The 72089-nt window shown below is 31.9% G+C and overlaps 6 protein-coding genes across 10 annotated transcripts; 2 read left to right on the forward strand and 4 right to left on the reverse strand.

The window, feature by feature from the left end:
- The first annotated feature begins 5652 nt into the window (after window positions 1–5652).
- LOC123202312 lies at window positions 5653–7369 on the forward strand. Its single transcript, XM_044618176.1, has 2 exons — window positions 5653–6713; window positions 6829–7369. The coding sequence occupies exons 1-2, from the start codon at window positions 5873–5875 to the stop codon at window positions 7158–7160; spliced, it is 1173 nt and encodes a 390-aa protein (XP_044474111.1). The 5' UTR covers window positions 5653–5872; the 3' UTR covers window positions 7161–7369.
- A 4421-nt stretch (window positions 7370–11790) lies between these two features.
- LOC123202310 (trihelix transcription factor GT-3b-like) lies at window positions 11791–16819 on the reverse strand. 4 transcript variants are annotated; one of them, XM_044618173.1, is made up of 3 exons: window positions 16266–16819; window positions 15609–16168; window positions 11791–12133 (listed from the first exon to the last, which is right to left on the reverse strand). In XM_044618173.1, exons 1-2 carry the CDS (start codon window positions 16539–16541, stop codon window positions 15629–15631), a joined length of 816 nt encoding a protein of 271 aa, XP_044474108.1. In that variant the 5' UTR covers window positions 16542–16819; the 3' UTR covers window positions 11791–12133; window positions 15609–15628. The 4 variants fall into 4 exon arrangements, with proteins under 4 accessions (XP_044474108.1, XP_044474106.1, XP_044474107.1 ...); XM_044618171.1 differs by lacking the exon at window positions 11791–12133 and adding an exon at window positions 12327–12671 and having other exon boundaries at window positions 16266–16818; XM_044618172.1 differs by lacking the exon at window positions 11791–12133 and adding an exon at window positions 13165–13411.
- Window positions 16820–27696: 10877 nt separating this feature from the next.
- LOC123202063 (calcium-dependent protein kinase 13) lies at window positions 27697–33212 on the forward strand. The gene is made up of 7 exons (XM_044617785.1): window positions 27697–28847; window positions 29855–29998; window positions 30120–30272; window positions 30822–30937; window positions 31049–31216; window positions 32297–32527; window positions 32618–33212. Exons 1-7 carry the CDS (start codon window positions 28226–28228, stop codon window positions 32765–32767), a joined length of 1584 nt encoding a protein of 527 aa, XP_044473720.1. The 5' UTR covers window positions 27697–28225; the 3' UTR covers window positions 32768–33212.
- Window positions 33213–51643: 18431 nt separating this feature from the next.
- Window positions 51644–54196, reverse strand: LOC123202084 (myb family transcription factor PHL7-like). 2 transcript variants are annotated; one of them, XM_044617808.1, is made up of 7 exons: window positions 54104–54196; window positions 53531–53950; window positions 53369–53445; window positions 53240–53279; window positions 52512–52569; window positions 52351–52420; window positions 51644–52262 (listed from the first exon to the last, which is right to left on the reverse strand). In XM_044617808.1, exons 2-7 carry the CDS (start codon window positions 53634–53636, stop codon window positions 51894–51896), a joined length of 720 nt encoding a protein of 239 aa, XP_044473743.1. In that variant the 5' UTR covers window positions 53637–53950; window positions 54104–54196; the 3' UTR covers window positions 51644–51893. The 2 variants fall into 2 exon arrangements, with proteins under 2 accessions (XP_044473743.1, XP_044473745.1); XM_044617810.1 differs by having other exon boundaries at window positions 51930–52201.
- A 7-nt stretch (window positions 54197–54203) lies between these two features.
- On the reverse strand, window positions 54204–57859 carry LOC123202083 (PHD finger protein ALFIN-LIKE 1-like). The gene is made up of 5 exons (XM_044617807.1): window positions 57593–57859; window positions 57465–57497; window positions 56923–57145; window positions 55287–55407; window positions 54204–54700 (listed from the first exon to the last, which is right to left on the reverse strand). Exons 1-5 carry the CDS (start codon window positions 57681–57683, stop codon window positions 54449–54451), a joined length of 720 nt encoding a protein of 239 aa, XP_044473742.1. The 5' UTR covers window positions 57684–57859; the 3' UTR covers window positions 54204–54448.
- A 1877-nt stretch (window positions 57860–59736) lies between these two features.
- Window positions 59737–63314, reverse strand: LOC123202287 (dnaJ homolog subfamily B member 1-like). The gene is made up of 3 exons (XM_044618115.1): window positions 63048–63314; window positions 62549–62958; window positions 59737–60499 (listed from the first exon to the last, which is right to left on the reverse strand). Exons 1-3 carry the CDS (start codon window positions 63210–63212, stop codon window positions 60061–60063), a joined length of 1014 nt encoding a protein of 337 aa, XP_044474050.1. The 5' UTR covers window positions 63213–63314; the 3' UTR covers window positions 59737–60060.
- Window positions 63315–72089: the final 8775 nt, after the last annotated feature.

A 72089-nucleotide genomic window follows, 5' to 3' on the forward strand; every position in this document is an offset into this window, starting at 1 on the left:
TCTTGTCACGTATGGCGACTGAGATTCTTGCAGTTTCGATCTCTATTGTTGTTTCAGAAAGTGTTTTTAGTGCTAGGGGTAGAGTGATTAACTCGTATAGGGTATCTCTAGCACCAAAAACTGTAAGTATGCTTATGTGTGGAGGTGACTGGATTTGAGCCAAACATCGAGTGAAAAAACCAATACAGGTGTAACTTTAACTTTATATACTTATTTATTTATGATTTTTATTATCGATTTAATAAACCATGTCATGTGCTTTCTTGAAGATTGAGGACAAAGAAACTGAGATTGACAAAGTGCTAGACATTTAAACAGTCACGTATTGGAGGTAATGTAATGTTCTCATACAAATAAGAACAAATTATGTTCATATATGTCTTATGATTAAAAATATGTAATTGCTTTTACATGCTATTTGTATGAGAACTCAAGTAATGTTACTGGAACGTGATTTGTTCTGGTAGTATTTCTCGTATTCAAACCCTAGTGATATTTCTTGAAATCTTTATGTAGAACCCAGCAGCATATTCAGATTGCATACCTGGATTGCATGCAGAACCCCAATTGCATATCTGGAACAGAAACTAAATTTAAACTTAGGAAGTCTTTATGAACATTATAAAAAGAACATATTCCTTCTGGTTGCTTCATGCCAATTATAACTAATACTCTTAGTTTTCCACTACAACTTTAACCATAACTTCTACTCTATTTACTGTTTTGAATAAGATAAGACTTTATTGAAATTCCTTATTTCTAGAGTATGGGGCTTTTTTAAGAGATCACTTATTAATTGAATTTAAGCTTATAGTGGCATTTGTGTGTTTATTATTACAAAAGATAATAGAGTGGTAAAATAGGCTGTAAACTACAGTGTCTATGTGAGTATAGGGAAGTGAAGATAAGAAAAGGTTGATGAAGAAAATAGTTTGTCTGCTGTTTTGTTGATAATTCAATGTATTTGATAATATTACAGGAATTTCTTTCTGAACATTGGGTTAGGTACATTTGCACTAAGCTGTTTGCTTTTGGTAATTTTTGTTTCATTTTGTATACGAAATGTGTAAAACAATTATAAAAGGGCCTTTAGGAACAACAAATTGCTTATTTGAGTTATGGTGATTTCATTTACAATTATTCCTAATTCAGTGATATGTTTCTTTATTAAGAAACTTAGAGATATTATTTGGTTTTTAGCATTTTGTTCTCAAGGAGAACATGCTGGAGGTTGACTGCCCATGTGTGACTCTTGAGGTTATCCTGAAAGCATCTGGTCATGTTGATAAATTAACAGACCTCATGGTTAAGGATGAGAAAACAGGGAACTTGTTATCGTGTTGACCACTTGCTTAAGGATTTTTGCAATGAGAAGCTTCAGAAAGACCTTAGCATATCTGCAGAAAAGGCTGCTGAACTTAGACATGTGCTTACAGTTTTGGGTGATCTCTCAGCTGAAGAGCTGGGTGCAAAGATCAAGGAGTATGGTATCACACCTCCAGACACAAAGAATCCACTTTCTGATCCATATCCATTCAACTTAATGTTTCAAACATCAATTGGCCCATCTGGTTTGCTCCCTGGGTGAGTGTTTTTTCAGCTATATAGTTTAAACTAACTCATCTTCAATGAAAATAGCTCCTCGTAAAAATATCTGCATATCTTTATATATGTGAAATTACAAAACGTATTTATTATGAAATTGCTTTTATGGCTGTCTAATCCTTTCTATTTTTCTGTTTCATTGAAAATATTTGCTCCTATAAGAAATTTATATGTATTTTCATTACTGACGAGCCTAGAATACGAGCCCAAACCCGAGTCGAGCGAACCCGAGCTATTAGATACAAGCCTAAGTTAGATGTGAGCCAAGCACGAACACTTAAATTATAAAACAAGATGAACACGAACATATGTTTTGACAAGCTCGACAAGCCAGAAGCTAGCCGAAAATCGAGCTGACTAAAAACGAGCTAAACAGTGTTCGGGCTCGGCTCGACTTGTATCCACCTCTAGTCACAGTTGACTAAGGGATAGTTCCCTAAATAATATCTTACACAAATGTGATGTATACGTAGATCACGTATGTAAGAAGAAAGACTCATTTAGTATGACATTTTGAACAGTCTCATGAATGATGATATAGTAAATGAGTACAAGCAATACTTAATTTCGCATGTCATAAGTATGGTTTTGAAAGAAAATGTTTGGAGGAATTACAATCCTAAACGAAGGCAGTTAAACATCAAATTTGATACATACAAGAAGGTTTCCAACAAGTCGACAAAATAGCATCTAAGATACATGTTAAATAAGATTATGAAACCGAAATCAGTCAAGCACAACCTAACAGATGAACATCACGTTCATGCAGTAAAACGATCTCTTCTCGATAGTTAGGAACATATGAATGTGCATGAGCATATGTTCTAAAAAGAGAAGATAAGGACATTTGTTGATATTATTCCCTACATTGTGCTAAAGGACAAATGCCTTGAAGCAGTTGAACCAAGTGCTTATGCATAAGTTGCAAAGTTGAGCTCCTAGAATTTTCTTTTCTTTCAAACGAACCCACAGTATTAAATATTGACTAAAAATGAAGGTGAGAGTAAGTGTTTGAATGATGTGAAAAAGGTCTAAGAATGAAAATTTATATAGAAATTGTGAAGGATAATCTTGGTATTTTAAAAAAATTTTAAGATATTTTTGCTTAGTTTAGGGTAGGATGGGGTATTTAATTTAATTTTCTTATAAACAATTAGGATATTAATACATTATTTGACAAACATAATTTTAACCTTTTAAAATTTTATATATATATATATATATATATACACATATATATATAGGTGCACACACACACACGTAATAAAATTAATTGAATTATAATTTTTTGAAATATAATATAAACATATAAAATAACCATAAAATATGCATACAATATACATTTAAAGAAAATGACAAAATAAATTGTTCAAAATTTTTCAATAAACAATTAGTTGTACAACTTGTTTTTTTCATATTTATTTTGTCATTTTTTTAAATGTATATTATATATATACACACATATATATATTATATTTATTTTACATATTTATATTATATTTTAAAAAATTATAATTCAATTAATTTTATTACGTGTATGTTTGTGTGTATATATATATAAACACACATATAATAAAATTAATTGAATTATAATTTTTTTAAATATAATATAAACATGTAAAATAAATATAATATATATGTGTGTGTATATATATATATATATATATATATATATATATATATATATAATATACATTTAAAGAAAATAATAAAATAAATGTGAAAAAAAACAAATTATACACTTGATTGTTTATTGGAAAAAAAATTTAAACATAATTATATAATATATATATATATATATATATATATATTTAAAAAATACGATTTATTATTTGGTTTGGTTTGAAAAATTTCTAACTCAAACCAAACTGTAATTTTTAAGTAGTTTAATTCAGTATTACGATTTGAACCGAATTATGCACACCTCTATTCAACAAGATGTGTGTGCCAATTTAAGACTAGGCTATAGCCCAAACCATATGCCGAAATTTCGACTCAATCTAACCACAATAAACCTAGAACAACTTTACTCAATTCACGGAGAAGCCCAAATAATTAGGCAATATGAGCACAGACCACGAATCATAGCTAATAGAGTGGGTGGATGTAAGACCACATTGGTCCAAGTTAGAGTTGGTGATAGACCGGTCGACTTTAGCTTAGCCTATCAGGCCTATGGGTTAAGTGGGCCCTTAGGTCACATAATAATAGGCCTTTGGGTCAGGCAACCCATGAAAACTTTAAGCGCAAGGTCTAACCCTATATAAAACAAGTCATGTCGCGTTGAGCCTTAAACTAACTTTAATTAAAAAATATATTTTTTAATTATGTTTTTTTTAATTAGAACATGTTGGAAAATTAAATTTTGATTAAAAAGAAGACAAACTTATTTATAATAAGTGGATTGAATTTTCATGATCAATATCACCAATGTAAAATTTAAAACGTGAGTTTGGTTGAATATTCCACTTTACTTAACTTTTATTTATAAAATTAATTGAATTATAATTCTTTAAAATATAATATAAATATGTAAAATAAATATTATACATATATATATATATATATAGATTTAAAGAAAATGGCAACATAAATATAAAAAAATAAGTTATACACCTAATTGTTTATTAGAAAATTTTGTCAAACATAGTTATATATATATAAAATACAATTTATAGTTTGGTTTTGCTCAAACCATAACCAAAACTGAAAAAACAGCTTGAAAAATTTTTAACCTAAACCAAACTATAATTTTTAAGTAATTTAATTCGATATTATGGTTTGAACCAAATTATGCACATCCCTATTCAACAGGGTGTTTGTGCCAGTTGAAGACTAGGTTATAGCCCAAACCATACGCCAAAATTTCAGCTCAATCTAACCACATTAAACTTAAAACAGCTTTGTTCAGTTCACAGAGAAGCCAAAATAATTAAGCAATATAAGCAGAGAGTATGAGTCACAATCAATAGAATGGGTGGATGTAAGACCACATTGGTCCAAGTTAAAGGTGGCGTAGACCGGGTCGACTCCAACTTAGCCCATCAGGCCTATGGGTCAAGCCAGCTCTTAGGTCACATAGGAATAGACCTTTAGGTCGAGCCAACGCATGAAAACTTGCTGGGTTGGGCCTTAAGCTAACTTTAATTAAAAAAAAAAATTTTAACTATGTTTTCTTTAATTAGAAAATGTTGGAAAATTAAATTTTGATTATAAAGAGGATAAACTTATTTATAATAAGTGAGTTGAATTCTCATGATCAATCTCACTAATGTGAGATTTAAAATATAAGTTTGGTTAAACATTCAAATTTACTTAACTTTTATTTATAGTGTATGAAGGGAATGAATGATTGTATTCTTTTAGATATACGATTTTTATGCTTACATTTTTACACTTTGTAAAGAGTTTCATATCTAAAAGAATAAAATTTTTCATTTCCTTCACTCACTAAAAAAGAAAAAAGTTAAGTAATATGTTTCAACTAAACTAAAATTTTAGTTATCTCATACATTTGAAATTGACCGAAAGAACTCAAACTTATTTTTTTAAATCTAAAATTTTTATTTTTTATAAATATTTATAATTTTTTATATTATAATTATCAATTAATTATAATTTTTAAAATATTATAAATAGTAACAAATAGTTCTGTCTATGGGTTTAACACCTAGGCTCATAACCTCACAACATGGTATCCTATAATGTTAGATTAGACTCTTTCAAATCTAGTTTTATTCTTCGGTTTTGAACCGGGTTAATTGATGTCCCTGCTCTAGGTTTCAGAGAGGGGGACAAAAAAAAGTCACCAATAGCAGGCTATGCTCCTCTACATTAAATTCTACTTTTTTTTTACTACAAACAATGTACAAAAAGCCCAAAAGGATCATTAGTTTCAAGAGAATAAATTGCAAATAGTCCCCACGTTTCAAATTCTAAAATTTTAAGATAGGTTTTATTCCTGCTATAAAAAAAAAGTAGCCTAGCAAGAATGATCAACTTGTTGTCAAGAAGAATTTTCAAAGAAATGAGGTAGAATTGACAGCCTAGCTTGTCCTATCTGCCCATCTAACTCCTCATTCACCCTATTAAGTTATTTTACACTTCAAATCCAAAGCCCGCCTGTTCCTTCCTCCCTCTGTGATATATTTACTTTCTTCAAGGGCACTATTGTTTTTGCTTAGAATTGCGAAACCTTCCTCTAGCATACAAGTTTACTATAATTTTCATTTTTCCATTCACTGCCTCTCAATTCTGTGAGTGAACAATGTCTACCACACCAAAAAAAGATTCAGGGTGTTTCTCTTGCATTTTACGCCGGATTTTATGCCACGGTAGTCCTCAAGCATACCCATCTGATCAGATTGCAGGACCTCAGGAAGTTGAATTCAATGAGCCAAAGAAAGAGTTTAGACCTCAAGCTCAAGGGGCTCCAGGAGTAGTGGCAAGACTGATGGGTCTAGACTCCTTACCAGAAGCTAGCTGTGTTTTCAAAGGAAGGGCCCCGGATTCAGTAACAAGAAGTAAGTCGGTGAATTTTATGGATTACTTGTTGCAGTTGGATTTAGCTCAAGCTCATCAGCATCGCAAAGTGAGAGCATCGGTGTCATTTCGTGAAGTCCCAACATTGTTGCATCAACAAAATCCTGAGTTATTTACTCTGTACCTGGATGAAGTGGATGAAAAGAAGAAGAGGGAGTCAAAAGTGAGAAAATCTGGTGAGAAGTTTGGAGAGTTGAAACAGAAGAAAGAAGAGAAAAGTAAGAAGAATAAAGAGAGATTAGGTATGAATAAGAAGGAAAAAGAAAGCAAAAGCAAGAAATTCTCCAAGTTCATAAATGAACCCAGGAGAATTTCTGCTAAAAATCATTCAAACAATAGCAACAGTAAGAAATATGGAGAATCAGGTGCAACTGTAAAGAAGAAACTCTCAGTGAAGCGGATGAATCAAATTGATGATGTACTGGCTAAACCAAGACTCACAAAGAGTAAAGATAAGCAGTCAGTTGAGGCAAAAATGGCAGCTGAATTTAGTTCAGAAAATTCAAGTCCTATCTCTGTTCTTGATATCAATGAATTTTCAATCTATGATTACCATCGATCTTCAGGTTAGTTGTTTATTAGATATTTTCTGTAAAACAAAAAAAATTCAATCGATAGCTGATTGTTTTTCTTTGTCTTCAACACCTAATACTAATATGCTCTGCAACATGCGTGAAGCAGAAGATCCCAGGTGTAAAGATTTGCATTTTGAGAGGAAATCTTCAGTAAAGAGCATATGCACACCAGCAAATTCCAAGCGAATTTTGAGGAATGATGATCCCAAGTTAAGAGTTGTCAAGAAAAAGGAGAATGAGTGGCTGGATGATCAGATGACCGACTATTACAAGGAAATGGTGGCCAAGCTTTGCCTTATAACAGATGAGTGTATAATACAATGCAATTGGGTTCCGGAGAAGGAGCTCAATTTTGAAGAAATTTGCATGCAAATTGGGGAGCACATCCTTGATACTTCAATAAAACAAGCTGTAGATGAACTAGAGGGATTTAATTAATACAGAAATTTTAGGTTTGTAATGTTGATGAAAACTCTGCAGAATAATCCATACACAGATATTGGTAATAGTTGTGAAAGCGTTTGCAGAGTTTAACCATGTAGCACAACACAAGCATGTTTGGGAATTGTAAAAATATTAACTCTTTCTTTCTACAGAAAGTTGAGGTGTTATTGAAAAGATGAGAAAATTACAAATGGGTCAAATTTAGAATTAGAGTTTTCACTGTATAATCTGACTCAAAATTGTTTGTTTATCAAACTGATAATATTATTCATCATATTAATGATACTGTTTATTCTTTCAATAATACAATTCATAACTTCAATGATCCTTCAATAATATCATACATCAATTAAACTTAGACTTAAATAATTATTATATTTTCAGTTTGAACTACTCATAAACTTACCTCCACACATAAAGATAGTGGCAGTGATAGTGCGGCATTAACATAAAGAGAGAGCGGCACAAACAGATATATATATTTTGCCATCCATTAATGTGTTTAGAGATCGAAGATATATATTAGATTTCGATTACGACATGTCATTGCTCTATTACTAGCCTGAGTCATGCAATTCTCAAAAATAATTCTATCGAGTCAAAAGGCCACATTAGTTGTTTAATTTTTATATTTAATTAAACTACTAATATGGTCATTCATGCTAAAGGAATTAATTGACGGGTAATATAACTGAATTTTAAAACTTGAAGGATGAACTTAATATAATGACAAACCTTAGGTGGGAACATAATTCGGCTGACATAAAAATGTTTGAATACAGAATATTTATAATAACCCTTATGTTATACACCGTGGGATTTCCACCACGTGAGAGAGACTCTGGTCGAAAAATAATGTGAATACATTAAATGTCTTTGGAAATTAGTTTTGGAAAATTGCCATCTCATTGACTGTTGGGGCGGCAAGGGTTTCTACAGATACACCCTCCTCTCTTCCTTTGCAATGTACACATAGTCTTCACTTTTGTAATTCTCCTCCTAAGCCGTGTTCCTTAAGTTTAAAGAAATTTTAATATTATTCTTTCTTTTATCTTTTTATGCCCAGCTATTATTTTATAACGCATTATCAGTATCATCAGCTAAAGATATAGACTCCAAACTTAAAATATTGACCTAAAAACTTGACTCTCTTGTCAAACGGCTATAGATAATTATATGTATTTTATTACTAAGAATTCAATTATCGATTTCTATATAAAGATATGTTATATTATATGTTGTAACATTAATTTACTTGTAACTTTCTTCTTATCATTAATATTATCCTTTACAATTGGTTTTTGATTACCAATCTGATATATCTCATTTGAAGATATTCGGTTACATTGTATATGTCTTTATTGCATCTCCTCAAAGCACAAAAATGAGACTCCAATATCGTTTGAGAATTTATGTTGAATATAATTTACCATTCATTATTAGGTATCTAAAACTATTAACTGATGATCTTTTTACTGCACGATTTGTAAATTGTCACTTTAATGAGACAACCTTTAGGGGAAAAGAAAATGCTTCTTAAAGTTAGACATAAACTTATTTGATATGTACCTACTATGTATCATCTAGATCCTTACACATCCCAAAGTGAAACTAAAGTGTAGAGAATAATGTATTTATAAATTATTGTTAACCAAACGTCTGATGTATTTGTAGATACGACAAAAGTAATAAGATCACATATAATAGCTACCAATGCAACAATAAGAATTAATGTAATTACTAAACAGTCAATTCGAACTGTGACTAATCAATCTACTACATGTCAAAAACGTGGTAGACCTATTGGATCAAAGGACATTATCCTTAAAAAAAGAAAGACAAATAATCAAACAGATATCAATCATAATGATCTTAAAGTAAATGAAAAATCCACACTCTCTAATGTTTCTCCAGAAAAGGTTATGATCTCTGAAGAAATTCAAACCCTTGAAGTGTCACAAATTCCTGAAGAATAGGAAAATGAAAATATTAAAATATTTTAAAATTACGCTTATACAAGAGAGATGTGAAACTATGAAATGGTTAACATTGATGATGTATTCTTATTTGTAGTAGCGACTAAAATTATAAATGATGATAATTTAGAACCATGCACTATAGACGAGTGCAGACAAAGACATGGTTGACCTAAATAGAAAAAAGCAATTCAAGTAGATTTAACTTCTTTAGCAAAATGTTAAGTGTTTAGGTCTATAGTTTCAAACATTTAATGACGTATAATTTATTGAATATAAATATGTATTTGTAAGAAAAAAAAGTGAGAAAAATGAGATTACTAGTTATAAAGTAAGGCTTGTAACTCAAAGCTTTTCCCAAAGGACAGATATAAACTTTAATGGAACATATGCACTTGTGATGGATATAATCACATTCAGATATTTAATCAGCTTAACAGTCTGTAAAAGACTAGATATGTGTCTAATGGACGTAGTTGCTACTTATTTATATGGAAACTTGGATATTAAAATTTATATAAAACTTCCTAAATGATTTAAATTGTCTGAAGCAAAAATGGTCAATTTAAAAGACATGTACTCAATTAAATTACAAAGATTATTGTACGGATTTAAACAATCCGAAAGAATGTGGTAAAATCACCTTAATGAATATTTGCAAAAAAAGAGTTATGTTAATGCCCCTATATGTTCAAGTGTCTTTATCAAATGGTCAGAATCAGGATTCACCATTATAACAGTTTATGTCGACGACATGAATTTAATTGGAACTCCTGAAGAGCTTTAAAAAACTATTTAATATTTGAAAAAAAAATTTGAGATAAAGGATTTGAGAAAAATAAAATATTGTCTCACCTACAGATGAGCACAATTCAAATGAAATATTTATCTATCAATCAACTTATATTGAAAAATTGTTAAAATATTTTAATATGGTTAAGGTTTATCTTTTGAGCACCCTAATGATTGTTTGATTGTTTGATCTAAAAAATGACTCATTTCATTTTAAGGAAGAAGATGAAAATATATTCTGTTTTGAAATACCGTATCTTAATGTCATTAAAGCCTTATTATAGTTAGCCCAATTATATTTGTTCCAATGCAGTAGACCAGATATATCTTTTACAATAAATTTATTGGCTCGATTTTGTTCTACACCAACCTGTCGCCACTAGAATGGAATCAAACATATACTCTATTATATGTGAAACTAGATATTTGTGATTATTTTATTTTGTCAAATCTTCTAAAAATCTTACTTTGGTTAGATATGCAGATTTAGGTTATCTTTTTTACCCCCATAAAACCCACTTGCAGATGAGATATGTTTTCACTTATAATGTCATAGTAATATCATGGCGCTCCACCAAACAGACTTTGGTTACAACATCTTCAAATTATTCAGAGATTCTAACTCTCCATGAAGCTAGTCAAGAATACATATGGGTATGGTCTGTCATCCATCATATTCAGAATACATGCAGTATTCCTTCTACAACAGACACTTCTTCTATATTTTATGAAGAGAATACAATATATATTACCTAAATTAGAGATAGATACATCAAAAGAGATAAAACCAAACATATTTCACCAAAATTCTTTTACACTCATAACATATAGTAGAGCTAAAAGATTGACATCAAATAAATATGATTTAGTGAGAATCTTATAGATTTGCTCACCAAGACATTATCGATATCAACATTTGAATATTAGTATGTGGTGGTTTAACAAACAACCAAATTAATTTCACTACAAAACAGGAAGCATGCATCAAGGGAAACATTTATAAAAGGAGCAAAATTTTTAAGTTTATCACATATTAAACAAATTATGCATTGTATTATTTTTTTTTATAAAGGTTTATTCCACTAGATTTTTCTAGTAAGATTTTTAATGTGGTGGCTTAAATATGTTTAACTTTATTTTGAAAGGAATTGAATAATTATATTCCTTTATTTTGATTTTTATTTTATTGTGCTTTTTTTAAATAATATTAATATAATTATTTATAAATGAAAAAAAAATCAAACAAAAGTGTTATGTACGGTAGACTTTTCCACCACATGAGAGAGACTTTGGCCAAAAGATAATGTGAATACATTAAATGCGCTTAGAAATTAGCTTTGGAAAATGGCCATCTCATTGACCGGAGGGGCGGCAAGAGTTTATATAAATTCACCCACCTGTCTTCCTTTGTAACATACGCACAGCCTTCACTTTTATAATTCACTTCACTTTTGTAATTCTCCTCTTTAGCCGTGCTCCTTAAGTTTAAGGTAATTTTAATATTATTTTTTCTTTCATCTTTTTTCTGCCCAATTATTATTTTATAACACCTTAGACTTGTTTTCATAAGAAATAAATAAACCCAATACTGGTGGCCGTATAAAAACAAGGAATTTTGCGGAAGAGAAAGTCAAAGATTTTGAATTGATATACGGAGCAGGAGAATATCGAAACTGTTGTCGTATACTTAAATCTTTGATCTGAAATATTCTAGCCTTTGCTTAGCTGATTCTTCCCCTCCCTCCCATGCAAACTTTCTCTGGAGCAAACACTTAATTACTGAATCAAAACAGATGTAATTTTTTCTTCTTTAATGAATTTTATTTTGGCAACATATGAGTTAAAGAGATCGAAAGTTGGGTGAGAATATATATATTTATCATAGATAATGATGTCTTTCCTGAAATCAATTGTGGATGAAACTCCACCAAACAATAAACAGTTGAAACATCCCATCGTTTAAGGTTTGGTTCAACTTTGATGTGACTACACCCCAAATGGTTTAAAATTAGCAACTTTTCTAACTTGTAAAACAAAATAATCATCTCCAGCAGGATCGTTAAAAATAGTCTCGTGCAGACTGACAGCAAATTATGATTTTTTGTTTGCATGGCTGCTGCCTTGAGAGAAAAACCAGCAAAGATTGATATCCATTTAACTTGGAACACAACAGATATTTGTAAAACAAATTAAAGTTGGCTGCACATACAAACTCAGCATTAACCAAGGTGTTGAATGGAAATGGAGCCAAACATTTTATTATATATTATCATTGAAAGTAGAATATGGGTGGGATCTTTCCTTTACATTTGGAGACATATCAGCTTTTTTCCAAAGGACAAGTCATGATTTTGTTAGAGAAATTAGATTCACAGGGCAAGGGTAATAATGATGAACCAAAAGGAGATGCGAGTTATTTCCCAAAAAAAATTAAAAATATCATTTCTAAAAGCAAAGAGGAAAAGTAGTAATACTTATTTTTACATGAAATAATAAAATGAAAGGTCACCTGTGCTGAAAGCAAGACTAAACGCAGAAGGGTTATTATTCACCCCTTGGGATGCCAAAAGCACAACTTATAAACAAATAATTCAACTAAAAGGAAAAAAAAAGTATCAATAATATTAATTCACCGATAATTAACTGTAGTTTCAAGTTGAGCCAAACTCGAATAAGAATCAATTGGAATTTGTTTCGAATCCAAAAAATACTTTAGCTTGACCTAGAGATGAGTTTGCTGAAATATACCAAATGAAGAAAAAAAATCATTAAAAAAGAAACTAGATGAGAAGATAAGTCACTTTTACGGTCTCTTCTTTATTATATGTGGCTTGAGAAAACATAAATATGAAAAAACAAAATGAAGAAGAAGAAAGCAATAAATCAATGAGGACCAAGTTCATTTGCATATATATATATATATACTAAAAAAATTTCTAATCAAGATCTGTCTGATATAATTATATCATAAACATTTCCCTAATAAATTCACTCATTGAACTAAAATTATAATTTTCATCTAAGGATTCAACAGTAAGTAAGCATTATAATGGCTAAATCACTTTGCATGACAAACTACATTTTTATGAACATACCTAATGAATATCTTATAGATAAAATCCTCTTGTGTATGATTGCATGTATTTTCCTTAGTCTTTTGATAGGAGTTGATAGCAAGTTCAGGAAATTTAATTTCTTTTTGAGCTTATTGACTCATATAGAAAGGTAACTTGAAAAAATTATCAACTATTGTCAGAGAGTAAGGATGACAATGAAGAAGGGCGAGGAGAGAATCACAATCTCCATCCCCGCAGGGGATATCAATCCTTGTTCTCGTTACGGGGATGACAAGCATTCTCTTTCCCCTCCTTGTAAAGAAAAATTCCCTCTTCATCCCCTCCCCATCCCCATTCCAGCTAAAAAAAAAATTCCTCCACATCCCATCTCCAAGGGAACAAAATTTTCTCCTCATAGCCTCTAAATATAACATAAATAACAAAATTAACTAAAATTAAAATCAACCCACTATTTCAAATGTAACAAATATTATATATTAACTATCTTAATATGTACAACAAAAATATAAATAAATTTAAAAAACATAAATAATATAAAATTATAAGGATATGTTAATATTTTAAGTAAATATATTAATATAAGAGGAAGGGATGAGGATGGGGATGGGGATGGGGATGGGGTGGGGTGGGTTGGGGCAGGGAGGAGAGAGGACACATGTATCCATAATCCCAATTACAGGGATGTTTTTTGTTCTCATCTCTGTCCCATTTCTTATTTCTATAGAGAAATTATCTCCCCATTAGGGTTGAAGAGGGTTGAAAACTCTAAATTCGGACAACCGATGTCATTTCTATCAAAAAGATAGTTAGCATAGGAATTTCAATTAGAAAAAGGGCTTTTATTTTTTAAAAACTCACTTTTTAATTACTCAAGAAAACTCTCAACTTAATGTATTGGATTCTAGCTAAGCCAAAATTGAGCAAAGTTTAGCTCAAGCTTGGTTCAAATAAAAAATAATTATTTTGAAATCAAGCTCGAGTCATTTGAATTGCCTAAAAAGAAGAAAAATCTTCTAAATCCAAAAAAAAAAAATCATTGGAGAAACGAAAAAGAATTGTGAGAAGAAGAAAAAAATCGCTAGTGAGACAAATTTCAGTGCAACAATGCTAGTGCAACTAAGGGTTCAAGCCAAGCTGAGTTGGATATGAAATTTCTTCAACTTGACCTCAGTTTATTCAAGCCAAACAATAATCCAAGCTCAAACAACTTGATCAAATCCACCCCTATTTATGTACATATAGATAAGAATTTGTAAAATTTTATTATTTTAAATTAATTAAATTACTTAGTGAAAAATATTAAATTTTACAAACATCCTATTAATTCTTGACATTGAAAGTTGACTAATACAAGAGTGTAAGTATGCATTTTATGTTTGCACCTGATTCTTACGTTTCCTGTTTATTTATGTTTAGAGTTCAGTAGGAAAACAGGCAGCAGCCTTTCTTCTGCTCCTTGTTATCTACCTTAACCAGTATCATTTTACATGCATCAATGGAAGGAACGAAAAAGCTTGTTCACATCAGTAATTTACACTTAAAAATATTCCAACACTTAAATTAATCTGTCTCTTGCAATACAAGGTAACTCATTATTGAAAAATTTTCATGCACATGTTTTGACAACTTGTATCTGCTAGTGCATAATTCCTAATTTACTAGACCGATACTAATAATATGCTAGTGCAACGCTCCAAAGTAAAAATCATTAATTTATTTCATGTCTATAAGAAGATATCCTAGGAACTACTTAATATTGGGCAAGGTCTTAAAAAGAGTTATCAAATTTTTATGAGAGTCTCTTCACCCAACTTAGAATGATGTTCGTCTAATTCTATCCTTGTATGTCTGAAGTTTACCTTACAACATTCCAATATGCTATCCTTCTTAGGTGTGAGCGACCTAATTATAAGGTATATACATATATATGGTTTGGCGACTCAAATTAAATTAGCCAATGTTAGCTCACTCGCATAACCCATTAAAACTTGGAGCTCTTAATACTTTCTTATATCAACAACCTAATTATGTGCTTAAATGACGATATTTTATATTTCTCTGTGGTAATACATGTCCACCAGCACCCACATCCAACTAAGAGTGTAAGTTGAGGACTCAATTAAATGAATGGTCGTAGACTTATATATATGAGGTCCATTCAATCAAGCTTAGAGTTGTGACAACTAGCATCTTAAATAATGGACAAAAATAATGGCTGGGACGTACATTTGGAAGAATATGATTATGCCGGTGTCAGTGAAAGTTAATACAAGTTGACGATAATTGGCAACAAGCTTGCAAGAATGGAGCACATACATATATATGTACACACACACGCTATCTACTTTCATCAGCATTATCTCAAACACTAAAGTTTGTGCATTCTATAGTTGGATATATATGTAGACCGATTACCTTCTTTATCAACTCCCACTATGATCTATAGATCTTCAACCTTTTTAACAAGTATGTTTTTTTCTCTCCTTCCAATGGTAGATGAAATGAACAAATTTAAGCTTTTTTCACTGGCTAAACGAAAATAGCAGAGAATCCACGAAAGAAAAACATATCTCATGAATGGGAGTTCCGGGACAAACCTCTGAAAACAAGTAAAAGGCTACATGTCTTGTCTTCTAAGCTTGTTTAGAAGTGCTGTGATGAGAGCATCTCTCTTCTCAGCCCTAGCCTCTTCTCTCATTCTTCTTTGCTCTTCTCTTTCTCTCCAGCTCCTATCCATCATTAACCTCTCATTCTCCAATGCTTCCATTGTTTGTCTCCACTCCATCTCCCGCAATCTCCTTTCGTTCTCTCTTGTTTCCACTGATTCTCGCCATTGCATTTCCATTTGCATTTGTTGCTTCATGAAATCCTCCAATATCTCTTTCAAATTATTGCTGTTTCCACTACCACTAGTATTCCCACCGCTTTTGCTTCTCTTTTTTATTTTCTTCTTAGCGTTACCCTTCTCTCCTTCGCTATCTTCGTTATCATCTTCTTCATCTGAAGATAACTGCACCCCTTTCTTTTTCGACCCGGTGGCTGCTCCTTCAGCTTCAGCCCATAACATTCTTTGCATTCTAGCTGACAAAATTGCCTGCAGTTCATTATAAAATGGGAATTGCTGCCTCAAAGATTCAGGTTCCACCGTTTCACATCCCTAAACATAAAAGGAAAAAAAAAGAAGTAATATAAGGTTTTTGATAAAAAATTATTTATAATTATGATTTATATTCATTGTTGCTAGTATTACCTACCTTGTATCGAGTAAAGAGGTTTTTCCACTTGCACTTGCATTGTTCAGCGCTCCGATTATAACCCTTTTCTTTCATCTTTGCGGCGATAACTTCCCATAAAAGCTTGTTTCTCTTTGTCTCCATAAAAGTTCGATCTAACTCTGCTCTGATCATCAAGAACTCTTTTGTTTCTTGAACACTCCATTGAGGAAACCTATCACTGTTATCCACGTTAAAACTGATAGGAGGATGAGGATGTTGATGATGTTGATGATGAGGATGATTGTGTCCCTCCATAGTTAAAATTAGCCACCAATACACGCAACTGAAACCAGATTAATTATGCACCAAGAAAAGATAGATCGAAAGAAACACGGAAAGAGAAAGAAAGATTTATATGAAGGTGGTGTGAATAGCCGGTGTGAAATGGTTTCCTTTTGCTTAGGTGTCAAACTCAAAGAGAGCGTTGTTGTTCGTTCAGATTTTAGAAAACAAAAACCAAAAAAGCTTTCTCTCTCTTTTTCCCTTCGAGATAGTCACCTTCTCAATCTCATCTGTCTACGCGGAAACCCAATTTCTTTCTCCTTCTCTCTCCCTCTCTATTTTTTTTTTTAAATTTTTGCAATTATTTAATTGTATCCACATTGGTTCTCATTGCGTTTACGTGACGTCAGGCTTACGACAAAGTCTACCGGTGGTGGGGCTTTATTCCCTGCAACCAGGCTTATGAAACTTGCACTACAAGCTATTTAATTTTTTCATTTTTGTTTTTATTTTATTTTGTCAACTTTCTGGTCCATTTGAATTTTGAACCATGTGACGGTGACGGGAGAAAGGCTTCCAGACTGTACGTGGAGGTCGTAACGCTACCACTGCCTGCTTTGCATGGTTTTTGAAATCCAATGGCGGATAACTGAGATAAGTTTGCATCTTTTAGGAGGCTTGTGGACCGTTCATTACTACATGTCATACGCGGTTTAATGTTGTGCTCATCAATCATTTCATTTTATTAAAGCACTTTGTTGCGTGGATGCTTATCCACGTGTCATGCCTGACGAGATCGTTAGATGTGATTAGTTCGAAACAGTCGGACCCACAATTCTTGGGTTCACACCTATGACCTATTCTAGTCGTATCGCACCCGATCTTTTGACATTTGCTGACGATCCAAATCCGCCAATGGAAACCGGACACGTAATGGATATTGGGGTTAGTATAGCCATCATGAGATATCTTCTGGCGCGGCTGGGTGTTGAAGAATACACGTGGATCTACGTTATGATTTGACGCCGGATGAAACGGGGGGGTTGCGGGAAAAGTGAGATCCTCAAGTAAATTCGATTTGAGCTGCAGACAGGAAGTTGTGAAATTTGTTTCTTCCGTTGACCGTCCTCTGGAATTCGCTGATGCGATTGACACAGGAGCCAATTGTTTTCACTGAAATGACTTTTATTCTCCTGGGTTGGTCATTGGGTTAACCGGATCCACCGTCAGTTACCCAAACCCAGTCTTTCGATTTTACCCATTCCTCCTAAATAATTATTTACTGAATATTTGAATACTAAAATCAACTTGATAATTTATTAAATATAGTTATTTTCTTAATTTAAATTATACTTTCAACTGCTGATGCCAATTGTATCAAATATAAAACAGTCAAAATTACAGTTTCAGAATTGTAGCTGGAATGTGTCATACTATAACTTAGAATGGAAAAACTTGTTAGCTAAGGCAGGACGAAGACTGAAAGAGGATAATGATGTCAATGCAAAAAGAAAGGATCATAATTAATATATATGTCAGTCAATACAATGATCCGTAATTTTTGATAAAAGTCTTTGCGTGAGAAACGTTTTATAATTAATATAATATATTAATTAATGTTAGCCTTAAATTAATTTAGTTATGAATAAAAAGATTAGAATGTTGAATAAAAATAAAATTATGTGTATATATTTTTTATTATATAATTGAGTATATAAAATATATGTAATTAGATAATTTTAAATTAAAAATAAAATAATATTTATTCACGTAATAAAACATCAATTTATATAACCAATTGTGTACACATTACATTTATATTGTATGAATAAGTCTTTCTTCTTAGAGTAAATAACATTTTCCATCCAAAAGGATTGTCCTAAAAAGACTTTTTCATCTTTAATTGATATAAATAACACTTTTTTACTCAAAATTAAATTAATTTTAAAAAAACACTAATACTGTAAGAATAAAATAATAATTTTATAATTCATTAATTTAAAAAAAAATATAACCTATTTTTCATACCCAAACAATTTAAATATGACAATTTAACTCTTAAAAATATTTAAAAGCTCACAAATCAATCTATGAAATTTTTTAAACCTTTATATACTTTAAGACTATCATATGACCCCAATAATTATAATATGACATTTATACCCATATTTATTCTTATAAATAATTTTTTAGTGTAAATATCATTTTTAAAATTATTAGAAGACAAATAGATATTTCAAAATTTTTCAAAAGACTCCTAAACTTTTTTTTGAATAAATAACCCTTAAAATTTTCAAAATGATCTCCAATATGTCAATCAATACGGTGATTCATAATCTATAACAAAGTCTTTGTGTGGGAAACGTGTTATTATGATTTTGGAGATGCACATGAATTAATAGTACAATTTATTTTTTAATGTACAATTATAAAATAAAGACACTTTTATCTATAGAAAAAGAGAAAGAGGTGAAAGTAAAAAGGAAGAGAAATACAAGACTTTTTAATTCTAATTTATCAATTTAATATTATATGATAACTTTGAAAAATCAAATAGTAGAGATAAATTTTTAACACACAAAGACTTAATCACATAAAAAACATTAAATGCTCTTCTTCATTTGACCATTCTCACCAAGACCTTCTTTCTCCAGCATAATAATGCAACCACCATGATTTAAATGAATTCACATTAAGTAAGCTAATTTTTGGGAAAATTCATTTACATACGCAATACCCCTCTTGGATTTTCACTACTTCGAGATAGTTACATTAACTTTGATAAAGAAAAACTCAATGGAATAAAAATCAAAGTAGAAAATATAATTATTTAATGTCCTGTAAAATAGGGTTGGATGTGCTTAAATTGCTTCATTAAAAACTTTATTAAGAAAACCTAGCGAGAGAAAATCTAATGAAGGGAAAAAGAATACAATACACATTTTGTCCAATATGTGATAAACTTCAAAAATTTTCTCCTAATAAATGCTCCCCCTTTTTGTAATAAGATTAATTTAATTGCTTGTTGAGTTGCTACATACCGATGTTATACACTAACTTTCAAATGTTGATGTCAGTAATGTCTTAGTGAACAAATTTACAAGGTTGTCACTAGATCGTGTTTGTCTTATATCAATCTTTTGTCTCTGTTGGAGCTCACGAATGTAAAAGAACTTCGGTGAGATATATTTAATTTTATCTCCTTTAATGTATCTACCTCTAATTTAGGCAATACATGTCACATTGTCTTCATATAATATAAAAAAAGTGTTTGTTGTAAAAAAAAAAATGTATGTATTCCGGATATGATGAATGATAGATCATAACCATATGCATTTTCGATTGACTTTATGGAGAGTTAGAATTTCTGAATGATTTAAAGATTTTACAATCAAAGTTTGTTTGGTAAAGCGTCATTATATTGTTGTATTATTATAAGTGAAAACATATTCTGTCTGTGAATGGGCCTTTTGGGGGGCAGAGAGTAACCAACATCTACATGTTCAACCAAACTAGAATTTTTAAAAGATTTGACATAATAGAATAATCTTAAATATCTAGTTCTACATAAGTAATGAAATATATATTTGATTTCGTTCTAGTAGCGATGGGTTGATACAGAGCTAAATCAGATCAATAAATTATCTGTGAAGAATATATTTGATCTAATACATTAGGTCAAATATAATAGGGCTCTAATGACATTCAGATACGATACTTCAGGATTGAGTATATTTTCATCTTTTTCTTTAGGACAAAATAGGTCTTTTTTTGGATCGAGAGATCGAACAACCCTTGGGGTGCTCAAAAGATAAACTTTATCCATATTAAAATATTTTAATAATTTTTTAATATATATTGATTGATAGATAAATATTCTATTTGAATTGTGCTCGATCTGCAGGTCGAGACAATATTTTGTTTTTTCCAAGTCCTTCATCTCAAATTTCTTTTTTTTCAGATATTTAGCAGTTTTTGGGAGTTCTTTAGGAGTCCCAATTAAATTGATATCATTAACATAAACTATTATAATGACAAATCCTGATTCTAATCTTTTGATAAAGACACATGGGCATATAGAGTTATTCACATAGTTTTCTTTTTGCAAATATTCACTAAAAGGATTGTACCACATTCATCTAGATTGTTTTAATCCGTACAATGATTTTTGTAATTTAATTGAGTACATATCTCTTAAGTTGACCTTTTTTGCTTTAAGTAATTTAAATCCTTCAAGAAGTTTTATGTAAATTTCAGTCTCCAAGTTTTTATACAAATAAGTAGTAACTACATCTATTAAAAGCATATGCAGTCTTTTAGAGACTGTTAAACTGATTAAATATCTGAATGTAATTATATCTATCATAGATGCATATGTTTCATCAAAGTTTATACTTGACCTTTGAAAAAACCTTAGGTTATAAGTCTAGCTTTATATTTAGCAATCTTTTTTTTTTTTTCATTTCGTTTTCTCACAAACACTTATTTATATCTAACGAGTTGTACGTTCTTAGGTGATAAAACTACAAGCCCAAACACTTGACATTTTGCTAGACAAACTAATTTTGTTTGAATTGTTTCTTTCTATTTAGGTCAATCATATCTTTGTTTGCACTTAGCCACAATACATGGTTCAAAATTATCATCATTTATAATTTCAGTAGTTATTGCAAATGAGAATATATCATCAATGTTAATTTTTTCATAGTTCCACAACTCTCATGTATAAGTATAATTTAAAGATATTTCAATATTCTCATTTTTCTGTTCTTCAAGATTTTGTATAATTTTAGAGGTTTGTGCCACTTTAGGGGTTTGAGTCTCTTTAGGGACTATAACATATTCTAGAAGATTATTAGAGAATGTGAATTTTTCATTCATTTTAAGATCATCATAATTGATATTTGTTTGATTATTTACTTTTCTTTTTTTAGGAACACTATCTTTCGATCCAACAAGTTTACCACACTTTTGTTATGTAGTAGAATGATCAGTCACAACTCAAATAGACTATTCAACGATCACATTAATTCTTGTTGATGTTTGACAGAAGGAACATGTGAGCTTGTTACTTTTGTCGTATCTACAAATGCATTAAGTATTTGGTTGACAATAATTTGTAAACGCATTATCTTCTGCACTTCAGTTTCACTTTGAGATATACGAGAATCTAGATGAGATATGACAGGTATGTACCAAATAAGTACATACCTAATTTCAGGAGGTATTTTCTTTTCCTTTAAAGATGAGAATGTTGTTTCTGTAAGATCAAATGACCTAAGAGGGGGGTGAATTAGGTAATTTAAAACAATCTTTACCAAATTAGAGAATTAAAAAAATTTATTCAAATCAATGAATATTGCCTATTTTTAATCCAATTTATGAGAATAACAAAAATATTTCAAATAATCAATACAATCAAAATAACATAATATAAAGTATGAGTTAAAGGGAAGAGAAAATCAAACACGCGATATATAATGGTTCAGCTCAACTCGGCCTACGTCCACTCCTCCAAGCTTTCTCCCTTGGAGTATTCTACTAATCTTTGGTTGACCAAAAACTCAACCAAGCTTTTCTTCACAACAAAATAGCTTCCAAGGTGCTATTAACCTTTACAAGTGTTAAAGCTCAATTTCTCTCACTAGAAATTTTCTAATCTCTCCAAGAGTGAACCTCACTCTTTTATAGTACGAATTTTAGTATGAATTCAAAGTATGATCTCTCTCAAAGAGTGTATATGAAAGTTAAGCTTAATACAACCTAATACAAATGAAATTACAAAGTATATGAGCAAGAGTTTTGATTAGAGAAGAGAATTTGTAAGTGAATAGCTCAAAACTAATTTGTTCTCAAATATATGAAAGTTTTTTGTGGAAAAAGTTCTTTTCGAATGAATTTGATTGGGTTTATATAGGGGAAAATGAGGAAAGTTACCGTTGTGCACAAAGACTAGCTGTTTTAGTTTTCCAAAAAACACACAATTTGATCGATCAGATGTAATTCGATCAACCAAATGTGACGTGACACTCCCATGGTGCCTATGTGGCACTAGCCGTTAGAAGGTTTAAACCAAAATTCGGTCGACCAGATTTAGTTTGGTTAACCGAATTTTTGAAAGCCAAAATACATGGCTTCTAGACAATTCAGAAGTTGCCATCGAAGAATTCGGTTGGTTAAATTCGGTCAACCAAATTTTATTACATTTTACCCCCTAAATTTTGAAAAAAATTTTGACCCCTAAAACTTTGAAAAGTGACAATTTAACCCATTTTTGAAAATTCTTTCAACACCAACTTTAAGATATGAAAATGTAGTTTACAAAAATTCATCATTTTAAATGAATTAATAAACTTTGGTGAAAAAATTCGCTTAACCCAATAAGTTTGAAAAATGACATTTTAACCCAAAATGTGAAAGATATGAGAATGAGTTTGCAAGTGAGTTATCCCATTCAAATAAATATTCTAATCAAAATGAATGCTCCAAATTACAAATATATCTACCTAAAACTTGAGTTTTTCTTCAAATATTCAAGAATTCTTCAATTGAGTCTTTTATTTCATTTCCATCTTGAAACTCCTTTAAGTGTATTAGATAAATTCTTGCAATCTAAGTTCACACTCAAGTAAAATCATTAGTTAATGTGTTTAGGGACATATTAATTTGTTATCATCAAAATAAGAGCATAATGACTCTTTGAGTCAACAGTTTCATCAAAGTGATAATTTATAAATCACACAGTAAATAAATCACTTGTTAATGGTTTCAGATATCTGGTAATAGATGATAAATTATATCTAACATATATTCTCAAACGATATTAGGGTCTCATTTTTGTGCATTGAAGAAACATAATAAGGATATATACAACACAACTAAACATCCTTAAATGAAATATATCAGGTTAGTGACAAAGAACCAATTATAAAGGAGAATATTAATGATAAGAGGAATGTCACAAGTGAATTAATATTGCAACATGTAATATAACATGTCCCTATATAGAAGTTGGTAATTGAGTTATTAATAATAAAGTACGTGTAATTACTTGAAATAGTGTGAGAAGAGACTCAACTAATCTATTATAGGTGTGGACATGCATGACTAGATAGTCAACATCAATTCTCATAGACATGCAATAATTATCAAATGTCTTGAATGTAAATTAGCCAATATTATCTAACCTATTGACTTGATCGAATAGTCTGCGAAATGTTTTTTGTAATTTGATAATTTGTGTTAACAGTTTAGCAAATGCAACATTTCGAATTGATAATAAACAAACATGAGATCATCGTGCAGATGCGTTAATTAAGCCATAAAATTACAAAATGGCCTACCTGTTGGATGAATAAGTTCACATATGTCCCTTTGAATCTTTTGTAAAAATGATGAAGATTCAACTCCAATTTTTGAGAGAGATAGTCTTATTATTAATTTGCCTTGAAAATGGGGGGTGTGTAATTTTTCACTCAATAATCAAGTTTTATGATTTTTTTAATGTATGTCTATATGAATTTTTAATAATTCTATGCATCATTGTAGATCCTAGGTAACCTAGACGATCATGCTAATACATAAAAACTTTTGGATTAGAGAACCTTTGGTTCGATACTGTGTAGATTTCAATTGCCTTTATGATTATATAATACAATCCAGATTTTGTGTACGTTAAACAAATGAATTTTGCACCATTTTCACTCATAGTTTCAGTGTGATAACCATTATTTCTTATATCTTTAAAACTAAGTAGATTTCTTCTAAATTTACTTGAATATAATGCATCATTGATGCTTGGCTCTTTGGAGTCTTTAATAAGATTTATTGATTTTGATATAGTGTTTACTTGAGCTTCAATTAGTGCTAAAGTTGAGAAACATTTCATTTCCTTGAGAATTGTGTGCGTTGCTATACTATCAATGAAACACATATCTCCATCATCAACTTTTGAAGTCAACGCTTTAATTTTTGGAGTCTATATCCTTTCATTTAAAAATTATGTTAATCATAACATACACAAAATCTTAAAAGGAAGGAGAACATGATAATAAAATACAATATAATATTCATGGCTCCAAAATAATTATATATGATGGATTTTAATTTTAAAAATCTTAGGCATTCATGTCACTATTCAAGATTTATTAGATTGATAGGATCTAAATCATCATCAAAAATTCAATTCTTATGGATGCTTAATATAGATCCACCTAATGTTTGTGTATACTACAAGTACACAATCAATGACATTTATGACCACGTCTATTGTTTTGTAGTTTACTCTGTAATATTTTTTATTTCGTTTTAGTCTTAGTCCACTTTTGATGGTATGACTAAGATTTTCTATTATAACCATCTTCAGATTGAAAATTATTTCACCCATGATCTTGTTCACACTTATGATAACTATTTTTGGTAGTTACGTTTACTTCAGAGAATGATACAATACTTGTAAGGTGTGTTTGATGGTTTTTATTAACGAAAAAATATTAATTCATAATTTCTTTTCTTGATATCTTTACTACATGAGCATATTATTATAAAAAAAATAAAAGATAAAGAATATTTTCTCTTTCACATTATTTCAATAAGGGAAAAGTTCTGAAACATCACAAAGTTGTACTAAATTAGAGAGTTATTGGAAGTGTTATTGAATCTAATGTTCAAATTTATCTTTAAAATTTTTTCACAAATTTAATAGACCTATTATTATATCCATATATTTGACTTGCAATTCTTTAGGGATGTGACGCCGAAAAAATAGTATTATTGTATTTATCCTTTTGGGATATTTTATTTAATCAATTTTTCAAGACTCATATATTCAAGGTGGAGAGTCGTGTAAAAAACTTATTTATTATTATCCATCTAATTTAAGGAACTTTAGTTCAAATATTGTTCATATTCACAAAACTTCTGGTTTTGTGAAGAATATATTGAGATTAATCTTTGAAATTTCATGTTCAAATATTATTTAATATTTACAAGACAATTGGTTTTGTAGGGGAAACATTGGGATTAATTTTTGGAGACTTCATGTCTATATATTATCCTATATTTACAAAACTTTTGGTTTTGTAATTAGTATTCGAAATATTATAATATGTATTTTGTTTATATTTTGAACTTCAAATTCATATTTTTCACAATTTAACTTCAAGTTGCAAATATGATATAGTTATTATAAAAATAAATACTTTGATGAAACTTGGGACTTTAGGCTCATATATATATTCTCACGATTTTACAAACTACATATTACAAATCAAATACAATTATTATAATAAAAATAAATATTCAAATGATATTAAGGATTTCTGGTCTAGATTCAAATTTTTGTAAACTTTATATTACAAATGATATTCATGATTTGATAAACTTCAGATTAAAATAATATTTAAGACTTCGGATTCAGATTTATGATATTTAAAACTTCAGGTTCAGATTCATGGTTTTGCAAACTTTGGGTTGCAAATATAATATAAACATAAATAAAAAATAAAATAGAAGATAACAATAATTAAAACATCAATAGTTTGTATTTTACAAATAGAACAATATCATAATTGAAATATCTATATTTGCAATAAACAAATAAAATAATAACATAATTGAAAGATAATTAAGAGTAAAATATACTTGAGTTGATCATACTGATAACGTGTTAAAAATATAATTGAAATAATTTACAAATAACAAGATTGAAGATTTATTTAGTTGAGATTGTTTGATAATAAGAGAAATATAAGAAAGCTACAATAAAAAAATTTTCACCAACTCTTTCAAGCTATTTATTATACAATTTAACTTAATTGCATAAAGAGCATTGAATGTTCTTCTTCACTTTTCCATCTTCATCAAGACTTTTTTTCTCTAGCACAATAATGCAGCCACTATGACTTAAATGAATTCCATTAAGTAAGCTAATTTTTGTGAAATTCCATTTACATACGCAATAAATTTAAAATGTTATGTTGATTTTAACTAGATATTCCATGAAAGTGCTAAAATTAGGGTTAATATTATAATATATTTTAATGTATTTTTAACGATGACTCATATTAAACTTGTATACACAAGTTTTATATTTTTCACATATCCAAATTTTGTGAATATATTTTTATGAACGTATTTTTCACACTTTACGATATTATATCTATATAATTCATGTATCGTTTATTTTAGTTTATGTATTTACTATGTCGGGTGTTAGACAAAATTTTACAATTTAAGAACGGTTTGGGAGAACACATGAATTATATATATGAATTAATGTAAATCTTAATTAATTTAATTAGGATCAATTAAAAGGATTGGAATATTGTATTGAATGAAGTCTTTCTTCCTAATTCTTAAGTTTGTTTACACTATGATTGACCTACGTTGTATCCTGCCGGCATTATGCATTTAAAAAGGTGAACGAGAAATGGGAAATTGGTTAGAAGCCGTGGATTGTTCTGATTAATTGAATGGTCAGCAATGACTGCCATGTTTACATATGTTGAAGTAGGAAAGATGATGCGATGGCCATTGCATCACCACACCACACCATACAATGCCTTCATTTCCAGTTTGATAAGATTGTTGTTTTGTTAGTCAAATTTACAAAATAAATAAAAATTGTATATTAAGTGTAAACATAGCACATACAAAAGATGTTTCAACATATACAGTCTTTATTTCTTCACTTTCCCCATACAATACAATCTTCACAATACCGCTGCTCAAAAGCTGTATTATTATTATTATTATTATTAATGAGAAATGGGCCATAAGGCTGAGAAGTTGCCAATATTAAGTGGGGTTGTCTGTTGTCGATCATGTTCTCTTCTCTGTTGTATTGTATTCAATTCATTACTTTGAGGTGAAAAATAAAAAAAAGGGGTATTCTTCATAAATGTTCCTTGTTACAACAGCCTGCCTGCTCCCCTCTTTTCTGATGGAGAAGGACGGTCATGAGTTACCACTGGCACGCTGTCTGCTCAACACAACAAGTATATATAATAAGCAATCGAACGCCAACTTATTATTATATATCTCTTCTCCAGTCAAACTGGGCCTGCTACACTTTCTGAGAAATGAAATGAAATGAAATGAATAGAATAGAATACCATGATTAGGTTTGTGCTACAGCTAATCAAATTAACACTCAAAATGCAAACCACTAAGCTGGGCCTGGTTGTCCCACTTAGCCTAATCCACAAAGATTTGATGAGAGACAGACAACAGCTCTCCCTTAATTTCAAATCTTTTGCAAATTAAAGACACAACAAATAGCATCTTTTCTTGTTTATTTTATTATGCTTTCTGTACCCTTTAACAACAATTATTATCAAATTTCGTTTATTCTTCTGTAATGAATAAAAACTAATATTTTAATGAAAGAAAATGGTTTTCATTCTGTCTCTTCTCTCCCCTCGCTCCTCTGTTGTTGTTCCCGTCCCGTTCCGACCTTTGAACCTTCTCGATTACCCGACAAAACTCACAGGCCTAAACAAGACGATAAGATATTCCAAACTGAGTTAAAGTAATTATAAAATTAAATATAATTTTCATTTTAAAAAAAACACTCTTACTCTCTTCAAAACCGTCTCTGTTCTCTCTCTTTTACTTGAATTCTTCTTCTACTCATTTCTCACTATAATGTGAAACCCTAACTACTCAGATTTGGTTAGGGCTTGTACTTACTAGATCCGTACAAAATCAGCTAGCCAATGGGGAATTGCTGCAGATCTCCGGCGGCCGTTGCCAGAGAAGACGTTAAATCGAGCTTTTCCGGTCAAGATCACAGTCGCAAAGACTCATACGCCAACAAGAAACAACCTATCACTGTGTTACACGGAGTCCCAAAAGAGAACATCGAAGATAGGTACTTAGTGGACCGTGAGCTGGGCCGCGGTGAGTTCGGCGTCACGTATCTCTGTATCGAGCGAGAGACGCGTGAATTGCTGGCTTGTAAATCAATATCCAAGCGGAAATTGCGAACGGCCGTTGATATCGAAGATGTGAGACGTGAAGTAGCAATAATGAAGCATTTGCCGAAGAATTCGAGTATTGTGAGCTTGAAGGAGGCGTGTGAGGACGACAATGCGGTGCACTTAGTAATGGAGTTGTGTGAGGGTGGAGAGCTTTTTGATCGGATTGTTGCGAGAGGCCATTATACGGAAAGAGCCGCCGCCGCGGTTACCAGAACGATTGTGGAAGTTGTGCAGTTATGTCACAAGCATGGGGTGATTCATAGAGACTTGAAGCCTGAGAATTTTTTGTTCGCAAATAAGAAGGAGAATTCGCCCTTGAAGGCTATCGATTTCGGACTCTCCATATTCTTCAAGCCTGGTGAGTTTCTTATAAAATTTTTTGGTTGTTTCATATATATTATATAATTATGACATAACATGTGTCTTGGTATTGAACTCAATGCTATTATTATTATCTGCTGTGGAATTGGCTTGTGTTTAAGTTCTGTGGACACGCTTGAACTCGACGAGTCTGGGGTTTTGTAAATGTGGGGACTGAGAGTTTGCCAGCTTTGTGGCTAGTTATATTAAGTGAGAGAGTGATGTAGGATAAAAATTGAAATGGATGATTATTGTTGCAACTTACTAATAAGATTGAACCGGACATTATGACACTAATGAAGAACAGAGAAATGAAAGATACAATGGAAACATGTTATTTGATGTTTATAAAATCATCTTGTTGACCATAGTGATTTCACATGTTCACCAGCGGCTGTTTGGCGTGTTCTAGAAAGTTTGCTTGAAGATCTTTGTAACAAAGAGCTAGTGATTTGGTTTTCTTTGCATAATTAGACTTGATTGAACCCTCAAGTGATTTTTGATCAGCTGAAACAAACTCTGTTTCCTATGCTATGGTAAACTGTTGAACCAGCCTAGCAGAGCAATTTGAGTGAAATTAGATGGTTCTCCCTCGGTATAAGGGTGCAAAAACCAATTGGAATTTGAGGTTTGTAGATGGATCCATAATTCCTTTTGCCAATGTACTTTTATGATGTGGTTACATTCATATTTTTCGGTCACATTCTGTACCAGAGTTCACCAGATCATTTTCAGAGCCATAAGTTTGAATCTTTGTTTTGTAGTTTCTCTCTCTCTTGTTCTTTTGATGATTTCTAGGTTGTAAGTACATCATGTTTGGTAGGTTGCGTGAAGAAAGAAGCAGGTGGCCTGTTTGGGAAGGATGAAATAGTGAAGCAAAAGCTTTACTTCTAGCGTGATGTTTGTGTGACTACAATTTTTACATCCTTGATTTCATTCTTCTTGAGTATGTGTATTCTTTTCTTTGAGAGTGCTGATGTTTGCTAAAATTGTTGCAATTTCCAGGTGAGAGGTTTTCGGAAATTGTTGGAAGTCCATATTACATGGCTCCTGAGGTGCTCAAGCGAAATTATGGACCGGAAATTGATATATGGAGTGCTGGAGTTATCCTTTATATTTTGCTGTGTGGGGTTCCTCCATTTTGGGCTGGTAAGCATGTACTTTGATCTCTATATTTTTTTATCCTTCTTTATGGAGAGTATGGCAGCAATTTTTTACTACTGTTTTTTGTATTTATTTTTCCATTGACCTAAAGTATGCTTTCATGCAGAATCTGAACAAGGGGTAGCACAGGCTATTCTTCGGGGGCTAATAGATTTTAAAAGGGATCCATGGCCAAATATTTCAGAAAGTGCCAAGAGTCTAGTTAGACAAATGCTGGAACCCGATCCAAAGCTTCGACTAACTGCGAAGCAAGTGCTTGGTAGATGCATATATTTTGCACTGTATTTGGTTGTTTTCTATTTTATGTACAACAATGCATGCTGTTTGTTCTTGTGTTTCCTGTTTGGAATTTGGTGTAGGTTGCATTACCTTCTGCTAATCTACATGCTACCTTGTGCCTTGGGCTCTGAATTTGGTTGTGAAAGAGTGGCACAGTGTTGGGAGTTGTCCTAGGTTGATATCTTACCTGTGAGAAAAATGCTGCAGTCTAATTTGCAATAATACTGCATCACACCTGTGAATTTCCAGCATTTTGGAGACCTTATATCAGCATCGAACATTATAGTATCACCTAGCAAACTAGGCTTACAATCTTGCATCTGTAATTGTAATCTGGTTTAATATTCCAATACTTTTTTCAATCTCAATGTTGAGTGATAGTCTCCTTTAGAAGTAAATGGTGCATTATATTAGGGATTGGTAATTATATCCTGGTTATATGTCAGATTTTGCTGGCTGTTAAATTTAAACATGCATTGTAAGTCTTGATTTTTATGTTGCCTTATGTGTCTATGCTCTCCTTTTGCAGAGCATCCTTGGCTACAAAATGCTAAAAAAGCTCCAAATATTCCTCTTGGAGATGTTGTCAAGTCAAGGCTCAAGCAATTTTCAATGATGAACAGATTCAAAAGAAAAGTTCTCAGGGTTGGTTGACTTCTAAGTTTTCGTCTTTAGGCCTTTTTTTCCCTCTCCTTTTCTATTTGATGTATATATTACTTAATTCACATAATTATTTTAAAAATTTCTTTCGATTAGGTTATTGCTGATTTCTTGTCCATTGAGGAAGTTGAAGACATCAGAGAGATGTTCAAGAAGATGGACAGTGATAATGATGGAATTGTTTCAATTGAGGAGTTGAAATCTGGCCTTAGAAATTTGGGCTCCCAGCTTGCAGAATCTGAAGTTCAGATGCTTATTGAAGCTGTGAGTGCTCATTTTCTTTACATATTCTCTTCCATCCACAGGCACCAGATTGACATAAACAAATATGCTCAAAATCTATATTTTTTCTATTTAAACATTTTGTCCTATTGAAGAGGTCCCACATAATTTTTCATTATCATATTTAGTCAGATATTAGGTACTGGTAATTGATAAAATAGGGCAATATTTGACTGCAAGGGCTATGATAAGTTTACTAAGATAACTAGGTTTCTTCATGTTGTTAAATCGTACTCGTTTTGCGCTTGTACGGATCCCATCCTTGTGTCTTTGAGCTATGCAAAATTGTTTACCTGATCTGTTACATTATACAATGAGACTATGGTCCAGTCTGTGTTCCTGATAATTTTTTACTGCTCTTGGCTTCTTTAGTTCATAATCATTGATAAATTGTTGATGCATATGTTTGTTCCAGTGACAGTTTTACAATGTGAATAGACTTGAAAGTGCTAATTAGATATTCCATTTGGAGTTGTATTACACTTAAGAAATTTTGATCCTTAATATATATCCCAACTGATATGTTCGCTAAGGTGGAAACACCATTTTCATCATAGGATGATGTGATAAGTGATATAAAATTCCTACAATTAATAAGGTGCTACTACATTAATAGTCATGTTAGTGAAGATACAGAGTTGGGATCTTAACTTTATGAGTATATTATTATTCTTCTGTTTAGGGGACAAGATCTAAGTTCCAAAGGGCCATGTGATGGATGATGAAAGATATGTAACATTGTGGTATGGAAATCACTATATGCTTTTTAATAGAGGACATCTGCTATGTTTAATGAAGCATTATCAAGTTACTCAAATTATTTTTCTGTGATTTTAGTGTTGTGGTATGGAAATCACTGGATGCTCATTAATAGAGGACGTCTGCTATGTTTAAAGAAGCATTATCAAGTTACTCATTTTTCTGTGATTTTAGTGAGTGGAGAGATAGCCTACTCATTGGCCTCAGTTTTGTCTTCATTCTATAATACCTTTCCTTGCAATATAAATCAATTTTGAAAGGCTCCCCATGCTTTTTTGTTGATTGGGATGTGTTTGGTAACAGGTCGATACCAATGGGAAAGGAACACTTGATTATGGTGAATTTGTTGCTGTTTATCTCCATCTACAGAGAATGGCTAATGATGAGCATCTTCGCAAGGCCTTCTCCTACTTTGACAAGGATGGTAATGGCTTCATTGAGCCTGATGAGCTGCGTGATGCCTTGATGGAAGATGGAGCAGATGATTGTACTGATGTTGCAAATGACATTTTCCAAGAAGTAGACATGGACAAGGTGAAGATCCAATTTTTTTCTTGCATTTGTATATCTTTTTGATTTGCAGTTCTGTATCTGACTGACATGATTGTATTTTTTCAAATGCAGGATGGACGAATTAGCTATGATGAATTTGTGGCCATGATGAAAACAGGAACTGATTGGAGAAAGGCTTCTCGCCACTACTCGAGAGGAAGATTTAACAGTCTGAGCATAAAGTTGATGAAAGATGGTTCTATAAATTTGGGGAGTGAGTAGGATGTATGTATTTGTAGGCTGTGTTCATTTAATCAACTTAAAGTTCCAACACTTCCCATGCATCGTGGACCTACTGCTTCCTTCTTTTGTGGTTATTTGTGGGATCCCTGATTATCTGTGATACTTTTGATTGGTGGTTTACAAGAATGATGGAGGGCTGAAAATAACTAGTCCATCTTTTCTTCAAGTATTTAATCTGTGTAGAAACCTTGCAGCCGTGATACACCACTTGTGATTATGCTCTTCTTTACTGCGGCAACCTGGGATAATCATTTTCTGTTCAAAGTATGGGAGTGTGAACTGAACTATGTAGTTCTGTAGTATATTGTTGTTCAAGAAATATGGCGATGCTAGTGTCTGCACCTGCTTTTTCCTTAAAGTGTAGTAAAATCATCTAATGCTACAGTTACTAAATGCTTATTTGCAATTTAACCTTTTCTCATTACAGGTGGAGTTGAGTTGTTTGATTCTTTAAAATGTGAAAGAAGATTAGGTTTATTTTGCTATCAGACATTAGAAACAAAATGCAGATGGTTAGCTTTGTGGAGTTAGGCTTAGCGGAGTTTTAAGTCTGACTGGATCCTGGAACTGGGCAGGGCAGGGGCAGGGGCAGGGGCAAGGGCAGGGGCAGATGTGTATTAATAATGAGTATTATTAATATATGTTATCACATGATTAAGTGGTTTTAAAACTAATGATAAAAGTATTAACAAATTGCATGATCTGTTTAATTAAGTAAAAGGGTAAGATGAAAGGTTCAGCCACCTGGTCTGCTAAAATTAGCTTAAAATGGCATGATGAAGAAAACTGAACCGCATATGGTATTATTAAAGCACAAAGAGGTTAAGGGGCGTGGCCAAATATATATTCATGTATAAATTTACACCATTATCATCCAAAGAGGACTATATTTTAGTTGGCAGCTCGTTCTCTGAGGAGGAGTAGTTGTCATCATCACCAATAATGTATACCACCCTTGACATTTGTAATAAAATGAAATCACAACAACTCTATCACTGTAACCCATCTTTTTTCCCGTGGATTTGGCAGCAATGCAGAAACTTCAAAATTCAGCTACCTATTTCAAGGGTTAATCAGTTCACTTAATTGATCTGCTAGCTATGGTAATATTAGTAGTATTAGTGCGACCATCAATCTAATGAAGGGAATGCTGGTAATTAGTTACATGAATTGAGACAATTTTTGCTGCGCTATCTTCTGTGGGGCTATAGCTTTCAATTGGTGAATCAATATTGAATTGATGTCGATGTTACTTGTAAAACTTGTTTGTTCACATTCTGTCAACATAGACTTTTGCACTGAGGGGTTAGGCTCTTTCTGCTGATTTTACCTCAAATACTCGTATTGTCATGTGCTTTCACATAGATATTGCAGTGACTTGATGATGATCGACAACTCCACTACACTTAACACTTGTAATTGTCTCTATAAATTAAAGTAAAACTTTGATTTATTATATTCATTTAGCACTTATCATATATACAGTTAGGTAGCTAGCTAGCTAGTGCACTAAATATTTCTGCCAAAACTTGCATGAATTTGTATGTTTGTGCCATTTAGCAATCTGCATGGGCAAAAAAACAGTCAAGAAATTTAGTCAAGTACGAAATAAAACATAGAGGGAATAGAAAACATAAATAAAAAATAAGCAGTAATAATTCTATTACTTCTAATCGCAACATTATAAATCTCGCTACAACCTCAAATATTTTTGAAAGATCTTTCTGTTCGTATAATTGCCTCACCTAATGAAGAAACAGAAATCAAGGGTATTAATTATTTCACTAATAATAAAAGAAGATTATCAAAGTAATATTACCCTAATCTAGTTACAGTAATAATCCTCTAGTGGAGAACAGCAGCAACTGAAGTGTTTGAGGAGTCAAGAGCAAGTGAATGCCATATTTTATCAGAAAACAGGTGCTCACACCTCATAATAAGCATATCTTAGCTCTTTCCACTGTGTAACTTAATTAATATTATTTTAAATTAAATGTGCTCTAAGAACAAACAAAAAAAATTATAAGTTGATGTTGAAAATAATATCTACAAAGTGATAAATAAAATATGTTATAATAAGTTGTGACGAACGAGGAAATAGCAGCATAATAAAGACTCATTATATATCTGAAAAATGTCTGGATTTGGTTTAAGCCTGTAAATTGTTGTGGCTAAAAGGGAGTGTAGCGTTGATTCCTGGATGGCGTAAAGCATGATGAAGCTGAGAATTGTGAACCAGAACATATCTGAATAAATGTAAAACGGTACCGTAAGTGCAATCTGATATCTATTATTTTTGGTCAATTTATATTTGTCAGGAATTAAATTTTATGTCAAATTTTAAGAATACTTTAGCATGATACAATTTTTATAATAAGTCCCTTTTATTTGGTATTGGATATCTTATCATTTTAAGACTTTGTTTAAAAGTTTATAATTTATTGGTAGTTTAGGAACTTCTCTTTCTAATTCAATATGATTTTTACATAGAGAAAGTTTAGTAACACCATTGAGACTTACTTGCTCTTATTAATTTCTTTTGTGGTAAATCATTAATTTCATTTTTACAATATTCTTCTAATTCAATATTCATTTGAATTGGTCTGGTTATTGTGGGGATATCATTTTCATCAAAAGAATTTTCCTAAAAGCATTTAGAATATTTGAACATATTTGATTTCCAATTTTTTTTTTAAATTAAAAATTTTTTATTAAACTTTTTTTGGTTGTTTTAATTCATCTTTGAGGTATCTTATATATATATATATATATTTTAAATTTTGGGTAATATTATTTACCTCTTTTTTTTTAGTAGAAATTTTTTAGAGAAAGTTAATATTTCGTGTTATTGGCTTATAGGTAAATTTAAAAATTATTTCTTCTTTCATAATATTGGTTTTAATTCCAATATCATCAACTATGAAAGGTTTTATTAATTCTATAAAAGATGTTCCTAAAATTATCGTTTTTAATAAATTTTATATTAGGACAAAAGTTGTTTTGAGGCAAATTCCTTTATTATAGACTTTGACATCTGTTAACTTACATTGGATGTGAAGTTTTGGTTTTAATTCCAATATCATCAACTATGAAATGTTTTATTAATTCTATAAAAGATATTCTTAAAATAATCATTCTTAATAAATTTTTCACTAAAACGAAATTTGTTTTGAGGCAAATTCCTTTATTATAGATTTTGACATCTATTAACTTATATTGGATGTGAAGTTTTGATCTATTAACTAATCTTACTAATTCAAAAGTTTTTTTTTATAATATTTTGTAGGAATTAATCATTCTTGAATACAATTTAAATATGCGTCTATATCAAACAAAGCGATTGTGTTTAAAATAAACTCATCATTTATTACAATTTTTATTCTTACATGCCATTTTTGGTATGATATTTGTGTTAACATATTCAGAAAATCTTCTTGAGTTGCTTTGTCTTTTGGTTCAAATTCACAGTCATCTATTTTTTCTTTTCCTTTCCTCAATGAATTAACCATTTGTCCTTTATTACAAACTTGGGCATCTATTAACTTATATTGGATGTAAAATTTTGAACCATTGGCTGATCTTACTAATTCAAGAGTTTTTCATAATATTTTGTAGGAATTAATCATTCCTGAATATAATTTAAATTTGCTCATGTATTAAACAGAGTGATTGTGTTTAAAAAAAATTCATCATTTATTACAATTTTTATTCTTACATGCCATTTGTGGTATGATATTTGTGTTAGCATATTTAGAAAATCTTCTTGAGTTTCTTCTTCTTATTCTTGTTCAAATTCTGAGTCATCTATTTTTTCTTTTCCTTTCCTTGATGAATTAATCATTTGTGAATTAATCTTTTGTTGTTCTTTTAGTTCCCTAATTTTTTATTTAATTTGTTGCATTTCTCGTCAAATCTTCTAGTGTTGGTTTCTTCTTGTCATGTTTTTCAAATTTATCGAGAATATATTTCAAACTATAAGCGTTATGAATTTCTATTGTCTTTTCAGGTTTATTAATTGTTGATTTTAGTTTTTCTAAATATTATTTTCAAAGGTTAGGATCTTTAATTTTATTTACAACTTTTAGAAGAAATTCTTAATCTTTTATTAAAATATTTATTTCGTTTTCATTTGAGCCTTTGATCTCATTGATTTGGATACTTGAGTCTGATGTTTCTTTTTCAGAAGATTCGCTTTCAGAAGATTCTATCATTAACATTTCTATTTTGGTTAAAACATTTTCCTCTAATTTTAATTTTTTAATCATTTTGGTTAATTGATAGTATTCGGAAGTATGACCTTGCTTTCCACTCTTCTAGCATGTGTATTGTTTATAAGGTTTTGCGACTACTTTTTGAGTTTTTTTTTTTCAATTTAAAAAAAAAACTAATTCCCCCCAGATTACTTTTTTTTTTTTTTCCAAGGGTTGAAAACCTGTAGTTTTCCCCCTGACTTTAAGGTTTCTCTTTGGCAAATTTCCCCTCCCCCCAAATATTTTTCGCTTTGTCCGCCGCCACCTTAAGGTATTGAAATTTCACAACATAACCTCAATCTCTTCTTCATGGTTGCTATTACATTTTTTAGCGTCATCTCTTTTGTCTCCGACCACCTTCTGACATCCCACGATGTGTTTTTCTCTTTTGTTGTGCCTCATCATCGAGCACATCTTCCTCTCTCAGTTGGTTGTTTTTTCCGTTGAGATTAAGTAGGTTCTTTGGTGTTCTCCTCCACTGGCACTACAACAGCTTCATCTCATGTTGCTGTCGTTTATTTTGGCCACTTTCACAGACACAACTTCTACTTTTGTGCAATTTTTTGTCATTGTTTTCTTCATCATAGTTGACACATCTCTAATTGGTTGACAACCTTCCCATGGCAGCCTCTAGGACACCTCCCAATTTTTCCTCTCTGATAGCCCCTTTTCCCACCATGCATTATGATTTTACAATTTTCGTCGGATCTTCATCTTTATTCCTATCAATTGCTACTACTTCTACTACTCTGACATTTACTTTTGCGATGTCTCTACTATCTACAATGGTCAACATTAGGACATATTTTTCTTCCCTAAATATTAGTGATACTTATCATATGTGGAAGTCATAATTTCTTAATGTGCTTACTATTCACGATTTGCCACATTTGATTGCCCCAAATGCATGACCACTACCACCAGTCCTCAATGGCATTCCTAATTTGGCTCATTCTCACTGGTTGTGCACTGATAGATTGGTTTTAACTTGGATCAAATCCACAGTATCACCCATACTTGTTCAGTCTCTGTTACTACCTTGTTCCACTACTTCTGAAAAATAGTCATTGCTTGATCGTCATCTGAATTTAGTTTTTGGAATCCACCTTTGGTCTATTCATGACAAGCTACGTATACTTTAGAAAGCTTTAGATCAGTTCATGATAGATTATCTTATTGATGCTAACTCCCTCTTTGACTCTCTTACTATCGTTGGCTTTCTTCTTCCAAATGCTGATTTTGTAGAATACGTTGTTGATGGTTTAGGTCATGAGTACTAATCTTTCATCACTTCTCTACATTTTTGGTCATCCACTACGTTTAATGAACTTTATAATTTTCTCCTTCGTGAAGAGCATCTTTAGAAGAGACTCTCTAGTATGGCTCCTCCAACTGTTGCTATGGTTTCTACTTAATCCTCTTTTCAATAATCAGATTCTTCCAAGTCTTCTAACAAATGTAACTTTTGAGGTCATAATAAATATGGTCGTGGTCATGGTATTCACGGACAATCTACTCCTCGCCAACAATCTTAACCCTTATATAAACCTTTTTTGCTCCCTATGCCAATAGGTGTTCTTCCTTAAAGTGCTTATCAAATTTTCGATAAACTTGAGCACTTTGCTTGTGTTTGTCCATAACGAGGAAACTTTGCTTATATAGACGATTTTGTAAGCGCTCTGTTTGCCGTTATGTCCATTTATGATCCTTCTTATTCAAATTGGGTTTTGGACTCTAGTATTACACATCATATGACACCTAATGCTTTAGTCCTATCCTCTCTTCATTCACCCATTGGTATGTCCTCTTTGATTGTTGGTAATGGTTATTCATTATCAATATCACATCAAGAGTTTATTTGTCTGTCTAAATCTTTTCACTCTCTGATTATTCTATATGATGTTTTATATGTTCCATCATTACATAAAAATTTGTTGTCCACTCATAAGCTAACCTCTAACACTAATTCTGTTTATCTTCTTAACTCATTTAGTTCTTTAATTAAGGATAAACAGACAGGTCAAATTCTTCTTTCTAGTCATAATAATAACGATTTATTTCAATTGACTCCTCTTATCATTGTTATCTATTCGTCTGTTCATGTCTCGTCTAATGTTTGGCATTTTCATCTTGGTCATCCATCTTCTATAGTACTCAAGACTATTTTTGCTTCTGTGTCTAATCGTGTTTGTCCTTTATAGGATCCCTCATCTGTCTGTCAAGTTTGTCTTCTTAGTAAAAGTCATCACTTATTTTTTACCAAATGTATTTATACTACTCACAACACTCTTGAGCTTCTTTACCTTGATATCTAAGGTTCTGCTCCCCGTCCAATCATTATCATCATTTCGTTATTATTTATTTGTTTTTGATGATTTTAGTTGAAATACAAGGTTATATACTATGTTTAAAAAGTCTAATGTTATTGTTTGTTTTTCTAAATTTAAACTAATGATAGAAAAGCTTCTTTCTTATTCTATTAAAATTATTCATTCGAATAGTGTGGTGAATTTGATAACAAATTATTTCGTTCCTTGTTTGAGTCATATGGTATAATATATCAACTGTCTTATTCTTTACTCTTGCCAAAAATGGTGTTGTTGAGAGGAAACACAGCGATAGTAGCTCTCCACTACTCTGTACCTCTATTAGCTCTCAAGTTTTACCTTCATTACTTTAACATTTATGGAGGCCTCCTTATTTGATTGATTTGAGACACCACTAATGTAGCTTAAATTTTGGAGCATCAATGAGATCATGACTTCTTCTTTTCATGTGCTTCCTCGAGCTCTTGTTGCTGATGCTATTGATCAGTATTCCATGAGTTGACCACCTTCGAGCAAGCTCAATCATTTCCTCATTGGCGTTAGGCGATGAGTAAAGAATATGATGCTCTTATGCAAAACAATACTTAGGTTCTTGTTTCACTGTCTCCTTAGTAGAATTTGGTCGATTGCCATTAGGTTTACAAGGTCAAACGCCATGTAGATGGGTCTATTGAGAGGTATGAGACTTATCTAGTTGCCAAAGGTTTTCACCAATAGACAGATGTGGATTTTACTAATACACTCAGTCTTTTCATTAAATTAACTACTAGTCACATAATTCTTGCTCTCGTTACCATGTTTGATTGGTCGTTACGCCAACTTGATGTCAAATATGCATTTCTTCACGGATATCTCACTAAAGAAGTGTTTATAGAGTAGCCTTTTAGGTTCATAAACCTCAGTCAACCATTTCATGTTTGTCATTTTGTTAAGACTATTTATGGCCTTAAACAGGCACCTTGAGCATGGTATCATCGGTTATATTCCTTTTTACTAGACTTTGGTTTTGTCAACAATCGGTCTAATCCCTAATTATTCATTCATTAGTTGTGATTCTACTTGTTTATATGGATGATTTAATTGTAACTGACTCTGATGCATCGATTGTTACAGATTATATCTCCACCTTACGTTGCTTTTGCTTATCAGGATTTGGGTACTTTTAATTTCTTTCTTGGTATGGAGGTTATTTGCCAGTCCACCATTTTACACTTATCTCAATGATGTTACATGGTGGACTTGTTTCGACAATTCTAACTTAACTCATGTGCTCCTTGTGCCATTCCTTTTGTTAATTCCAAGACATCTTTGTCTACTTATAATGATTTATACCCAGATGCTATACTCTATCATAGTATGGTTGGTAGCCTATAGTATCTTGCTTTCACTCAACTTGATATCGTCTTTATTGTCAATTATGTAGCATAGTGACTTCCTGCACCTACTCACACAAATATGCGTGTAGTCAAACATATTTTTCGATATATTAAAGGTTCTTTGTTTCATGGCCTTACCTTTCAATGTCACTCTATTGATCATCTTATTGCCTACTCTAATACCGATTTGACTAATGATATTTCCACACATTGCTCTATCACTAGTGATTATGCTTTCCTTGGATGCACCTTGTTTGTTAGATTACTAAGAAACAGGTTGTCGTGTCCTATTCTAGTGTCGAGTCTCAATACTGTGCCCTCGCACATGTGATTGCTGATGTTAAAAAACCCAAAGTCCTACCTATGAGCTAACTATTGTTAAATTTTATTGTTAAAGACAGAGGTAAAATTATCATTTTACTAATAATATTAAAAAATATATAAATTTATTATATTTTTTCTAAGTTCTAAAAACTAACAACTTCACCCCTGCTTAAAGTTTTCTAACTTTGGAAAATCATATTTTCCCCCCTAAATTTTTTCTTTACCTTTCTGGCCACCATTTCTAGCGTCAATGACTCCAATTGCCATCCTAAACCAATGGTTAGTGTAGGGGGAAATGACTTGAAGTAGATCTCTTCATCAAAGACAAAGAGATTCGGTGATAAAGAGATCTCAATGTCAATGAGAAGATACAGATCTCTTTTCTTCGACAACGAAACAAAGAGATTTGATAAAAAGATCTGCTCCAAATCGCTTCTCGTGCATCAGCCATTAGTTTAAAATGGAGAGGAGAGGTCATCAACATCGAAGATGGTGGCCAAAGGGAGAAGAAAAAACCCTAAAGGTTTGGAGGGGGAAATGTGACTTTTCAAAGTTTGAAAACTTTAGGTAGGGGTGAAATTGTTAGTTTTTAAAAATTTAAGGGAAAATGTAATGAATTTATATTTTTTTTAATACTATCAGCAAAATAATGATTTTACCCATACTTCTAACCCCAGTTGGCCTATAGGTGAGATTTTGAGTTTTTTAAATCTCATAAGTGTGACTTTGGGAACGCATCAAAACTTGAGTGGGAAATAGTCCTTTGGCTTGTTGAAAATAATGATATGGAATGGTTTATTAATGTTGCAATAAATTGAAGAGTAGTGTTATGTGTATAACTTCTATACATAATTTTGTACACAAACAAAGATGTGCGATTATATGATTGAACAGTTGAAAATAAAGATAAAATAACACTCTATCATATAGTGACACATCATTGTTTATACACAAATTTGTACAAATAGTATTATTGTAAATTAAATTATGCATACGTATACACAATTAGATATATAGGTGATATATCATTATATAGTGAATTACATTTTCCCACCTAAGGTTTGACTCAAAAAAACTTTTCTACCCTTAAATAATATAAATAACATTTTTCCACTAAAAACATAACACAGATAACAAATATTGACTACTAAAAGGGTAAAATTATCATTAAATATTTTTCAATCTATGTGATATTAGATTCACCAAAAAATAATTTAAACCTGATTTGATTCGTGTCCAATTTATCATTAAATCTAACTCAAAATTAAAAATATAAGATAAAATCAATATTAAAATCTAAATTTAAAACCTTGAAAACTTAAATTCAAAATGAAAATTCGAATACAACCTATAGATCTCACAATCATCTTCGTCATAACTTCATATACACACATTTATGAGTACTTTTTAGATAACCAGAAATACTGTAAATGTGAAAAAAAAAGAAGTGAAATTTTATGTGACTTCTTCGCATAAAATAACACATTTGATGTTTATGTTCTGATGGTATAGATTACCTAGTTGATTGAAGTAAACAAAGAAAAATTAAAACTTTTAAGAGAAATGGCTTGGCAAAAATGCAAAAGAAACAAAGAAGAGGAAGAGAGAAAATGGCTGGGCAAAAGGGAAGAAAAAACAAAGAAGAGGGACGGAGAATGGTTGGGAAAAAGGAGCAAGAGACAAAGAAGAGGGAGAGGGAAAATGGTTGGACAAAGGAAGAAGAAACAAAGAAGAGGGAGACAGAAAATGGCTGAGCAAAAAAGAAGACGAAACAAAGAAGAGGGAGAGAGAAAATGGTAATTTTATATTAAATTAAATTATTAGGGGTAATTTAGTAATTTTATGTGTTTGGATTATGATAAAGCTTTTTTTTTTAATTAACAATGTTATGTTTTGGGTAGTAAAGGATTATTTATATAATCTAAGGGTAAAAAAGTGTTTTTGAGCTAAACTTTAAGTGGGCAAAGATAATTCACTAATCACTATGTAATCAAGTATATTATGTACTTAAAAATTCGTACCCATCTCATAACATTGTGATGTGTGAGTATGATTGAAGGAAGCTTTTACCACTTGTTATGTGCTACTGTTTTTGCTTACTCCAATTTATAAAGTAAATTATAATTGATAATAGAATACTATTGTCAGAAACGTTACAGGGGAGGGTAGCTAGCTAATATTGCACAATTTTATTTCAAGTTTAATGAAGAAATTGGGTAAACTTTCAAACAATCTGACACTGTATTATGATTGAATTTTTCACAAGGCTAGCTAGTCATATTAATCTGCTAAAATGAGATTTTTCAGTGGTTTCAAATTTCATCTATTTCTTTTTTCAGAAAACTGCTTTATATTGCATTCAATAGAAGATGGAGTCGAGCAGAAAATTTAGAAAAACTTGGTGGGAATGCAATAAATGAGAATGGAGGCTGGCGGGAGAATTTGTCTATACAAAGGCCCCTTCCCTCTTTTCATTTGGCTGTAACCCTTCAATTGAAGTATTGTGCTCTCAATTTTCTCTAATAAAAGGCATCTTCGTTCTCTCAATTTCAACATTCGTTTCTTCTTTATATCATCCTAGAATTCCAATTACTCAAATTCTGTATCTCTCAATTATAGCCCTAAATTATTTCAATTAAATTTATAACAGGTTATCAACACCATCAACTCATGTATATTATAATTTTTTCATTATGTCGTTATGTTATTTATATATTATAAATATGAATATCTTAGTTGTGATATTCTAATTATTTTTTAATTTTTGTTATGCTTCTATTTAATTTTTTCATTATAATTATACCCTATTTGTAATCCGAAGTTTACAAAATCACAAATCTAGATTTGAAGTCTGGAATATCATAAATTTGAACCTGAAGTCCTAAATATCATTTACAATTCGAAGTTTGTAAAATTATAACTCTGAACCTGGAGTCCTGAAACCGTTGAATCTAGACCTGAAGTCTGGAATATTATAAATCTGGACCTAAAGTCCTGAATATTATTTGTAACCCGAAGTTTACAAAATTATGAATCTGACCCTGTAGTCCTAAATATCATAAATCTAAATCTGAAATCCTGAATATCATTTATATTGGATCTGGTCCACCCATGATGGGTTGACCCGATCCATTAGGGTTATAAGTTAACCCATGATTGGCGATATTACTATATTGCCCTTGACAGTTATTTTTAATAACTGCCACTCCCTCTTTTATTTAAAATGCTTGTAACTTCCATTGGAAGTTAACAGAAGCAAAATTACAACAAAACAGAAATAACATTACGATACTCTTCCAAATCAATTCTCTGGAAGGATTTTTGCATAAACGAGAGATAATCAGCAAATTGTGTTGTGGATAATTTCAGGAGTGCATCAAATCACCGAATCATCATCAATTGTCAGATTCAGGCATCCGGGTATGTTTTCTGTGATCCTGGAATTAGTTTGAATTATGCTAACAATTTGTAACCCGAAGTTTACAAAATCATAAATTTAGACTTGAAGTCATAAATATCATTTGTAACTTGAAGTTTACAAAAACCATAAATCTGGACTAGAAGTCTGAATATTATTTGAATATTTATTTTTATTATAGTAATTATATTCAATTTATTTGAGTATTTATTTATTTGAATCTTTATTTTTATTATAATAATTGTATCCGATTTGCAATCTGAAGTTTGTAAAATTGTGAGAATAAATAAATAAATAAATATATATACATATGGGCCTGAAGTCTCTAGTTTCATCAAAGTGGTTATTTTATAATAATTATATCACCTTTGCAACTTGAAGTTTGCATAAAGTGTGAAAAATATAGACTTGATGTCCAAAATATAATCAGAATACATATTATAATATTTTGAATACTAATTATAAAACCAAAAGTTTTGTAAATATGAGATAATATATGAACCTGAAGTTTGTGAAAATTACTCTCAATATTTCTCCTACAAAATAAGCTATTTTGTAAATATGAGATAATATTTAAACTTGAAGTTTCAAAGATTAACTCATATATATTGTCTACAAAACTAGAAGTTTTGTAAATATGACAATATTTGAACTTGAAGTTCCTAAAATTGGATGAATAATATTAAATGGGCTTTTTACATGATTCTCCACCTAGAATTTATGAGCCTTGAAAAATTGACTAAATAAAATGCCTAGAAGGACAAATACAAGGGTATTATTTTTTGGCATCATATCTCTGAAGGATTGCAAACCGAAATATGGATATAATAATAAATTTATTAAATTTGTGGAGAAATTTGAAAGATAGATTTGAACATCAGATTCAATAATGCTCTCAATAACTCTGTAATTTAGTATAACTTTACGATGTTCAGAATCTTTTCTTGAATGTAGAAGATAAAATATTCTCCACCTTCTATTTTATGCTCTTGTAGTAGCAATATCAGAAAAAGAAAATTTGAATTAATATTTTCTTGTTATACATTGTTCCCTAAAGTGAACGTAATTACCAGAAGTAGTTATCATAGACATGAGTAACTTGCCTCATAAGTATTATATCATTCCCTGAAGTGAACGCAACTACTAGAAATAGATATCATGAGTGTAAGAAATAATTTTTGATTAAAATATTATTATAATAGAAAATCTCAGTTATACCACTAGAAGTAGACTAAGACTGAAACAGAATCAATTATAATACAGAGTAAACCGCAAAACAATAAGTGTGGTTATAAATGTCATTGATGGTGTACATGTAGTATACACAAACATTGGGTGGATATATATTAAGCACCCATAAGAGTTAAAGTTTGATAAGTTAGATCATGTCACTCTAATGAATTTTGATGTTTCAAATCATTTTTCAAAAAATAAAAATATGGGTCACTTGAATAGTAATAAGGATGCCCAAGATTTTTATAATTAAATCCATCATATATATTTATTTTGAAATCATAAATATTATTTTGTATTTTATTATCATGTTCTCTTCTTTTCAATATTTTGTGTACGTTATGAGTAACATAATTTTTAAATGAAAGGACATGAATTCCAAAATTAAAACGTTGACTTCAAAAGCTAATGAGGGTGACATGTGTTTGGTGGATAGTGCAACAATACACATAATTGTCAAGGAAAATAAAATTTTCTTAACTTTAGCATTGATTGAAACTAAAGTAAATATTATATTATGATCAATTATTCTGATTGTAGGCTTTAGAAGAGCTACAGTTGTGTCAAAAAATTGGACTAAATTAAGCATTAATGATGCATTATATTCAAGTAGATCTAGAATAAATCTACTTAACTTTAAAGATATAAGAAAAAATGGTTATCATCTTGAAACTATGAGTGAAAATGGTACATAATTTATCTGTATAACTAGTAATGCCTGCCAGAAGAAGGTTTATACTAGAAAAATTGTTTATTTTATTATCTGGATTGTATTATACAATCATAAAGATAATTAAAACTTATGCGATATCGAAACAGAAGTTCTGTAATCCAAAAGTGTTTATGTTTTGGCATGATCATTTAGGTCACTCAAGATCTATAATAATGCATAGGATTATTGAAAATTCAAATGGGCATGCATTAAAGAATCATAAAATTTTATTATCTAGTGAAAAATTATGCACCTCCTATTCTCAAGACAAATTAATAATAAGACCATCTCCCTCCAAAATTAGAGGTGAATCCCCATCATTCTTGCAAAGGATTCAAAGGGATATATGTGGACCTATTTATCCACTAAGTGGGTCATTTCGATATCTTATAGTCTTAATTGATGCATCTGTATGATGGTCTCATGTTTGCTTATTGTCTACTCGAAATGTTGCATTTGTTAAACTGTTAGCACAAATTATCAAATTAAAGACACATTTTGTAGATTATTCGATCAAGTCAATACGGCTAGAAAATGCTGGTAAATTTACATCTAAAACATTTGATGATTATTGCATGTGTATGGGGATTAAGGTTGAACATCCAGTTCCATATGTCCACACACAAAATGAATTAGTTGAGTCTCTTATCAAATGACTTCAGATAATTGCACGTACCTCATTACTAAAAAGTCAATTACCTATTTTTATGTGGGGACATGTTATATTACATGTTGTAGTGTTAATTCGTTTACGACCTTCTTCTTATCATCAATATTCTCTCTTACAATTAGTCCATGGTCACTAACCTGATATATCTCATTTGAGAATATTTGGTTGTGCTATATATGTCTCTATTACGTCTCCTCAATGCACAAAAATAAGACTCCAACGTCGTTTGAGAATTTATGTTAGATATAATTCACCATTTATTATCAGATATCTGGAATCATTAACAGGTGATCTTTTCACTGCATAATTTATAAATTGTCACTTTGATGAGACAATATTCTCATCGTTAGGGGAAAAGAAAATGCCTCATGAAGTTAGACATATACTTACTTGGTATGTACCTACCATGTAGGGCTGGATTCGAGCCGAGTCGAGCTCAGCTCACAGCCAGCTCAGGCTCGGCTCGATTTTTTTATGGCTGGCTCGAGTTCGGCTCAAGCTCGGCTCGAGCTCAACTTGAGTCAAATTTAGCTCGACTAGAGTTCGGCTCATTTTTGGCTCAGCTCGGCTCATTTTTTATATCAAAACGGTATCGTTTTGTATAAAAATTTTTTTTAAAAAATCTATTGACCCAATCTGAGCTAGCTCGAGGTCAATCGAGTTGAACAGAGCCCCACTCATTTTGGGCTAGCTCGAGCTGGTTCGGCTCGAGTCTAGCCCTACTACCATGTCTTATTTAGATCTTCGTACATCTCAAAGTGAAACTGAAATACAAAGGATAGTATATTTATAAATTATTGTCAACCAAATACTTGATGTAGTTGTAGATACGATAAAAGTGACAAGAGCACAAGTTTCAACTACTAATGCACTAGTAAGAATTAATGTAACTGCTGAATAGTCCATTCGAACTGTGGCTGATCAATCTACTTCATGCTAGAAGTATGGTAGACTTGTTGGATCGAAGGACATTGTTCCTTGAAAAAGAAAAGCAAATAATCAAACTGATATCAATCATGATGATCCTAAAATGAGTGAAAAATCTACACTCTCTAATATTCCTTCAGAAGAGGTTAGGGTCCCTAAGAGACTCAAGCCTCTGAAGTGGCACAAACTCCTAAAGAATAGGAAAATAAAAATATTAAAATATATTTAAATTATACTCATACATGAGAGATGTGGAATCGTGAAACAGTTATAATTGATGATATATTCTCATTTGCAGTAGCTACTGAAATTCTGAATGATGATGATTTTGAACCACGTACTATGGCTGAGTGTAAACAAAGATATGATTGGTCTAAATAGGAAGAAGCAATTCGAGCAAAATTAGCTTCTCTAACATAACATCAATTGTTTGGGTCTATAGTTCCAACACCTCAAGAAGTACAACTCATTGGATATAAATAAGTATTTGTTAAAAAAAGAAATGAGAAAAATGAAATTGTTAAATATAAAACCAGGTTTGTAGCCCAAGACTTTTCCCAAAAGCTCAGTATAGACTTTGATGAAACATATGCACTTGTGATAGATATAATCACATTCAGATATTTAATCAGTTTAGCAGTCTTTAAAGGACTGAATATGCGTCTAATAGACGTAGTTGTTACTTATTTGTATGAAAATTTGGACACTGAAATTTATATGAAATTCCCTGAAGGATTTAAATTGTCTGAAACAAAAAGGGTCAATTCAAGAGGCAAGTACTCAATTAAATTACAAAGATCATTATATGGATTAAAATAATCCGAACGTATATGGTACAATCACTTCAGTGAATATTTGAAAAAAGAAGGTTATGTGAATGACCCTATATGCCTATATGTCTTTATCAAAAAGTCAGAATTGGGATTTGCTATTATAGCAGTTTATGTTGATGACATGAATTTAATTAGAACTCCCAAAAAGCTCTTAAAAACTACTGACTATCTTAAAAAATAATTTGAAAGGAAAAATTTGGGAAAAACAAAATATTGTCTTGACTTGTAGATCGAGCACAATTTAAATAGAATACTTATCCATCAATCAGCGCATATTGAAAAATTATTAAAACGCTTTAATATGGATAAGACTTATCCTTTGAGCACCCCAATAGTTATCGGTCTATTGATCTGAAAAAATATTCATTTTGTCCTAAAGAAGAAGATGAAAAGATACTTAGTCCTGAAGTACCGTATCTTAATGTTATTGGAGCCTTATTATATTTGACCTAATGTACGAGACCAAATATATCTTTCGCAGTTAATTTATTGGTCAAATTTAGCTCTGCACCGACCCATTGCCACTAGAACAGAATCAAACATATACTTCATTACCTATGTGGAACTAGAGATTTGAGATTATTTTATTATGTCAAATCCCTTAAAAATCTGTGTTTGGTTAGATATGCAGATGCTGGTTATCTTTCTGATCCCCTTAAGACCCGTTCACAAACGGGATATGTTTTCACTTATAATGATACAACAATATCATGACGCTTCACCAAACAGACCTTAGTTGCAACTTCTTCAAATCATTCAAAAATTTTAGCTCTCTATGAAGCCAACCGAGAATGCATATGGGTATGGTCTATCATATATTATATCCAGAATGCATGTTGTCTTCCTTCTACAACAGACACTCCTTTCATATTATATGAAGACAATAAAACATATATTACCTAAATTAGAGGTGGATATATCAAATGAGACAGAACCAAATATATCTTACCGAAGTTCTTTTACACTCATGAGCTCTAGCAGAGCAAAAGATTGATGTCAAACAAATAAGATCTAGTGAGAATCGTGCAAATTTGTTTACCAAGACACTACCGACATCAACATTTGAAAAGTTAGTATATAACATCAATATGCGACGGCTCAATAAGCAACCAAATTAATTCTACTATAAAAAGGGGGAGCATTCATCAAAAGGAGCATTTGTTAGACAAATTTTTGAAGTTTATCATATATTGGACAAAATGTGTACTATACGTTTTTTCCTTTTACTAGGTTTTGTCTCACTGAGTTTTTCTAATAAGGCTTTTAGTGAGTCAGTTTAAGCATGTCCAACACTATTTTATAAAATATTAAATAATGGCCAAACGACTATTTCCCACCCAAGGTATGCGGAATTTTCAAAGTTCCCCCTATTAATTATGGAAATACCAAACACCCACCCATGACCGATTAACTTTAATGGAACCCTAACTCCTGAAAATTTAATCTCATTTTCCCCCCTAAAAGTTTAAAAACTAACATTTTTCCTTAAGCTAAGTTTGAAAAGATTGCATTTCCCCCCCTAGGGTTTAGTTTCCAAACCCCTTCACTTTCTACAGTGCCATCGCCGGCAGTCTCTCCCTCCCGATAGTTTCTCTTCCACCGACGACCCCCCTCAACTTCACCCCAACCCATCCGATGTCGAGAGAGGACGTTTGGAAAGAGAAATCGTCTTTCCAGACATTCGTCGTCTGGGAAGACGATCATCTTTCTAAATGAAGACGACTTGTCTTCCCAGAGGATGACAAAGACGACTGGGAAGATGAAGAATTTCGTCTTCCCCGACGAAGTTCTTCATCTTCCACATCTTCTCCAACGCCGATCGAGCGTTCAAATGGGAGGAAAGATATCGTCGAAAGGAGAGGATGCTTGGGAAGGGAGAGGTCATCGACAATGGACCCGGAGATGTCGTCGGAGATTTCAAAACGAAACCCTAGGGTGAAACTGCCATTTTTTAAAACTTAGGCTAGGGGAAAATTTTAGTTTTTAAAGTTTAGGGGGGCAAAAATAGCTTCTATTTTAGTTTATTTTTAATATTATAGAGAAAATAACGATTTTACCCTTACCACAGTTAATTTTAACTGTTCATGGGTAGGTGTTTGGTATTTTCATAGTTAATGGGGGAAACTTTGACAATTTAGCATACCTTGGGTGGGAAATAGTCGTTCGGCCTTAAATAATTCTATTCCTTTGCTTTGATTTTTATCTCACTGAGTTTTTCTTTAGCAGAGTTAATATAATTATCTGTAAGTGATGAAAATCCAAGATGGAGTGTTGCATGTCTAGTGAATTTTCCCCCATATGTAGTCAAATTTGAAATATAGAATGGGAATGCATTCAATAGAAGGAGTCAAGCAGAAAATTTAGAAAAACTTGGTAGGAATGCAATAAATGAGAATGGAGGCTGGCGGGAGAATTTGTCTATATAAAGGCCCCTTCCCCCTTTTCAATTGGCTGTAACCCTTTAATTGAAGTATTGTGCTCTCAATTTTCTCTAATAAAAGGCATCTTCATTCTCTCAATTTCAACTTTGGTTTCTTCTTTATATCATCCTAGAATTCCAATTACACAAATTTTATATCTCTCAATTATAGCCCTAAATTATTTCAATTAAATTAATAACACTTTAGAATTTATTCCAGATACTTGTAGGCAAATATCAATTATACTAATTATGGAACTTTCTTCACAAAGAGCTTAAACTGAAACTAAATCTCCTGCAATTTGTCACACAAACATCAGAATCTTATGGTATTTAGTTGACAATAAGTAGAGTAATGGATCAAAATAAATGAAACACAAGATATATACATTATTTATCAGCATTGCATGCTTGCTGAAACAACTAAAATCAAACATATCATAATAGTCCATACATATGAATCTCACCACTCTTAATCTTCAACTAACAACCATTAAAATACATAATACTTCTATCTTATTTGTATATAATCATCCCTAGAGATGAATCGATAGATAGCTGGATATATCTTTATCAATTCCCAAACTTATTGTATAAAAAAAAAAGAAGTATTATTCTATAAAAGGCTGGGCACTAAAGATGAGGAGCAAGCTGCTACATTCCAGGGAGGACATAAAGTTTTTGGTTGCATGTCTTTGTTGAGTGATGCAAGTGTGAACATTTGTGGGAAAAAATTATCATCAGCATCAAGCCTAGCCCTTTTTGTAGCTGGAATTGCTTCTGCAGATTCTATTTCATTTTTATCAGCTTCAAAATCAGAATCAAGATCCTTTGCATCTGAATCAGAGTAGTCCTCACAGAGGGATGGCAAGGACATCGATGTGGAAGAATAATTAGGCTTTCCAGGCCGGTTTCTATGTTCATCTGTAATTATGTCAAGAAACCTTACTTGAGCTTCGATTTTAAGTTTCAAACTCCTTTGAACCTTCATTGTAATTGTAAACCCGAATCACAACGTTAATCAACATATATATATTATTCTCTAGTTCAAGTAGCAGCTGAAATAAAAATACCTCAAGTTGATCATTCAGTCGCCTCTGTACTTCCATTTGCATTTGTAAGGCCTCATTAAGCTGAGCTGCACTGCATTGTTCACAGCAATATTCATGTTAATTAATGTGGAGTTACAAAATAAATCTCAACATTAGTACGTTCAAAGTTCAGTCAGACTTACGATGTTGTACCAAAATTAGGCAGTATCTCTGAAATATTCCTCCTCTCAAACTTGCCTCCTGCAAGTTTTAAATACATAGTTAAAAATGTTATATTCAACAAAAGAAAATCAATTTATTCCGAAACTTATCTAGTTTTATAATTTTTCATTTGATTTTAACATGTTTATATAAAAAAGATATTGTTATTTATTCATACTAAGTTAAGGGACGTAAAAAACCATCACAAATCTGAAAATTTTACCCCTAACAAAATTTTGAATCCTTTATTATATAAACAAGCTCAAAAAACTTAATTTATAAATATCCAATAATGCTAAAAATACCAAGTTAGGATCCCGTTGTTTAGGTGTCAACACCATTTTGATTTAAGAATGATGAGATAAATGAATAATTACCATATCATTTGGGATACAAAGTTGGGATTCCATACATTTTCGCACAAGTTTAAAGATATATTCAAAATTAAATGAGATAATTTATACTTTATTTAAAAAAAAAATTGAGAGACTATAAATAAAAGAGGGAATGTAACTATAACATATAGGGTACTGAAAAAAGAGAAATGTTTAGAAGTATTACTTAAAAGAAATTAAAGAAATATGATATTTTTAGATGGGAATTTGGAATCATGAATGGAGCAAGTAAAAGAAGATGACAAATGTTGAGCATTAGTTTGTTTCTTTATCATTTTATGAACTGTGAATATTTAAAAGAAGTTATAACTTACTAGTTGTTGATTCTGGTATAAATTTTGAGATCCTGTACTTCTGAAAGAAGAATGAGATGAACAAGTTCAATTACATGAATATGCATGAACTAATAAAAAATAATTATAGGAATATTTAAGAAAGAGCACCTGCAAGTGACTTTTGACATGGTAGATAGTCAATCCACCAACGCCCATGGCCTTCAAGATCCCCTTGGGTGTAGCCCCTGAAGTGAAGTGAACAGCACTCCCAATGTCAGAATAATTTACAAGCAAGCATTTAATTTACTAGAGGTATATGATAACACTCACTATCTGGGCCACCAAGCTGATTGACAGCTTCCTCGAATCGATAATGAAGCTCTTGTGTCCAGCGCAAGCGTTCTTTACCAGAGCCATCCGAGCGACTGGAACCCATTAGGGAATAGGGAGGCTCAACCACTGCATAAGCAGAATGGCTCCCTCGCTTATAAGACAACACTAACCAAGACAAATACAGTTGTAAACACCAGATGGCGTTGAGCACTAAGAAATTTTGGTTGGATTAGATGCCAAATTATGTCGCTAATTGTCGGAATTAACCAAGTCTTTCCAGAGTCCAAATCCTGTCAAACACCTACTTTTCACTTCTCCCTGTCCAGGAAATCCGCTGCTAGGCCTTACGCGTGTCCAAAACCAGCATCTATCCATTATCAACCGCTCCACAAATAAATTCTAATTTGTCGATAAAACCTGTGTTTTAGAGACATTGGTTTAGAGGTAGGTCCATAAGCAAAACTTATGAGGCATTTCATTTTGATATGGTAAACGATAATATATGGCATGATTATCAAGAGCAGTATGATTGTGATTGAACATGACAAAGTAATAAGCTTCTCTTTTCACCTGTCATGCAACCAAGTCCTGATTTAGGTAACTGCTGATAACATCAACATTGAGCAAAAAGTCACCTTTACAAAAAAAATGGTTAAGAAAGAGAGCAATATAGAAGCCAAGCATCCAAATATTATTCAAGCATTGTCATAAAATACTAGCTTCTACAATATTTAATTTAACATTTAAGTAAGCATTCAACGGGGAAGCCCTTCAAAGCATCTGCTATAAACAACATCACAACAAATTCATTACATATTCTTTTCACTTTTGAAAGAGACCTTTCTAAACTATGTCAGCCACCGAAAGAACACACTTCAAACCCCTCCATCCACTTGTAACTTGGGTTTAGTGGTACTACTGCCTGCCCCTCTTCATGCTGCAAGATGGACATTTGTACTGCTTAATATTCTCAGCCTTAGCAGGTGTTATCTTCACACACTTTCCATGGAACCACCTCTCACAGATGTCACAGCAAATCCAAAATTCATCTGCATTGTAATTTCCACCACAGCTCCCACATAGGGTTTCACTATGTTCATCTTCATCATCCTCATACCTCTCATCTGCAAGCTTAGGGATGCTTTTAACTTGGCCATCACTAGATCTCTGCATGGATGATGAACCAAATGAATGGATACAAAAATAAGGATGCATGAAAATGGTTGAGAACATTTACCACAGCCAGAATAAGAGGGAAAGAATTCAAACTTTGTTACAGAAAGCCAATTTCTGGAACTCTGCCGCTAACTGGTTTAGAATTTAAATACAATTCTTTATTCTTAAATACAAAGGATACTAAAAAATTTTAAGAATGCAAGTTTTGTAAGTGTTTCAAAAACAATTTTCAGTTACAAAGAAGCTCCTAACTATGTTTTTTTGCAGATAGTTATTAAATCTGAGAAACAAAATTTTAAACATTAAATTAAAGACATCTTTAGATATTAAAACTACTGCAATACAACACAGATTTATGGATCTAAGCTTTGAAAATTATGAGTTAGCCATAAATCAAATGAGCTCTTAGATTCCCATACAAATCCTCAATCATCTCCAATAAGTGCTTATGGAACATCAGAACGGCACAACTATGTTGTGTGCCTCAGGTAAACAAAGAATGCATATTACCAGATTGACTCTGAAAAGCTTGCTGAGGTATTAAAATTAAGTTCTAAATAAGTTCAATCCCTCAAACCTTTGTGCTGCCCCGAGACTTGCCACCACTATCCACACTGGGTTTATCTTTTATAGGCTTTCTTTCAGTAACAACTTCAAAGACAGTGGGCAGATCATTGATCATGCTAAATAGACGTTTCCTGTCAAGTAGCACTGGCATGAATACTGAACAATACTATTCTCTAAAATAGACAGAAAATAATATAAGAATTCTACTAATCAATTAAATATAACTTGCAAGATGCAAACAGATGTATCAGAGTGTATATGCATAATGCCAAGCAAAACTACCCCAGAAATCAATAAAGTTTAATGGGCAATTCATACTCTCCAATGGTCCAGCATGGACTTATCACTCAACAGAAAGAGGCATATCTCAAGCACAACCCCTGGGCACATATGAATATGATATGCATATAACCATAAACTGTCATGCAGTCAACTCAGGCTCACTCTTTGGTATGAATTACCGTAAAGCCTTTTCTCTCTTCCTCCTTTTGCAGTCCAAACATGATATTCTTGTCAGATCACAAATGTAACAGCCAAAGGGAAGAAACAGAGGAAGATACAACATATTACAGAATCAAATTGCATTTTGTAAACACTGGTTAACCCATTAATCAAAATTTTCCTAGCTAAAGGCCTTTAAGGGGCCGTTTGGTTTTTAGACAATAAAGATTACCTTGGTAATCTATCTTTCATTTTTTACATTTCTTTATTTGGTTTATCAGTAATAAAATATTACACTAATTTTCTATTATCAATGGTGATATGTCAGGTAATATTAGTGATAATTTGATTACCACTTTTACTTTAGGTATTAAAAGATTATCAAAGTAATCTTGATTTTATTATAATTATATTTTTATTTATTAATTTTTTAAGATATAAATAACTTCATTTTTAATTAATATAACATGTAATATAAAAAATATTTTAGAATAATTATATCTAAAGATATTTAAGTAAAATAATTTATTAGTATTTTTTTATTACCTTTAACCAAACATAATAATTATTTATACTTATCAAATATAGTAATCATTTATATTTAGTAAACTTCTAAGTAATCTATCTTTAAAGTAATAATTTAATTTTGATAATAAAATATTACTCAAACCAAATGTCCCCTAAGTGTTTTCTAAGATGACTCCATTAGAGGGGAAAAGAAAAATGGAATGACAAAAAGGATTGGCATAATTAATATAAGTATTCTCCCCAACTTCAAGCAATTGTAAACAAATCACATCAGAAACTAGCCAAATAACTAAAAGAATAGGCCATATTAATCAACACAAAGAATGACAAAATCTTGACATTAGGTTACACTCATAATCGAAAACAAGAACAATAATAATAATAAAAAAAAAGCTTTCTCATGTTCATGAAATCACTCTAATTTTCCTTAATTGAGACGGCAGAAATCAAAATCTTCCAAAACACCACTGAATATTAACAAATGAAGTCAAATGGCACTACAAATTGACACAAAAGGACATAAATGAACAGCACAATTTGGTCCAAATCCCCAATATTGAAGAACTACTTGGCTACCATGGAATGTTAACACTAGCAACTAGTTGTCTGCCAACACATTAGGTTAAAACAATGATAATTCAGATGCACGTAGCAGCAAACAGGTGGGCAAAATATACCTTTCGTTGCGGTTAAGTCGAGCTCCAAGATAGAAAGCCACAGAAAGCAACCACGAATCAGTATGCACCGCAACAAGGGATAGCCAATCCTTGCGGTTCATTCCATCTCTTGCAAAATTAATCCCAAGAGCCGGCTCTGGAAGCTCTGGTGGAACTTCCTCCGCTGGTAGAGTCACTTCCCACAACTCGTTCGGATGTCCGTAGAGGCACAGATTCTCCTTGTCTAAACCAAATCCCCCAATTTTTAAATTAAAAAAGTAGTATAGTAAATTTGGTAAGTAGTAATTTTCTCTTTAAGATGGTTCTCTAGTTTAACAAATTCCTTCAGTCTGGAAATTATTTTCGTAATATTCAAGTAAGAATTATCTCTGTTTTCAAACCAGCAAAAGAAATAGAGGGAAAATGCAAATAAAAATTCAAACTTGGCTCCAAACTTAAAAAGAAAAAATCAAAATTTGACCAAATATTGCAGAAAAACCGAGAAGAAAAATTAATTATAAATTAAACAAAGAAGGGCAACCCGATCTACATTTGCAAATTACCTGGATCACAGAGTCCGTAGAATTCATCAACATCTGGGAAAAATACAAAGGAAGAAGATCTCACCACGGGTCAAACATAGCTAAAGAGAGAGTAAATACTGAGAGAAAAAAGTAGAGATTGGAGTTACCGCAAGTTAAAGCACGAACAACGCCAGTTCGTCTGGAACAGTAATCTTTGAAGATCTCCTCCACGGTTCGCGGACTGGAAGCCATTTCCATGGCAAATTAGAGATCTAAGTAAGTTGATCGGATATATGAATTGGATTTTATAGGAGAAATTGGAATTGTAAAGACATGGGGGGGAGGAGATGGTATCGAAGAAGAAGAAGAAGAAGAAGAAGAAGATTCACATGTACACGTGAAAATAGCGAAACAGTGTTAGATTGACGCTACCAAGGTGATAATTTCTATTGACGCTCCACTTTTTGTTACTTCCAACTTTCAAAACCACTTGGCACCACCACAAGGCACAAGCGCTCCATAATGGGAGTGTACCTAAGTAAGACTGGAAATTTTTAAGCAAATATAGAAACGAACATTTCATTTAGATTTTTAAATACAGCAACTGAGAAAAAACAACATATTTAAGATTGAAAATCATTCTAAATAATTATTTATTTTTCATGGAAAATTTTAATGAATATGTGAAAAAGAGCATATTTTTTTAATCCTTGAACATTTTATATTTATTAAAGTTTAAATGTTGATGTAATTCATTAAATGTATTTTTCACCCATGGATTTTAGGATAAAAAATTGAGAGTAATATTATAATTATTTATTTTAAATATGTACACGTTTATATATGTTATTATATAATTGAATATAATTTTATCTTTAATTTAAAATTATTTAATCATATAATAATACATATCAAATATATATTCATTTATTTACTTAAAATAGTTACTCTTAGTGTTATTGAAAAATTTTTAAAAAATCATTCACAACATTTGTTAATGTTAAAGTAGTAAGCCACAAACTCTTTACATTGTACTAGAGATGGTGACACAAAACAAGTATAGTGGGTTTTATATTTTGATACCATCTGAGGTAGGACAAACATTAATGAGGGTATAATATCATTCATAAGAATGTAATGTGGTGGATATCGTTCAACAAACAAAGTGATAAATACGAATTTAATGTAATCGTTGTGAAGTAATTCCTAACAAAACTCAAAGATGAATTTTATAGATAAATTAAATTGATTTGTTTACAAAGACTTAAACCCTTTATAGAGGCTATTGATCCTTCTAATTAAAATATAAATATTAACTTTATTATACTAGAAATATATTAAATTAGGGTACTAAAATTAGTAATAATAATTAATTACAAACTTTAGGAAACTTAGACTTTAAGTAAATAATATTAAATAAAACTTTCCTAACTCTTAAAACTCTTTATTTCTTAAATTAAAATAAGATTTTTAACTTACTACAAAAAACTAATATTAATAAAACACTCTATTAACTAAATTAGGTTATGAAATTTGATTTAGAGCAAACTCCATCCAACAAGAAATTCTTATTCCGCATGCATAAGACTTCATTATGGGTTCATATCATCATACAAGCCCATATTATCATGCCACTTCGCTAAACGAATTGTCATATCACGTATCATGTCATCCTCTTGTATTTGATTTGTTCATTTCGTATTTTTTATGTTTTCTACCTTATTACCCTCTTACCATGAGTTTTTAATGTTATTAATATCATTCTTTTTTTTATTTGTTTTTTTAACCAAATCTCTCTCTTATCTTAGATGTTTTGTTTATTTTGTTTATTTTCATGTTTTAAAATTTTTTTCCTTTTCACAAATTGAACGTCTTAGCTCTCTATTAAATGGTGCAAGTGAGTGGGAATTGCTCGAGATAGTGTAATCTACTAAATTGCACATATCTTAGTGTAATTCAATCAAAATGATATAATTTGATTTGAATCGCATCATCTCAAACGCAATTTTACTCATATTGCATCATCCTAAATACAATTTTTATCATATTGAAATATGTAATTCAATTAGAATTGCACCTAGAATAGTCCATGGAAACATTATTTCAATCATCTTAAAATTGATTTATTCAATTACATATAGAATAAGTGATTAATTTCCAAGTTGACGAAGAAAATATAATTTGTTTGTTGCAATCCATCAATTTCAATCTATTCTAGAATTAGGCTTTTGGATTTAAACCAATTCCAAGCTAATCCTTGTTCAAACTTTTGAGCAAGAATAACAAATACCAATTAGTAAGGAAATAAAACTGCAAATAACAATTTAAATTTATAACACTAAATGTATGGAATCATGAATTCAACAACATATAAATTTCCCTTTCAAGAATCAGAAGACCAGCAAGGAAAACCAAAAGCAAGCTGACATGAGTTTTGATGATCTTTTATGAGGCAATAACACTGCATGTACTGACAATTGGTACAAACATAAATATAAACATTGATATATTATCATGTGATTGAAAAATTTTAAATTAGAAATACTCAATCACATGATAACAAGTCAACATTTGTACTTGTGATTGTATTCATTATCAGTCAGTTCATGTAGTATTACTTTTGTCCTCTTACTCTTCATGAAGCTATTAATCGTTTAAGTCCAGTTTTCTGTTCTGAGGTAAGCTTGGATGGAAACTTGATGTTGAACTTGATTCTCAAGTTTCCCCTTTTGGAAGGTTCCTTGGGTATAGGCATCCCCTCCCCTTTAACAACTTCTTCATAGGTGGGATTGATGACAGAGTTGATGGGCACTGTCAGATTCCGCCCATCAAGCGATGTCAATTGTGCTGTGTAACCAGTTAGAGCTTCCACAAGAGATATCTTTTGGGTGACTATAAGATCATTTCCATCCCTCTTGAACACACTGTGAGGCTTCTCATCAATGATGAAGATGAGATCCGATGGTATAACATTCCGCTGTTCATTACCCTTCTCTGGAAAAGTTATTTTTGTCCCTTTCTTCCATCCTGGCTTCACTTCAATTGTCAGAATTTCCTCAACGGTATTGGGTTTCCTGTGCAACAAAGTACCATATCAGAGACATACATGAGATTAAAAATGATAAAATATAAAAACTTATAATTGTCTTGCTTCCATATTGTAATAGTACAATAGTGAAATTTTTTGTTGGCCAACAGATAATACATTAATTAATTAGATGAAATGAGTTAGAGGATGAGGGAATCCTGATGGCATTATTATTAATAAAATTTCCTTCTACAGTACACTTGTTTAATGCTATCAGTTCATTTATTCATATATGAATGAATGAAGCTATCGTCCCCCTTTGGTGAGTTTTGGAGCAATTATAAACCTTAAACAGTTGGGTGAATCAAACACAATCAAGAATAAATTGACCTCTCTCTATTTAATAGGCCATGTCTGAACAAATTCTAAACAGCTTCTGTCCTCATAATAAACTCCCAAAAACACAAAAGATCCAGGTTACTATATGCTACTCAGTATATAAGCACTAGTGACCACAAAACTTGAAGGGAATCATAGAACCAGTCCTAAGTTTGTTCAGATGCTCCAACATGCCTCTTGGATCTCCTTTTGACATCACACATGAAAGAAGGTACAAGGTGAGCTTCTGATTTGTTAGCAAGGGAGAACAGCAGTCATCAGTAAGAAAATTTTGCTAGGAAGGACACTTAGGTTCAACTCTATTGTAAAACTTATAAAGCCCTTTTAATACTGGCATAGACAGACCAGACTAACTTGCTCTAATCAGATGCAAATTATAAGCTGAATAAAAAAACAGTAAAACACTTCGCAATCAAATACCATTAGCTTTGTCCTTTGGGTAAAACTGGTGGTGTAGCTGGAAAATGAGAAGCTGAAACAATAATTGTCCTAAGAAAGTTGTCTTATCACCCCAAGAAATGTGAAAAGACAACATGTGCACTGCATACATCCTACCAAAATGTAAAGCAGAAATGCATCCACAAACATCAATCACATACTTATAATCTTTCCATAATTGGCATTAGACAACAAACCTGCCAAAATAATGATACTAAGACTAATACAGATAACAGAATAAATAAAAAAAATTACACTTTCATTACAGCTCACACAGAAGTTAACTCTTGCAATGCAACTTGCACCTCATTTAGTATGAGAAAAGGTATGGCATCAGACAAAAAGTAATACAAAATGTCCATTGACTATCTGATAAGAAAAATCACATTTCAACTTATTTGCTATAATTAAATCAGATTAAGCACAGACTTTTACCTTGTCAATGAAAAATTTATACATATTAGCAGATGCATAATTGCGTACACATGCATGAAAAAAACCAAAACCACTCCAGCATTTCACTTGTTGAGTAATTGTTAGAGAAGAAAATAAAAAATGCCTAATGACATAACCGATAATATAATTAGCTGCTATTACTCAAATGCTAAGCAACATTTCAACAATTATAATCCTTATGCAATTACGCAATTAAAGGAAATATTCACTGGCTTTCTGGGTTTACAGATAACCATCTTAATACATTATGATTTTCCAACAAAATAATCAATTGTTTAACGAGGACATCATAGGGGAAGAAGCTAAGTGAAATTTGATAACATTTATTGATATAAGATAACCTGTAGTTGGTAAAACACTCGAATATTCCTTGCCTAAAAAGGAAGAAAGCAAAAGAAAATACTTTTCTTAAACTGCAAAACTTTCATAGTATATCCTACAGGCCAAGTTAAATAAGAGTGAAGCCACAAGTCTACCAACTAACAACTTTCTTTCCAAGAATCAAATTATGTCTCGCATAAATACAGAACGACATGCAAGCACATAAGAAATTTCCCAATAAGACCACTTCACCCATGCAACTTTTCTAAAGCAAAACAAATTGAGAAAAACAAAGTAGTTTTAAACCCTGAATTCAGATCAATGTTATAGGAGTCCATTATCTATAATATCAATGTGGTTAATGAGTATGATTCAACTTATGTTTTCACCCTTGAATATAACTAAGTCATGAACTAGACCACATAAAATCAAAACAATAAATCTGATTTTGAATTTATTTTAACATAAAAAGAAAGCTTACCCACTGGCGTCAATAACGTCCCTAGAAATCTTCATCTTCTTGGTTGTCCCCTTATACAATTCTTCCAAACTACAAGGTAATGTTCGCTCTATTGCCGCAGCTTTTCTCGGCGCATTAGTAGAGCCTTCGCCGGCGGCTCCTCTAAACGACGCAAAAATATCATCGCCGAACATTCCTCTCGGAAAATTTGACGAGCTTGCGCGTGAACCCCCCATATCACCCATCCCTGAAAATGGACTCGAAAACCCGAAAAACTCGGAAAATATATCCTCGGGATTCCTCGTATTGAACCGAAACGTCGTCGATGGTCCACCCGAAAACCCGCCCGCACCAGGTGGTGGGACCTGGCCTTTCAAGCCTTCCTCTCCATACTGATCATATACCGCCTTTTTTTGTGGATCACTCAAAACCTGAAATTATTAAGTGATGAATTAAAAAAATTTATAAATACAGATATTGCACTATTTAGTCAAAAAAGAGAAATAGAAAGGAATTGTACATCGTAAGCTTCAGAGATTTGTTTAAATTTGGCTTCCGCTTCTTTCTTGTTGTTAGGGTTCTTGTCTGGATGCCACTTCATGGCGAGTTTGCGATATGCTTTCTTCAAATCCTCGTCTTTGGCGTTACGGTCTACTTGGAGAATCTTGTAATAATCTACACCCATGGGTGGCTGGTCGTCGTTAGCCTCTTGTGTTTAGTTGAATGTTATTATCTGAAACTTTTGGCTTCTTTGCTTCGTTTACGGCCGGAAGTTTATAATCTCCGACAAGGCTGACAGGTGTTGCTTTTAAAGCTGGGTTCGGGCTAAGCCCATTGATTCTTGAACCATCATACCGGGCTTCTCTACGACTTCGGGCTTACGAGGAATCTGTTGACAAAGTTTGAAACCCACCTAAAGGATAAAATTATAATTAAAAAAACCATTATAATTTTTATTTATCATTTTTTTTATTTATAAACCGGTTCACTTGATTTGCATGCTCTCTGTGCTTACCTAGTGTTAAAAATAGACTAGGAGCTTGACTATGATTCAAAGATTAATATATTTATGTTATATTGTTTTCTTCTATTTAATCATGTGTCATGTTCAACATTCAGACCCTTATAAACTGGAGAATAATTTCTCTGTATATTAATTTGTATAAGTTGATTGGGTGATTTCTAAGAGCAATTGATGTTTGAATTCAATGTTAAATTGACAACATAAAATTGGGTTACTTGCCGAATGCGTGTCATCAGATAAGATTCTTTCTCCATTTTATCCTCCATAATATTCTTGTAGTTTTTCTTTGTTAGTTACTGAATATGCGATTACTGTATGTATGTTTTGCCGAGGATCAATACCATTAGTGTGTTTGAACGTCCCGGTCTGCATGAGTTCATGATCTGTGTTTTGATTTGTTTACTTTGTTATTCTTTTGTTTTGTTTCACCATGCAGGTTATGCTAGACCACTTGTTGATAAAATGTGATGATGAGGTGGGTCAATATTTCCATTGTGGAAGTCATCCTCCTACTACTCAAGCATCTCTTTCCGATTGCCAGAGTGGTTTCAAATGCATGCTGCTGGTTTGACACTCTGCAATAGCATCATTCTTTGCCAGCCACCTGAGTAGATTGGCGGCATCTCGAGAGCTGATGTGGTTGTATATTATCCTTATGTTTAAAAGTGCCATTGGGACCCAGATATGCTTGGCATAAGTAGCTGCAACTGCCATTGCATCTCTGAGAATGTATTTATGCTGCCGATTTGTAAAAATCCAGTGTGCTCTTCCATTTTGTGCCAACAGTTATGAAAGTGCACGAAACTTAAATTAATGGTGCCCCCTACTTAATGAAAATTCTGTTTTAGACTAGATGATTCGGAGCCATGGTATAGCAATTAACACATCTTCCAGTAAAATAAAACTACAAAGCTCAGTTAAAGTTTAGACATTGCCCCTTGACAAAAGCAGCTCACAACATTCTAAATAGTTTTAAAACAACCTTGGCCATTTAACTTGAAATTCATCACCATTTTGTTTAACATAAAAACATTCCACCTAGCCCCATTTTACATTTTCACCTTGTGTAATGCGCTTTCTGAAATCTTCTACATGACATGGTCATTCTTTATGGCAGTAGCGGTAATCGATACAGAGGCATTCTGATGTGTGTGAAATAGATACAGTGCATAAAATATAGCATATTGCTGCGATCCACTTCCCCCTCCCACTCTTATTGTGCACAGCGAATGATTGTCGCTCGATAATCTTTGATTTGGCTCATTTGAAGAAAATCAGATTGTTTAGCCGTGAAAGTTTTAAACTTTGCCAAGAAAAGTCCAAGAAAAAGAGAGAAAATGCTGAAAATGTCTCAAAGAATCTTATTAGAACTAACTTTGCACTATACATACAAAGTATATGGTAACAGAAAGATAACTAACTCAAATTATGTTCATCGTTCATCAATAACAAACTAAATTGAACAAAGAACTCATCTTAACTGTTCGATGACTCGATCCAAGCTACAACTTTTTGGAAGGTGAAGGTCAACGCTGCAGAGTAAAGTGAGATGAAGCCCTAACATGCACGAATGAAAATTACAGATAACAAAAAAGGTAGAGTAACCCTTTTGTTTGCTGAGAAAAGCGTTTTGAGTTTTAACTCAAAACGCGTCGTTTTATCTACGACACTTGACATCCTCCCTCTAGCCAACAAAACAGAATGCTTGCAGAAGAACCCAGCATGAAACAAGGCACATCAGTAAGAGAACAGTGAACTCATTTTCCAGAACAATATAAGCTTCCTTATTTATCCACCGTCAGCTCACGAACTCAGGCATACAATTTTCAACCAGCACAGTAAGATGGTTCAAGGAAAAAATCAAATCTGACATCCCTTAGAATCAATCTATAAAGAAACGATTCTTCAGCGTCTGTCAATTGGCATAAACAAATACACTATCCTCCATTAAAGAAGAATAGATGTTATCCTCCCTCAGAAACAACTTCATAAACAATTTTATTTAACTACTAACACAACCTTACATGTAAGATCAATTCACAATTTAACAGACTCCTTCCATAATTCGTATCTGACATTCCAGCCCAGTACTATTCATTACTCATGCAGAATTTCCAGGTCATGTGTGACCACAAAAAATCAACCAAAAAGAAAAACAAAAGATGAACAAGAAGTAGAGCAGAACAAGAAGTAGGGTCAGAGAGGAACCAGTAAGGATCAAGAAATAGCACCTGACCTATCATCTTACTTCTTCAGAGTAGGGGTGGATTTGGGCCGAGCTGAGCTGAGCCGAGCCCGAACACCTCTCGGCTCTAGTTCAGCTTGTATTAACAAATAAGCTAAATCTTTCGACTCTAGTTCGATTCGAATTTTAATTAAACGAATTTGAAACAAGCTAACTCAAACCGAATCAACTTTTGAGACCGAGCTGACTTGGATTATATCTAGACTGTGTTGATAATTGGAGATCGTCCTATCTCTACATCTAGTTGGAGCATTCCAAAAATGACCTCCTTATTTAGAGGATGGTAAAATAGAAATGAATTCTAGAGAATATGAAAATATAAAAAACAGGTTTGAAGATAATTTGATGGAGTTCTTATTATGGTAACAATTGAGTCCCTTGCAACTAGAGCAAGAGTATCTGCACAAGAAACTACACTAGGACATTATTCAATCGAGCTAAACCGAACCGAACACCCTTTAGCTTAAGTTCAGCTCTAATTAAAAAAATTAGCCAAATCTTTTGGCTTGAGTTCGGTTGGAATTTTAATCAAATGAATTTGAGCTAAATTAAATCGAGCCGGCTCGAATCATATCCAGGCCTACTTCAGAGCAGTATTAATACACACAAACTCAATTTCTAGAACTTCCACATCATCAGTCTATGCAATACAAAATAGGGTTTGAGGTTTCTTGACCATTTCCTATTTTGAACCAATATCAAAACTAATTTTACCAGAATCTCTATTCATTGACACAACTACACTTGTTACTTCTATATCTTTCTATCTCTCAAACTTTTTCCGATTTGCCTAGCTTAACACACATAACTTCCTGCTCGACTCTTCAAATTTAGTTACAAAAAGGGACCTAGTAAAAATGTTTGTTGTTTGATGTTGAATAGGCACATATTGCACTTTTAGTTTTTTGGTTGTAATTTGCTCTCTTACAAAATGAATATCATTCTCAATGTGCTTGGTTTTGTTATGAAGAACAACGTTAGAAGCCAAACAACCAGCACTCAAGTTATCACACCACACAACAGGAATTGAAAAACTATGTTTTTATCTCTAAAAGAAGATTTTTCACCAAACAATCTTAATAGAACCTTGATTAATAACCCTATATTTTGCCTTTATTGAGGAAAGTGCAACCACCTTCTGTTTCTTCGAACCCCACTACACCAAATTAAGACCAAAATACAATGCTAACCCACTTGTTGATCTTCTGTCTCTTATGCTTCTAGCCCAATCTACATCAATGAATGCTTTTATGGACAAAAGCTTTACGAGTCAAATGAGTAACACATAAGATTAAGTGCCTTTAATATACCTCAATAATCGTTTACAAGTCTAGCACTAGAGCTCTATGGCTTTTTCAGGAATTAGCTAAGTTTGTTTGCTACAAAAGAAATGCTAGGCCTTGTCATGGTGAGATATTGTAGGGCTCTAATAGTGCTTCTATAATGCGTTGGGTTTTAGTAATTCTCATTGTCCCCCATAAACAACTTAGTATTAGCAGCTATAAGAGTCTTACATGGCTTGGAATCCTGTATCTGAGTTTTCTGAAGCAATTCAGCAGCATATTTAGTCTGAGTTAGTAGTAAACCACACTGATTCCTATGTGCCTTAATGCCTAAGAAGAAACTAAGTTCACCTAAGTCTTTCAATGAAAATTTAGAATTAAGATCTTGAATCAATGAGTAAATATGTTGAATCAGGTCCAATTAGCAATATATCGTCCATAAGATAAGATAATAGACCTTTACTTCAGTTCCTTCCAAAATAAATAAATTGGAATCAAATATCACTGTCACAAATCCCTTTGCTAACAAAGTAGTTTTCAACCTCTCAAGCCATGCTCTAAGAGCCAGTTTGAGGCCATAAAGAGCTTTCCTAAGTTTACACACAAACTAGGGTCTATAAGGATGAACAAAGCCTTATGGTCATTACATGTATACTTCTTCTAACAAATCTCCATTTAAGAAGACATTGTTTATGTTAGTTTGATGGACAAGTCATTAAAACGTTACTGCCAAAGTGAGTATTACTTTAATTGTGATTGATTTTACAACTGAATTAAAGGTCTCTAGGTAAACCACTCATGGGGTTTGTTTGAACCTCTTAGCAACTAGCCTTGCTTTAAGTCTTTGGATAGTGCTATCTACATTTAAATTGATCTTATAAACCCATTTGTGACCCATTACATGCTCATTTTGTTAGGGGGAACTAATTCCGAAGTGTTGTTCTTCAACAAAACTTAAAACTTTTCTTTCATTGCCTTAAACCACATGGGATCAACTAGGGTTGTTGTCACATTATTAGGTTCTTTAGGCATAGAGGCTATGAGAGAGAAAATTTCCTAAAAGGAGATAGATGCCCTAACTTAATTCTAGTGACCATAGGATTACAGGGTTGAGGCTTATCACTAACTATTGTAGTCTTATTAGAGAAAACATTTTTCAAGTTCAGTAATATAAATATCAAATAAATCACATAATAGACAATATGAGCTAGATAGGTTTTGTGGTGAGTTTTGATATGTACTTGGTACTTGATCTATAGTATTATCTAGTGATGGAGAAGTTGTATAAATTGGATAATGTTGAGGCTAATCTATGAGACAATTTATGGAAGTGGTAGCTAATGGTTGTGAGGTGAATTTTGGTGAGCTAGGGTGAATGTCCTATAGATGTTCAGAGGGAAGTCTTTGTGGACATTTTCAACAGGACTGGTTGGAGAGACTCTTGGGGTAGATAAAGCTACGGGAAATGTTATTGATGGAATATAGACATTCAATTTGGGATTTAACATTCTGAATTTGGCTTAATATTTAGAATATTTGAAGAAAAATTAGAATTTGAAGGGAAAGGAAAATCAACTTCATCAAAAGTCATAGAAGTAGATACGTACATACTGTCAGTTTTACTTAAACATTTGTAACTCTTATGCATAAGACTATACCCTAGGAAAACACACTTTTGAGTGTGAAAATCAAGCTTGTATTTGTTGTATGCCTAAGATGTGGATAGAAAGCACATCCAAATACTTTTAGTAATTGGTAATCAGGTGATGACAGTTTATTTAAGAGATACAAAGGTTTGAAAGGTCTCCCACCAATAGTTGACAGGCATACTAGTTTAGGATAGAAGAACAAGGCCAAGTTCTACAATATATCTATGTTTCCTATCTGCCTTTCCATTTTGTTGGTATGTATATTGGCATGAGTGTCTAAAAATGATTCCACAAGTGTCTAAATAGAAGGTTAACGACCTATACTCTCCCCCTAATTAGTTTGCAAGATTTTGACTTTCTTATCAAATTTTTTTTCAAGAAATCTATGAAAATTTTGAAACAAAGACAATAATTCAAACTTAGTTCTAAGGGGAAATATCTATGTAAACCTTGTAAAATCATCCAAAAAGTGAACATAATAACTAAAATCAGATTTGGACACTATAGGGGCAGAACCCCAAACATCACTATGAATTAATTCTAAGGGTTGAGTAGCTCTAGAACTAGAAGCAGGAAAATGATTTTGATAGTGTTTTTCATATTCACAATCTTTGCAAAAGGGCACTATTATAAAACTAGTAGTTAGATGCATTTTTTGGAATATATGTTTCAAAGTAGTGTCACAAAGATGACCCCAACATTTATGTCAAATAAAATTATCAACTTTATTTATGTAAAAAGCATTACAATCAGGATATAACAAAAAAATTACATATGACATTTTACTGGAATTGGAATCAGAATTCTAAAGCAAATCATTTGCAGTATATGACATTTTGGTTTGATAGTTTTGACATATTAAACTTTCAGATTTCTTAGGCAATTTTAGGTAGTCAAAGGGTGATAGAAGTTGGTACAGGCCATCTTAAAGAGTCTTTTGAAGAAGCACAATCCTTGTATCCTTGTCTTTGATAAAGCAACAATCACTCATAAATTCTACTATGACAATATTATCTTTGGTAAAATTGGAAACACTAAGTAAATTTTTGGTAATTTTAGGGATACAAAAAATATTTTTAAGATGCAGACATCTATTAGAATTAAGAGAAAGTAAAGCAAAAAAACCAGAATGGAAAATTCTGAAACACTCACCATTACTTACTTGTAGTTGTTGGCTTATTGTATAATCCTTTTTTTCAATAAGTTAATTTGCCTGATCTGTGACATGGTTAGCTACACCCTAGTCTATCTACCAACTAAAATCCTTCATTATCTTAGGACAAGCCTTTTATATAGACTAAACACCTTTCAGGTTAACAAGAGTAGAGTTAGGCTGATAATCAGGTGAAGGAATAGGTGCAAATAATTGAGGAGTGTGCCAGGTTGTATTAGGAGTGTAGTAAGGCTACTATGATGGGTGATATGACTAATGATAAGATTGATGTAAGGGTTACTGTAAATAGATATATTGAGGTGACATTGTAAATGTGTAGTATGGAATGTTTGTTTATTGTGTTTGAGGCCAAATTGTGTAAGAATTTAGATTTGATGATAATGTGAAAATAAGTAGTGATGGTGTATAGGTTGGTGAAGATGATGCATATGTAGCAAAGGTCATATTCTAAGTAAGACTAGTGTAATAATGTTAAATCTATGATACCATTGCATTACAACATGGCCATATCTACCACAAAGTTAGCACACCATTTTTGACCTATTTGGGAACTTGTTTCTACCCCAACCTTAGAGTTTCCTCTAAATTCATTTTGAAATTTCTATCCTGCACTTTTATTTCTAACAATTGGCTCATGATTGACTTTAGCATAAAATGCATTGTTGTTTCCACTCAAATCATTGGATCTCTCATGCTAAAGGTTAAGACTATTAGTCTGTTTAACTAGATTAGCATTCATCCCATTAAAATTAAGAGAAAAAATTGAAGTTTTACTCAGTTTTTGATCATATTTTTGTAAAATTGACTTCACTTTTGCTAGACTAGGTTTCTCTATTGAGGATTTCATTCTCCTTATTATATAAACTACCATAGGTTCAAATTCAACACCTACCGCATCTAGAATGAAATTGACCAGTTTTTCTTCAGTAAGGGACTGACCATTGGATATTAAAGTATCAAAACATCTTTCATTTTGCACATGTATTCTTGCACTGTCAAATTCCCCCTCCTAAAGGTTGTTAAGGTGTTCCTAAGGTTGGCAATCCTAACTTTGGACTAAAAAATGAAGTAAGTTTCCAAGGACTCCCACATTTTAGTTATTGAACTACCCCTTGACGCTACACTAAATAGATCACCATAAATTGATGAAATCAACTAACTCATAAGCAATTTATCAAGTCTTTTCCAAACTGAAAACATGTTATTTGCTATGTTTACTTCACCAGTACCATTATCAGGCTTGACTAAAAGAAAATGTTTAGGATAGGGAGATAAATCTGTTAGATGTTCCTCTAGACCATGTGTTTCGACTACTAGCAAGGCTTGAGTATGCAAGTAACAATAATTTTCATCAGTCAATTTTGGTGTCACAGCCTGAAATGGTGACATAGGGAAAGAACTTGACTAACTTAATGGTTCACCAAATCAGCTTAGTTGCTCATTAGATTCCATAGACACAGATCTGTCAAGAAGTCTTGAGATATCAAAAGAAGCATTAGCAAAAAGTTTGGCCATTAGACATTGGTCTACAACTTTGATACCATGAAAGTTTTAAACTTTGCTAAGAAAAGCAAAAGAAATAAAGAGAAAATACTAAAAATTCCTCAAAGAATCTTATCATAACTAACTTTACAGAGTACATACAAAGTATATAGTAATTGAAAGATAACTAACTCAAACAATCTTCATTGTTCATCAATAACAAACTAAACTGAACAAAGAACTCATCTTAATCATTCGATAACTTGATCCAAGCTGTAGCTTTCTGGAAGATGAAGGTCAATGTTGTAGAGTGAAGTGAGATAGAGCCCTAACACACAAAATGAAAAGTACAGATAACAAAAGGGTAAAGTAATCCTTTTGTTTGTTGAGAAAAGTGAAATAGTGCATTTTGAGTTTTAACTCAAAACATGTCATTTTAACTACAACACTTGACAAGCTGGAGCCAGAGGCATCTTGAGTGTCAACATCTATCCATTTTGAAACATAATGTTATAATCATCAAAACGTTTCACTAGGATGTCAACTTGCACAAAATGATTTTTTTATAGATTTGTACGTCACTATCTCCTCCAAGTTGTTTATATCTCCAATTTACCCCTGGCTTGTTTGTGTTTGACTTGAAGTATAGGAATCTCAAGCAATTCCTAAAATGGCCAACATAAACCTAAATATGATACACACAAT

Source organism: Mangifera indica, chromosome 18, assembly GCF_011075055.1.
Source record: "Mangifera indica cultivar Alphonso chromosome 18, CATAS_Mindica_2.1, whole genome shotgun sequence".
Classification (NCBI taxonomy): Eukaryota; Viridiplantae; Streptophyta; class Magnoliopsida; order Sapindales; family Anacardiaceae; genus Mangifera; species Mangifera indica.

Excerpts from the sequence above, each read along its gene's own strand:
- LOC123202312 (XM_044618176.1), top strand. The coding sequence starts at position 5,873 with ATGTCTACCACACCAAAAAAAGATTCAGGGTGTTTCTCTTGCATTTTA. Across the intron at positions 6,714-6,828 it reads TGATTACCATCGATCTTCAG|AAGATCCCAGGTGTAAAGAT; the intron begins GTTAGTTGTTTA and ends TGCGTGAAGCAG.
- LOC123202310 (XM_044618173.1), bottom strand. The coding sequence starts at position 16,541 with ATGGAGGGACACAATCATCCTCATCATCAACATCATCAACATCCTCAT. Across the intron at positions 16,169-16,265 it reads ACCTCTTTACTCGATACAAG|GGATGTGAAACGGTGGAACC; the intron begins GTAGGTAATACT and ends TTTTATGTTTAG.
- LOC123202063 (XM_044617785.1), top strand. The coding sequence starts at position 28,226 with ATGGGGAATTGCTGCAGATCTCCGGCGGCCGTTGCCAGAGAAGACGTT. Across the intron at positions 29,999-30,119 it reads GGTTCCTCCATTTTGGGCTG|AATCTGAACAAGGGGTAGCA; the intron begins GTAAGCATGTAC and ends GCTTTCATGCAG. Across the intron at positions 31,217-32,296 it reads TTCAGATGCTTATTGAAGCT|GTCGATACCAATGGGAAAGG; the intron begins GTGAGTGCTCAT and ends GTTTGGTAACAG.
- LOC123202084 (XM_044617808.1), bottom strand. The coding sequence starts at position 53,636 with ATGGGTTCCAGTCGCTCGGATGGCTCTGGTAAAGAACGCTTGCGCTGG. Across the intron at positions 53,280-53,368 it reads ATGTCAAAAGTCACTTGCAG|AAGTACAGGATCTCAAAATT; the intron begins GTGCTCTTTCTT and ends TTCTTCTTTCAG. Across the intron at positions 52,570-53,239 it reads TATACCAGAATCAACAACTA|GAGGCAAGTTTGAGAGGAGG; the intron begins GTAAGTTATAAC and ends TAAAACTTGCAG.
- LOC123202083 (XM_044617807.1), bottom strand. The coding sequence starts at position 57,683 with ATGGAAATGGCTTCCAGTCCGCGAACCGTGGAGGAGATCTTCAAAGAT. Across the intron at positions 57,146-57,464 it reads CTACGGACTCTGTGATCCAG|ACAAGGAGAATCTGTGCCTC; the intron begins GTAATTTGCAAA and ends GATTTGGTTTAG. Across the intron at positions 54,701-55,286 it reads AGTCTCGGGGCAGCACAAAG|AGATCTAGTGATGGCCAAGT; the intron begins GTTTGAGGGATT and ends TCATCCATGCAG.
- LOC123202287 (XM_044618115.1), bottom strand. The coding sequence starts at position 63,212 with ATGGGTGTAGATTATTACAAGATTCTCCAAGTAGACCGTAACGCCAAA. Across the intron at positions 62,959-63,047 it reads AAATCTCTGAAGCTTACGAT|GTTTTGAGTGATCCACAAAA; the intron begins GTACAATTCCTT and ends TAATAATTTCAG. Across the intron at positions 60,500-62,548 it reads GACGTTATTGACGCCAGTGG|GAAACCCAATACCGTTGAGG; the intron begins GTAAGCTTTCTT and ends TTTGTTGCACAG.